This window comes from Myiozetetes cayanensis, unplaced genomic scaffold (genome assembly GCF_022539395.1).
Source record: "Myiozetetes cayanensis isolate MyiCay16 unplaced genomic scaffold, myiCay2020 scf1, whole genome shotgun sequence".
NCBI lineage: Eukaryota > Metazoa > Chordata > Aves > Passeriformes > Tyrannidae > Myiozetetes > Myiozetetes cayanensis.
The window spans coordinates 54,354,772-54,426,860 of NW_026086604.1; the positions used below are offsets into that span (position 1 = coordinate 54,354,772).

A 72,089-nucleotide genomic window follows, 5' to 3' on the forward strand; every position below is an offset into this window, starting at 1 on the left:
AATTGCCAAAATATGCTGACTACATAAAGACCTGGTTTTCATGGTGAATTTATTATTTTTTTATGAAGGGAGGTGTCCCATTGTGACTTCAGGCATTTTCTCTCTACAGAAAAGACAAAAGACTCTTCTGGAAATTGACCATATATCACTGAAAGAAATGAAAGTCCTTGGAAATATTTTATTATGCTGGAACTTTCTCATGGACACTAATATGAACATAAAAAAAAGCCAATGACTTCAAGGATATATGAATTTCAAAGTTATTTCAAAATTATTCTTTTAAGAAAAGTATAAGGAAATCCCAGTCCTTTGAAAATTAGGATTTTGTCTTAATGTTAAGTACTCTTTACCTTCCATACTTAATAGAGGTAATCCAGTATAACAAGGAAGCATTTACTGAATCAAAATAAGCATTATTTAAGTACATTATTATTCAATACAATCTGAGCAAAGTGTTAAGAAACTTTCACAATGAAGACGACTACTTAATTCCTCTTATAATGTTGCTGTCCTAATTATTGTGAATTAAATCATTACAGAGTCTTCTTAAAATTTGTTTTGAGAATGCTTCATGACAACCTTTACAGTTTTTCTTGACCTAAAGCCCTCTGAAACCTTTAATGGACTTCAAGACCTCTGAACCAGATGGATTTTGTATTTTTTATTTTTTCTCCTACACCCAGCAGTGTAACTACAATGTTAGCACAGGAGGAGCAGTTGAATTGTCAACATCAGTCCCCAGAATGTATTTTTAAAGCCTTTAAAAAACTATGTGTCTTTGTAACTGAATTTGTAGGGAGATAAATAAGTGTTGAATGTCTCTCAAAGCTAAACAAAACAAAAATGGAATTAGTACTGGAAGAACAGAGTGAACTTTAGGCTCAGACAAAGTAGGTGGCTGCTTGAAACCACAGACAGGAAAACAGCAATAGCCATGGTGCAAACATCATCTGTATTTGCAGCAAACCTTAGAAAAAACCAGGTCTGCTGCAGCCACCGCTGAGGCTGAGGTGAGGGTTTGTTTGTATTCCAGAGCATCTACTCCAAGCCCTCCCTCAAGCTGGCAGACCCCGCTGATGAGACATTATCCTTATCCCCTTCTATCTTTTCCAGGGTAGCAGGAGCATCAAAGTCATCATTCCGCAATTTTGCCCTTGTTCTCTAGGAAGCTCTGCCATTTGTCTTCTCTTCCTATAACAAGAACACCACAGCTCCAGGCTAGCTTCCACTTCTCACCTTCAGGCTTGGAAAATGACATTCTCACATACGATGGGAAAAGCCTTGAGTCAAGGGGGCAAAGTGTTTATACTGGAACCACTTCAGACTGATTCTGAAATTGTGCTTTATCTGGGTAAGCACATACAAACCTTCCTCATTAGCACCTAGTAGAATCTGTCACCAAACAAATACACACCAGCACAATATTTATTGAGTTGCTGGGCATGAAATAAGGTTAAGGAGGTTAGCCAGAATTTGTAGGCTATAAATTTTCAGGAGATTGTTAGGTTCACACTGGGTCAGCCAGCGTGACTTGCATATTAAGCCAGAACCTTGTACAACAATTCCAGGGCCTGGTCCAAGTGTTCAGAAGACCATGTAATAGAGTTCCACACAGCAGATCAATATCTGCTTCCCCTTTTGAAACTAACTCTACTAGTTCTCACTAGATAATGAGACTTGGAACTCTTTTTTACCTTCTGATCCAAAGCCTGTGGAAGCTCACTTAAATACTCCTGTTGAATACTAGGAGCTTTGGATTTGGCCTCAAATGATGAAACATGATGAAGCTCATCTAAAGAGTAATAATTAGAGTTTCTCTGAAGAAGAATTCATAAGACCAAGCTCTACTTTTCCAAGTCAGGATGATGGACTGCACAAAAATGGCACACCTGTGTTTGACTGAGAGCATTTTTCTGCAGTTGCTGTATTTCTTTCTTACTTGTAATAAATCAAACAAAGTGGTAATATTTTAAAAATATAATAAAAATCTTATAATAAATTAGGTTGTGAGTGGTAAATTCACCATTTTCTCACTAGATAAAAAAGAATCTTATCAACAATGATAATATGATATTCTTCATACACAGTAATAAATAACTAAACATAGAAATTCCTTATAAGTTCTCAACAGCTCCCAAAAAGGCACTTTTTTCTTTTGGTTTCTTTTAGGGGATTTTACACATGATAAAATGTGTCATTATTGTACCGATATAATGCATTTTAATCTCATGAAAGTATATCCACACAAGGGACATTATACATTGTATCATTGTAACTATAACAACATTCAATAACCAGCTTTCAAAACAGGTTTTTAATTCTGATGGAAAACTGATGATGAATTAGAATGAAAAGAAAAAAAGTTTTTCATTAAAAAAATTGTGGAGGGAACACTCAAAAGCTGACAGAAGCATGAGATTATAAAATAATTTTATCTTATATTGCATAAAATTAAAATAATTCTAGGAAATCCTCTACTGAAAAATAAAGCTTTTCATTCTGAAATGTTCTAATAGTTCCATTTTGACTTTATCAGGATATCCCTTCCTAATATATTAAAAGTTACAAAATTGACATATTTCTAAAAATATTTGGCTTTTGTAAAAATGGGATTTCCTCATATATAAATGGCATACAAAACCACTCTTGATCTGTTCACTGGCATAGGTCAAGTATTATAGCCTTTCTAAACAGACAATGAATATTGACCTTTTATACCATAAACAATATATGACAAGGCAGTTCTGCTAACAGTCCTATTTTTTTATTGCTTTTACTCTTTTACCTAAATCATTGTTGTGGTAATGATTTATCACGGAATTACCAGCTTAAGTGATACACCTTATGTGATCATAAACTCCCTTCTTCCTTCTTTATGTCTGTATCTGCAAGTTCTTGCCTATGCTAGATATGAACCAGCTTTCAGTGACAAACGTTCTGTAGCAACAGACAGAGGATATAATCTCTTTTTCTCTTGCTTGTAAAGTTTACTGACACAGAACCATAAAATCATTAAGGATGGAAAAGACCTCCAAGACCATCAAAATGAAAACTCTTTGGATTTCCTTTGAATTTGCCTGATGAACAAAAACCGTATTATGTTAAAGCATTTTTAATGCCATTTGTCTAAAAGGTGTCTTGGTGATACTAAAATACAACTAATTATTTTTAACAGCTACTCCCCGTTAATGAACTGAAGTGTACCAAACACCAGAGCAACAATGTTAAGAATTCTGGACTTGAATCTACAGGTGGTGATTACTGTTCTTTTGACCTGCATATATTTATATAAAATAACAAGAATGTTTTGTTGTTTTGATTTTTCCTGCATGAGGGTGTGTGTTTGTGTGAAGGCATTAATATGGTTGTTTTGAGGTGTTGTTGTTTTTTTTTTTTAAATGAATGAGGAAAAATAGTTAAATTTGCTTGGATGAGGGACAACTTGGAGGTGATAATATTGAAATGGTACAAATATATCTGGTTCAATCTTCAAAGCAAGTTTATTGTAGCAATATGGCTGTTATCATGCCATTTCAAATAATTAGACAGCAAAATGCATTTACCTGTCGTAGCAAATTAGTCTTCTGTATGAGATGCCACCCTAGAAGCAGAGAATAACTGACAAAAACATTCAATTTACCCTTACATTTTTTATCCAATAAATGTTTTACTTTCAGTCTTCATTTGCTCAGTAGCATTAAAAGTTAAACTGCTGCAAGAACTCTTTTTTTTTTTTTTTTTTTAAGATTTGTGTCTGCATGTATGTGTCTCTTCCTTAGTCCTGTGGTATTTAATGAACATGTAAAATCTTGTCAGCCATGAATGTGAATTGTAGCAGTATAAGATCTCATGAAGGGGAGAGCCTGGAATTGCTGCCAGCCAGCCATCTAAAGTGCAGCACACAGCACACATTGATAGCAAAGGCAGTCAAGTGCCCATCTGCTTGCTTCAGAAGTATTTTTCTTTCAGAGCGGAAGAGGACACTTTAGTTAAGCTCAGTAATGAACTGATTAGGCTGGTTGTGAAGCCAACAGAAATGAACAGCCTGTCGATTAACAGTCAGCTCACAGAATAAAGCAAACCCACCCGGTCACAACGAGGATAACTTCTTCAGTGGTTAAGGAGTGATTTGAAGTGAAGAGTAGTATTGTTTCTCGAGGGCTCCTGAACTACTGTAACAAGTTCACAGCAAAATAAAATCACCAAAGACAAAATAAAGCAAGACAAGAAGAAACACATCTTCTCTCATACCTTAAATAATAGACTAAGTCCTCCACCGCTGCTCTTAGGGAGGGATGGCACGCAGCATTAGAACAAGGCCAACATAACTTCCAGTGAGATAAATAATTGGTACAGAAGATTTCACCTCATGGTTAAACCAAAGAAGAAAAAAAAAATCTGCTCTCAAGCTTTCCTCTTAAAGCCACAGAAAACAATCAGTGAATATGATGACATTGGGCTCTATCACTTAGCCTTTAGTTAGGAGACAAAAATTTTAAAAGACCATGCATCTCAAAATCAGACTTTTTTTTCCACCTCAGTGGCCTGGTGTACACATGGTTGTGTGAGCCAGGCCTTCATGCCCCATGCATAGGGAGGGTGGACCCAGCCCTCCTTTCAGAGAGCTCAGTCAGGTGTGTTCAGTGTTCCACTTGCATGTCTGGCACAAGCACCCCCTGATGACACTTTGCTGAAAGCTTAAATTGCTAAAAATTATGTAAGTCACATTTCATTAAGCTGTGCACTGTGAAATATCTGATACTCTTTGATCTGAGTTAGCACTGAGACTCTATTACGCAGATCAGAAGCAGTTTGCTGAAACATATTGACAAAAAAAGCATTATAAAAATGCAAACTATTTTAAGGGATAGTGAATTAAAAAAATAAATCAATAGTAACAGCTTCCTGTTAGACACATAATGCTGAATATATCGATGTTCTGGGGGTTTTACTATTTTCTACCTACTGATCATGTATTCTACTGTATCTGTTTACAGCTCTCATTTTTTTGTGAACTGCATGCAAAATAAGAATTTATTCAGAATGAAAATTTCTCACAAAATACTAACCTGGTTTTTAGAAAACTCAGAATAACTGCCCTCTGAATTACTGGGCCGACCACTGCTCAACTGGCAATTTTCAGCAGCAGTTCTCATTTTACTGCAAAGTTAACACCATGTTTCTTTATTCTTTCAAATAAATAGAATTGTCAGCTCACAAAATTAAAGATAAATCACTTACACAGACTCTCTAAACTACTCATATCCTCCCTACTGGTAGAAAACTCTGTAGCAATCAGTGATATTTTTCCTCAGGACTGCACAACAGACAGAAAAATGACTAATGACAGAGAGATGACTTACTCTTATGTCTTTACTTTAAGAAGAGAGAGGGGGCACTTCAAGCACAGCATTAAAGTTAAATCCTAAATTTCCCTGACCCCATTCCCAGTTTATGTGTCTGAAGGGATTTAAGCAGAATTTACTAACCTACATGCTGTGAACAGAATCACCCTCAGTCTGAAAGAGTGAATTAGAGACTGCAGCCACTGAACAAAAAAACAAAGCAAACACCTCAAATTTTTTGAAAACCCTCTGCTTTTCAGATGGTTTAAGTAGGTATCATTTAATGAGGCAGTATCTCAGACCAAGGATTTCAAGGGAATGCCTGCGAAGCTCTGAGATTTGATTTTTAAAACCAGCTCCTCATCTCAACACTTCCTATCATCTAATGCATGTCTAAATGGACAATAAGTAAGCATTGGCTTCTGGCAGCTCCCTCCTCATTTTGCTGACTGAAGTGGATCATGTGTGAAAGTGCTAATGTTTCCTCATGCACTGTCCAAAAAGCCTAAAGTCTCTTTGTATTTATTTTGGCACTAAAATTGTGTAGAAACTTGCCTTCCCTGAAAAATATTTCTTTAATATCCATATGCTATCACAATGCTGAAGTTTAAGGAGCCGTTGATATGTCTGCCTTCAGTTTCTCATTTTGACACAAACATTCTGCTAGACCTTGGGAAGCCACAGCATCTTTTAATCCTATCATTCATACTTCTAAATATTTTAAGTAGAATGAGAGATCTTTTACTTGATTTTTTAATTTAATGTGCTCATGAAAAACTGAGTACAGTAGCTTCACCATGAGTTGGGATGGCAGCTCTCTGACACAAAAATTAATAATTTTCAGGCCATTCTGATGCAGACTAGAGTCTTTCCAACAAAAATATAAGGTCAGATGTGCACAAGCAAATGACACTTGTTATGGACTTATAAAAACAAAGGTTTGCTTCTCAACAACTGTAAGCTTAAAATTGCTTAAAAATGGGTTTTCTATTCTGCATATTGGCATGGAAATATTTCCACTACACATGGAAATATACTAGAGCAGATACTAGAGCACAAAAAGTTTAATCAGATTAAGTAAACTAAGAGAGGATGAATTTAATCACTATGGATAGTGAGTTCACTGGAAATTTTAATACAATTCTGAATTTTATGGAATCCTTTATTAATAAAGGTTATGAAGCATATTACATCCCTGTATACAGTATCACTAACTGCTGCCAACCATCATGGACTCTACACAATTTAGCTGAACAACAGCATAATAAACTGAAAAAAAAGCAAGATGGCACTAGACAGCACTGACCAACAGAGATTTATATAAATTTTCAAGCATTACCAAAGTATGGATTTGCAGATGTTCTTTAAGGAGTTTCTTTTACGAACCCACTCTCATCCCACTGCTGATTTTCTTGCTTTGACGACTTCTGCAGATTGATAAAAAAAAAATCACATCTAATATAGTATCATAAATAAACTCTGAAGCTTACAGTATCAAATAAATATATCTTCATATCCATATGATCAATCATTATCTATTGATCATTAAACTAGAAGTTGCAGGGATCTTTGATTCATGAATGGCTCTTTTTTCAATTATTACCTTAAGCAATGAGGAAAATGGAACCTGAGCAAAAAGGAAGTAGAACCCACATAATGCACACTTGCAATAAAAAAGATTTTTAGTTATTATTTGATGCTAGGAAAATGGGATACGATAACATTATTTATAACACTCAGCTCCTATGTAACTGATCATTCATAAACAAATAATTTGATATAGTACAATGATTTTTACACACTCAGATTCTAAGCTTTTGATAATTTTCCAACTAAGCTTTTGCATTAATTTCCCATTTCAACACTTTATTTCTGTCTTGGACCATAAAAACATAATTGCTACCATTGAAGTTGTAGCTCTTCTATTCCCAAGAGGTCAATTCATTTTACAAAGCACATACACTGTACAGCTTATTTGCCTTCATTTTCCATCATGAAATGTTAACACTACTTGAAGAAAACTCTAAGTTAGGAAAATACCAATGAATAATGAAGATGGCTTCTATAATATGGATTTGCTGCCCAGCATAACAAAATGGAGCTTCTGTTGGAACCCATTTCCCAGAGTTGAGCTATTTGATCTACAAGCAATTAAAAAAGTAGATTATGTTTTCCATGGCACTATAGGCACAGGAGGGTTAATTTCCACACCAAACAATAAGAGGAGATGAAGTAGACAGTAACTAAAATGAATTGCTCCCAGGCCAGCAACTAGTCCAATTTCCTATACATCCTCAATGTTTGTACACCCTGATCCATCGCAAAAAGCAGCAAAGTAAGGAAACAGTTTATAAATAATAGTTCTTTGAAAGTGTACAGAGGTTCAAAATAAGTTGGTGGTAACATACAATGTAAGATTTACGCAATTTGACTTTAGGTGGAAAAATGGGTAAATTCCATTCCTACAGTATCATTTTACCTTTATCGTTGGTGGTAACCTGCGTAACGTGGTTGGGTCCAAAGGTCAAAGAAACATTGGATCTGAGGGGATATATATGTTTGTGGAAGTGGTACATGGGATTTACTGGCACAGTGAAAGAATAGGAGAGGATAGAATTTTCTCAAAACATTTCACAATCTCATACTCACAAAATACAGGTAAAGGATCTCATCTTCATCGTGCACAATGGCCACTATGTGTTTTAAAATAGTCTTCATGAAAACATCAAAAAGAAGGAAGCATATATAAAATTAAACTTCTTTTGCCAAAATTATTTTTTTTTAAAATCATATGGTCATTAAAAAAATTAAGAAAATAAGAAAAAAAGGGTTTGGGATTTTGTTAATTAGTTAACTTACAGATAGATTTTGAACCTCTTGAAGCTTTTCATTTCAGTGCTCACTAAAAGCCACAAGGTATTTCTACTTTTCCACCACATATGCTTAATGAACTTGAATAAGAAAAAAATTAAACCATGGCAATACATTGACTTTCCATCAAATTTAAGTTTATAAGATTATTTACTTTACACCACTATATCACTAATACCTAGTTGGACAGAATAATTTCTTTAAGTTATTAACAACTTGCTTCACTGTGATGTAATTCCAATGAATCATGTAGTTAATCTGTCTCTAGAAACTGACTTAGATGCAGTTTTGTTTATTTATTTTACTAAGGAAGTCACTCTAATTAACTTTTAATTCTTTTCATATAGCAAAAAGATTAATTTTTAATGCTTTGCATAATGTAACAATTATTTTTTCATAGTGGATTTTGAGATGAAAGGAGAAATAAAGGGGAGAAGCTGAATGAAACATCTTGACAAATTCAAAATACAATTTCTCTGAAATTTGGTTAATTCAAATATTTATTTTGACCAATTTTTAAAAATTAATTACTCTGCCATCAAAGTCTGGTTCTAGTCCCCAAATGTTCTATTTATTTCCTACTTTCTGATTTATTAAAAGAACATTTAACATTGTTTTATTATACACACTTTGTGAAATCCTAAATATTACATCCAGGTTATACTATGTTTTTCAGATAAATTTCCTAAACTTCAGGTCAAAATGTATCAAAGATAGTATTCTTTCTCTCCTTTCTGTGCTGAAGAAGCATAATAAGATGTGCTTGAAGTTAATATTTGGCCCAGATGATTTGATTTTTTTTTCAGAATCCTTGAAAAAATCCACAAATGTGAGAAATATAAAAAACATTAAATTCCAAATATCTTTAAAAAATGTACAAAACCCCTCAAACCATTACAACAAACAATATAAGTGTTCTGGCCACCTACTGCAGTAGTCAATTACAGCCAATAACTGTTTCAGCAGAATATACAGCTCTATGCATTAATTTTTTAGTATGTATTAATTATTATTAATAATAATTTTCATCAAGTAAAATTTCCATTTTCCCAATGTTATAGGTTAGTTTATGACCAGAGGGGATTTTCTTTAAACTCTGAACTCTCTCTCTATTTGTATTACTGAATGTACATATGTTTGTACAGAAAAACAGGAAGGGAGATAGAAAAAGACAAATAGAGCTAAATAATTAAAAAGGTCAGATTTCATTTTGTTCCACTTGTAGATCCCTCAGTTCATGATTTCCAATATATTTCTGTAACACCATTCACCATGATGTTTGGAACGAATCCATTTATTTTTATCCATCGATAACAATCGCTATTACTATACATAAGCCACTATATTTTTCACCATAATATTGACTTTTATTTCTAAATACCTGAGGCACTTACTTGTCCAAAGTATGTTTATTATTCAAAACAGAAAGCCTTTACAAAAAACTTGGCTTGTGTTGCAAGGTCACAAGTCAAGTGAAATCCTTTAGGTCCATTAAAACTGTGGTTTAAATTGAACAGTTCCTATTTAACCTGACCTATATTTTGCAGCCTTAAAGCTCTTTTCATACTTTTGGTCTATTTTATTTTTTTTCTTCTACATTTTCCACTGGGGAATAAAAGTATCTCATAAAATTCTATATCAGTTTTTTCTGCATGCCACCTGCTATTAAACCATTAGTTACCCTTTGAGAGTATTAATATTTTTCTGACTTCCCTTTCCAACCTTTCTACACTTATCCTTACATCTTACATACATTTTTCCTTTTAACTGTTCATAGTCCAGCCTGATGGGTTTATTTGGGGAATTTTTTTGTTTCTTATGGAAATAATATGATGAGCAAATATGAAATGTAAATCCTTCATAAAGCTAGGTTAATGCACCCAGTAAAGCCTAGAAAGACTAAACACATTGCAAACACTGTTCCCATTACAAAAGCAGTCAGGAATGAAAACTTGAACAATTATAATCCCAACTCAATTAAACACAGCAGATAAGCAAACACTTATTTTCCCCATTAAGAATATACACAAAATCTTTTCTGGCGGTGTTTTTCACTTCCTACCCAAGTTACCCTGATATATAAAGTCAGACAGATCTGAACTCCTCCACTAGCTAAACTCAGTTTCTAGGAAGAAAGCAGATCCAAATCTTGTAATGCTAGGTCTTTGGGTCCAGTCAGGGAGGCATGAGCCTCTAACATTGGAAATTGATGCTTTTCACACAAACATATTTCACACAAACAGGGTAGTGACTATTCAGTCTCTTTTGTGCTTGTAAATGGGAGAAGGGGTCTATTTAAGTCAAAAAGTATTGCTAGGTGAGAAACACTGATTTAGTTATTCAAATCACACTAGTGATTCTTTGTATGTAATGTGTGCTCTAAGACAGACTTTCCTTAAAGAGCTTCAGTTCAGAAATGAAGAATGCTGCCTAAATAATCAGTGTTTTCTTTAATTACTTAGGAACATATTTTCCAGAAGAGTTTTTAACAGCAACTCTAAAATTTAAGTCTATCTTTGTAATATTAGTAAGTTAGGAAGTTATCATGCATATAGAAGTATGCTTGAATAAATTCTACAAGAGCACATATTTCTGCTGTTAAACTTTTTTAAAGCTTGTTTCTACCCACCCATCAGTCCATGAAGGAATGATCAAGTATTTCCTGTTCTAATCAGCACTCTGAAATCACTATGTAAAGGGGACATGCTTAAGTACTATGATAAATGATCTATGCTAAAAATCAGTAGCATCTTTTAAGCAAGGTAATATGAACTTCTATCCTGCTTTGGTACTGGATAAATTAAAAAAAAAAGATAGTATTTTGGCTCTGAGCAAGATATTCCATTTCTTTTTTTTTTTTTTTTTTTTTTTTTTGTACCAAATTTAGGATGGCAACCTTTTCAGAACCAAAAATAATGCATGGAACTTCTTAAGTTTCTGAAATGAATAAAATAAGGACAGTCACAAAATGAAGCATAAGGTAATATAGAAGACTGAAGAAAGTAGCACTCAACAGAAAGGTTATTGTTAATATTTCACAAAAATTAGCATAAAGGGAAAAAAAATGCACTTTTTTTCCTAGTGTTACATTTCAGCTCCCTAGACAAATTACTGTAATTGATCACTTGTAATTCACCTCAAATTTTTATACTAGCATCTAGCATTGTCATTGAAAATTGTATAGTTACCTTAGCCTCCATTTTAAACAGCTTGTACTTAAAGTATAACAAGAATATCCTGGGGTAAAAAACAAGCACCTTTATAAATAGGATGCCAGGAAGTACAGAGATCACAATCTATAAGCCACATCTAGAAGAATCCACCACACTCTTTACACTTATTTCAGTGTGGATGATGCTGGATCTCACGATGCACCTAACACTTTCTCCCTGCTGTTCTACAGTTTTCTCCCTGGGACAATAAATTGCTACAGAGCACATCAGGGGAGGCAAGAGGGCACTGGAGGGTGGAGGGAGCTCTAAAAAATAGAGAGGAAAATACATCACTCTGAGAAGATGTCACGCTGCTTGTGAAGGAAAGGTCATACAGCATGCTGCCTTTGCCTTCGCTGCCAGTCTTACTTTTTTTCAACTCCCAGCATCCTCACCTCCTTTAAGACCTTCATCTATGAGGTAACTCCTTCTCTCCATCCTTTTCCTCCAAGCTCATTACTTCAAAATAAATTCCACTGCTTTAATCACCTCCGAAGACATGAGCTGTTCTTTCAATATACAGACCAAACAAAACCATGCATTCCCACCCTCTCTAAATCACAGGTGAAATTCATTACACCTTGGGAGATGGCTGGCTTATTGCTGTTTTACACTCTGAAAATATATTTTCTAATATATTTTGGAAGAGATACTTATGGTAGTGAATCTTATCCTGGACTTTCACGATGGAAGGTCCATATATAGAGCAATATACCCTTTTCTGATATATGCATACATCTTCCATTCATTGCAATGTCACAGTAGAAATCTGGCATCTTTAGCTCTCAACTTGAATGGGGGGAAAAGCTGTCCAGTGTCAGACATAAAACAGACTCACACAGAGTTTGCCAAGAGAATTCTACCCAAGTAATACCCTTTCATAGCTCTTCTGTTTCTTCCAATCCCATATTTGCTTCTGGCTTTTTCAGTATTTCCCCTCAGCCCTGACTGAAGGCTTCCCAAATCCTGTTGACAGCAGCCAAGAACCTCTGTCTTCTATAATCAGTAAGTTCCTTGCTGCTTTGTTCCTCGCACTGAAGATGTTAGGGTCCTCTTTATCACTGTCTGCAATCTGAAAAATGATGTGTAGGGACTTGAAACAGTCTATCATTCCCCGTTGAGCAGAAAGTCAGCTATCTTTTCACACATGCAGTTAAGCAGCAGATGTGATTTGTCACTGTGGTCAAAACCATTGGTACAACAACAGTAAATGTGATGTGAGTGTTTGCTATGTTAACAACTCAGATGGGGTGAGAATGCTTATGTGACTATCAGTCAGAGCATGACCCTACCCACTATGCCATTTTGATAGCCATCTCACAGATGGATCCTATGGCTTTTTTGAATTCAGTATCTTCATTGAAGGTTGAAGGTTGCCAAATACATATAGACTACTGTAATCTCCCAGATGATTTATAAATTTGGCAACTGTGCTTCCTTCTTGTGCTCTAGAGTGTTTAATTTGTTTGGGACAAAGGAGTTTTATGTGAAGAAAAAACAGTCTCATTTTGTGATGCCTGGTGAGCTATATATCAGAGGGCCAAAAACTTCAATTCAATGTGATAACTCAGATCACTCAAAGATCTGTCTTTCATAGCATCATACAGGCCAGAGATTTCTGGATCCCCCTCCTTACCATAATTCTCTTATAACACACAAAGAGTACATGTGACTAGTCTGTACACAACCAGGGAATGTGGACTAGATGTGTAATATAATTATTTAACAGAATCAGGTGCATCCATTGAACCACTTTCTTTGGAAATAGGACTTAAACCTCTAAACCAAACAACAGAGAAAAGCTGTACTTTGGTAGCTTTAAAAAGTGAATCTTGTCAGGTGTCCACCAAAGTCCACCTAGTGATAAAGCAATTTTTAGAAAGCATATCTATTTTGTATAATCTCCCCTTCCTATCAACAGACATACAGTTATGTGTTCAGAAACTAGAATTATTTCTTCTTGATATAGGAGGATTATACCAGATGATCACACAAGATAAGAACTCCATCACTGCATTCTAAGCAGAAGATGTTCCTTCTCAAAGCGTATTCAGATAAAGACATGTTTGCATAAACAAAGTATCTAAGCATGGGGTATATTTTACCCATATATCACCTATATACTTGTAACTTTTCTATAAAAGAGAAAATGACAGATAGGGTGTGCAAATCTTTGCAGTATAACACATTTCTTATTTTCCTGAAGTAAGATAAGACCTCTTGAATATTTAAAGAGTTAATTAGATGTTCTTGTACTCTTTTTTTCTGTTTTCTTTGTGCAGTGCCATGCAAAATTCAGAGATGATTCTACTTTCAGAAGTAACAAGCAACATCTTGTGCAGCTTAACAAGCTGGGTAAAAATTTCAGAAATACACATCTGACTTTGAAGCCCAAGTTGCATTAATGGTCAGAACAGAGAGGTTGTTGCTGCTCTGTCAGTATTTTTATCAGATTATTAGCTATTCATTCCCTGTTTTGTCCTGAAAATTCATCTATTATCTGTGACAAAGTTGAAAACTAGTATGAAGTTTTGTTTCTAAGAAAAAAATAAACTTGATGATGCCTAAGTTGGATTGAAGTGTTTATTTGGACACTGTTCTTTGTAAACAGAGGCTCTGCTTTGTAGAGCAAAGTCTGACGTTTTTTGCTATGACTTGTAAATACTCAGTTAGCATGGTTGTAATTTATTTATAATACTTCTGTGCTTCAAATGCAAGCTTCAAAATCTCTCAGAGAATCAGAGTGAAAAACAGAATTGGTTATAGTTGCAGAATAAGGCAAGATCTTTAAAATATGATTAGACAACCAACTTTGAGTCAAAAGTTACCATCTGTGTTTGCCCCTGTCTTCAACACTAGGAATAGCTCTTGGCCCCCTAGTAAAGATAATAACAAAAAATCCGAGAAGGGAAGTGAAGATACCACAAGAGTGGTATGCTTCCAAGCATAGAATGGCTAAGTAAACAAGGACTTTTCAGATTAGAAAAGAGATGACAGGTGCCAGGCTGAAAAGAAATGCTAAAAGATGGCACTTTATATAAGGAATAACAGCCTTGTTGGACTCCTTGCCAGAGGACATAGCAGATTCTAAATTTTACATGGACTCTGGGGAAGACTGAAAAACCTAATGGAAAAGAAATCTATTTAGATTTGCTAAATGCATCTAGCTCAGTCCTGAGGCAGGGAAAGCGATCAGAAGAAAAACCCTATTTTTACCCCGTTTGTACTCTTCCCTAAGTGTTCACATATGGTAACTGCTGGAAACAGCATACTGAGTTGAGTGATCCTTTGCTTCAACCAAGTACAGCCTGTACAGCCTTTTCCATCTTCTTATAATCTTAAACTCATTCTTCCTTCCTTTGTATTCCGTGGAAAACTTATTTTGTCTGCACTGAGTTACATTAGGTGCTTAAACAAATTCATATCTTTACAATACTTGAAATCTTATTTCTTCCTAACTCATGTCCTAATGGGATAATTTCATTCTGAAGGACAAATCACTGGTAGAAAACCAAACATTTCCCCTTAACTCTTTCTCCACCCACCCCCCCTCCCCGTCTCCCCTTCTTCAAGCTATTAGTTTGGAGGAGAAAAGCCAATGGAAATACGGTAGCTATAGGACTTCAAAATGTCCAGCCCTAATTCATCTATGTTAGGGTATATGCTTGAGGAAAAATGGGCTAAGATCCACGTCCCTCAGACCTATGAGGGACTTCTCTGTTTATCAAATGGGATTGAATTTATAACTGTAGGGATCTCAAGAGTAATCTTCTCATACTCACTCCTCTTGCTGGTGGCCTAGAAAAGGCCTAGAAAAGGCTATTAGCTAGAAAAGGCTGGAGGCAAAAGAGCTATGAGCTGGCTCGTACACATTAAAACAGACATACATTAGCTTTAAGAGCCAGAGAAAAACTTTTGATTTCAAAAACCACTTACTCATTGAGTCTCTGGGGATTGGGTTTTAAAAAGCCAACATCAAATCTGGGCAGAACAGCAGAACACCTGTAATTCTGTTGCATTGTAATTTCTCTAACATCTGCTGCAGAAAACTTGCCAAGAATAAGGAAACCTCACTTTGGACGATTCAACTTAGAATCTTTTTTATAAGGTGACACTATCATAAAGAAAGCCTGTGACAGGAGACCAATGAAGCATTACAGTTGACATGGCTACAAATTCGAGAGATAGAAAGGATAAAAAGTATAGAAAGGGTAGAAAGGATGCCTCTTGGAGAACATCTCAGTCCTCACATGCAGTTTTATGCAAGTATATCCTTTGCAGTTCCACCAGAAGGTTAGGCTAATTCATTCCTTCTTTTTTCTTGCTTGAAAGATCATTTCAAATCAAGTTCAGGGGTTTTTATTCACATTATTTTTTTCTATTTGGCTTACTTGGCTGGTTTTCATATAATATTTTCTAAGTTCTAATCTCATTGATCTTAACTAGATTTTCTGTTCAGATGGCCTGTACCAAAACACAAGCAGCATTGAGCATTCATGCAGCAGAAAAGGCAGCCAAGGAGTGTCATGCACTTGAAAGAAAGAAGGAAATGAACCAATTAGAAAAAACCAACAAACTCCTACTACCTTGTCAAACTACTTTACCTTTACTTTCTAACATATTGGATGACAATGAACTCTGAAGATTCTGATTTAAATCTTTATTTCAATTTCACTTGTGCAGGTTTCAAATTCAAGGATATTATTTTTAAATGAAACTGAATTGAAATCACTGGGGCTTCTTGATTTCACCATATGAAAGCAGAGTAGGCATCATCCTTTGTTATTGTGCTCTGCAAAAAAAAAAAAAAATAGCTACACTGTTGGCCAGTCTCTTCAGAATGTAACTACATTATCAGATCTCTGGGACATGTACTGAGTTCCAGAATCCGGGTGCAGGATGTAGCCATGAGATAAGTCTGGACATGGAGATTCAGAGCTCATATAAAAGTACCCTGAATAGAAACCAGCCCCAGGAATGTGCTGCCAGGAGTTCAGCACATAGGTATGGACACAGTCCAAGATCTCTAATTTCTCACAAAACCATAGAAGGCATGCTAAGCAAAAATCCTTTATCATTATGATTTCAGTCAGGTCTTCAAAGAGAGCTATAAATCTAAAGCTTAGCAACCACCTGGCCTGTCTTTCAATCTTTTAAACCTCTGTGATCTATTTTGCTATCAATAGGTTTTTCACTATTCAGGTGCCCAAAGCACAGAAATAGGTGCCCAGCTAGTTCTTGCACAGCTTTTAGATAAGGATTCAATATCTTTCTTTATTTATAATTAGAGCAGAGACTGCTATACTGCCTTGTAAGAGAACACAGTAGTATGTAGTTCAAGTGCTAGTCAGTATTTTCTCTTTGTGTTTCTGATTGCAGGCTGATTACACAACAATAATCAGAGCTTTTATTTATTTATTTAAATGAACAGAAGCAAACACACAGAAACAAAGGAGGTTAAATCTTTAAAGAGATCTCTTTTCCCTGTTGTAATCATGCTGTGGACAGAGTTCGTTTTTCAACTACAGAAGGAAAGGAGGAGGGGCATAAGGGGGGAACATAATGCATTGCACAGGATGAGTTTTATAGTAGCTGTCTTCTGGCTCACCTCCCAAATCTTATGCCACCCTGTCATCAAGATGAAGTCTCTGCCCCACATTGACATTTCTTCTGCAGAAAAAAGTCTATCTAACCTCAGCTGTTGCAGCCCTGCTCAGCTTCATTCTCGTCAGTGTTACTGTGCTAATTTACAGTGGTAAAGCGACTGGATTTTGAGGATACCGACATATGGCTGTTCAGTGCTTATTCACAGAAAATAAATAAAACACCCAATGCATAGAAGATATGTGAAAAAAATTGAAAACAAAGAATACAAGTGATGTGACACAGGATTTTGTTACACAAAATTATTTTGCTGGCAATCAAATTTCAGAACACTGAAGCAGGAGACCTAGAGATTTTGCAAATGACATCCCAGTTTTAAAGTATTTCATTCAAAATGCTTGGAAATAGAAAGCTCTTATATCCCTCATTCTTACGTTTTAGTTTTAGCAGTTCACAGAGGTACATATTTTATAAGTCTATACCTAATGCAAATCTGTGTTTAAAAAAAAAAAAAAAGAAAAAATTAAACCCAAAACTAATGCTCCAGATGTTACATTCTGAGACCTAATTCATCATTAAACAAACCACACGTGATGCTAGTAGTTTTCACTTTTGTAAAAAGTACTTAATTATAAAATTAAATGAGGTTTCTTTACAGAAACTATTGTGCTGTTCTCCTTTGCAGAAACCTGAAATGATAGCCACGTTGTACAACAGCTAACGTAGACTGGTATCATTACATGCATTACAGCAGATGCTTGTTAACATGCCAAATTTCTGCATCCTTGCAGATGTCTAGATTCTCCAGACCTCTACAAAGTATTCTTATCTCACCACCCCTTTTTTCTCCCTGTTGTTCATCTCAAGCTGCCACTGCCTTTTCATTCATACAGACTACATTCTTCCCTCCTCTCATCCCCCTTGTCAGCCTGGTTCCTTGAACTTGGCCTTGTACATACCACACCTTGCACTGGTGTATTTCGCTGGTTCAGAACTAACATATGAAGGGTCTACAATGGCATCTTTCACCAACATAAGAAATTAAAGGGAGTGGAGCCTCTAGCCTCCTTAAGACACCTGAACGAGGCCACATAACAGCATTTATTTTGATCAGTATCATAATCAGTGTCTAGCCTTTGTGCTGACTCTAGCCACAGCTATCAGTCTGAACCAGCTGTGCAGAAGTCAGTTCTGTCAATTTACTTGTCTGCTCCTGGAGTTCTGCTCTGTCATACATTTATAGCCTGATGAGCTAAATTATTGTGTTTCTAACATTCCAGAAAATTACTTTTTCTTTTACAGGACTATATATCCCACATTTGGGCATTTTCAACCTTTTAAGAACATCAGTCAAGGTCATGAAAGTTGTGCGATTATCTCATATGTTATGAGGTCAAAAATACTTAAAAATGTTATTTTTTTTTTTAAATCCTTCTCATTTCTGAGTCTGTAGGGTATTCAGAAGTAAGAGATTTCCAAGATTTTATCCATGAGTTAGGAAGAAGCAATAGGCTTCTAGTTCATACTTGTGGCTGCACAGCAAAGGTGACACTCCTGACGACCATCACATGGCAGGGAAATTCTGGCATATATCTTCTCCTCCAGCTGTGTCCTTTTGCTCTGCTGTGCTGGCAGCAGTGAAAGACATAGCAAGAAAAAAAAATCTGCTAAGCCTTCTGATGAAAAAAGAGATCATTCATTCCACAGCTTAGAGTGTGCCCTGTGAGCACAATAAAAATATTCTATTTACAGTGTACTTTTGGCAATACTAAACTGCAAAAATGAAAAACTCTAGGCTATAAGCTATCCTGTATTGACTACTTCTTCTGTCAATGCATAATATGAGCTAGCACATCATCATGTTTTCCTAGCAGCAGCAGATACTGACTTCAGTTAGAAATATATACCCTAAAAAAATGTGATTCTATATACATTCAGGCAAGAGACATTGCTACATATTGATTAAAACTACTATTTTTAATTCTTGACACAGTTTTTGTGTTTGTATCAGGACATCAAAGAACATCCTATCATTTCATCCTAAAAAGATGATCACATAACAGCAGGATAAGAAGTCATGTTGTGCCTTGGTATTCACAGTTCAAGAGTCAGAGTTCTCATTCTGATATGAAAACCAACTATTTTTGATATACTAATCTCCCAGGTAAAGATCTTAGGCCACTTTTACAATCTTTTTGCAATAAGAATTGAATGGCCCATTGCTGTAACATATATTCTCTGTGGGTACTGATTGCAGAACATAAGGAGTGCCCTTGAGTCTAGAGGAAATGTTTAATACAATCTGCTAATTTAAAATACATTAGCACTTTCTGTAGGACCTCTAGGATATCCATCACCCAGGAAATGTTTCTATTTAACAGAATTACAATGACACAGATTTGAGGTATCACTGAGGATTTCTTTTTGGAGAAGTACACTTGTAACTCAAAGTTAAAAGAAATGTAACCCGTACAGACCATTTGCTAAAAACATTTAAAATAGTTTAACATTTTTTTATTTAAATTCAACACTCTCTAGTCAATTAAACAAACTTAGATTTCTAATAGGGTTAGTCTCTTCTTGCAGTAAATTTTGTCTCTCTCCAAATTTTGGAAATTCAGATTAAAAAATTTACTTAGATGAGTGCATTTTTATGTCAAAATAAAAACAGGATACCCAACTTTCACTTGTAAATAAGATCTACAAGAATAAAATATGATAAAATATTGTTAAATTAATTTTTCTTGATGTGTTTGCCAGTGTTTTCAGTGCTATGAACAGATTTACCTCAGAGCAAGAAACCTATTAATTTGCTGGCAATTTTGTCACAGTTGAATTCACACAGGATGCAAAAGATATTGCAGATCTGGTTTACCACAGAACTCCAGCCATGAGATTTTCACAGCAATAATGATTACAACTGTGAACTATATGTATTTGTTTTGATGAAGGTATTTTTTGTCTTATTTTAAATAAAAAAGGGTGTATACAACTATAGCAATAAAGTTGCAGCAGACAAAATAAGGTTAAATTCTTTTTGTTGGTATAAGATGACATTCTAAAGTGTCTGTTGGAGTTTGCAATCACAGTTATATTCTGACTACTTTCTCTAATTTGTGACTTCAAGAAATTCTGATGGATTCCTTCACAAAATGCCTGCAAGTACGATTTCTATTTTTAAAGCAACAAAAGGAAAATGTAATGAAACAGTTCATCAAATTCACTCTTGATAAACAAATATATCTTTCTAAAACAGATAAATAGAAGTCTTATATGGAAACTACAGAAGACAAAAAAGAAGAGGAGCACAGGATGGTCAGTCTCAGGAAACTTTCAGTTAAAATACCACATGAAAAAAAAAAAAGAAGTGCTTGATTTGCAAGGAAAGCAAGCCACAACCTAGATATTTCCCAGTAAGCTTCCTATGTCAGAGCCTGTTTTATGTTCTAAATTCAAAACAAATTCAGTGTATTTTCTGAGAGCCTTCATCACCCTTAAATCTCTGTGTACTTCACTGCATATATTTTCAGTGTATGACTTAGTTCAACACTACAGACATTGCTTGATTTTCAGTATTTTGACTCCCAAAATTATCAGAATTTTAGGAAATGGGCGATATGCATGCACAACATTTATACTACACTAGACTATACTTGATTTTAGACAAAAGGCTGAGAAGCCCCTCACTACAAGAAAGACACTGAGATGCTGGAGTGTATCCAAAGAAGGGCAATGAAGCCAGTGAAGGGTCTGGAGCACAAGTCTGAGGTCGCTCAGCTGAGGAAGCTGGGGTTGTTTAGTTTGAAGAAAAAAAGCCTGTGGGGGGAATTTTATCGTTCTCTATAACTACCTGAACGGAGGTTGCAGCAAGGTGGGGGTCAGTCACTTCTCTCAAATAATAAATGGTAGAACAAGAGGAAATGGCCTCAAGTTGTGTCAGGCAAGGACACTAGGAAAAATTTCTTCACCAAAGCAATTGTCAAGCACTGGAGAGGTCTGCCCAGGGAAGTGATTGAGTCACAATTCCTGGAGGTATTTAAAAAATGTGAGAGCATGGCACTTGGGGACAAGGTTTAATGGTGGATTTGGCAGTGTTGGGTTGGTGCTGATGATCTTAAGGGTCTTTTCCAACCTAAATGATTCTATGACTATACCGCAAATGATCACGTTTAAGGATGAATTGCACGTGATTCGTGGAATCAGAATGAGATTTGAGCTATTTAAATTCAACTTCCATTACACCCAAAGAATCATCTATAAGCCTTATGTAAGTTACTGAATTTTAGTCTCTAAAATATAGATGTTAATAGAAATTTACCGTTTAGACTATGAGATCTTTAAAGTTATAGACCATTTCTCCCACTATAAATAATACACCTGTAATAGTAACAAAAATTAAATTAAAATGGAGTTATTAATATTCACTGAAAACACAAAATAAAAGTCTCTAAGTACAAGAGTAAATGCAAGGTATCTAAATAGGGTTAAAATCACCTTTTCATGAGGTTATTGCACGTACTTTCAGTTAAAAATTGTTTGTGTATATAGCTGATTCTGTTTCAGAAATCCAACAAAAGCAAATTGGTCATATTTGTACCTGTTTTGCAGGATACATTATAGAGCACAAGTAGTAATAACTTAATAACAGTTTTGCTAAACTGACCCTATAGATTTTTTCCTAAACTTTAATAACATCTAAAGACCTTCTTATATAAACTATATATTTACATTTAACTTTCAAGGAAATGTAATTTTTTTTCCTTTCATTTTCCCTGCATCTTTAAATCAAAAAGAAAATTTTATCTTTATTAACTTAAGAGGCACTAAAGCAATGATAAATACATTAGCTGTTTAAAACAGTACCTTTAACTTCTAAACTTCTCAAGGGAGATTCTTCAAAGGGTGTTATGAGTCTGTTGCTATGCAGAGCAAACTGAGCTAAATGCAGATGAAGCAGATTGCTAGCAAACAGTTTCAACAAACTGTGAACAATGAAAACCAGAAATCTTTGTATATTGTCTAGACTAGATCTTTACTAATCATTCCATTCACTTCATGTATTAAGAGTGCTAAGGCGTGGCTGTTATCAGAGAAAGACGGAATACAAATAAGTAAATTCCTATTCAGTGAAATCAACAGGAACATTCATTATGTAAGATTTACAAGTGTACCCTGGACAGATTTAGGGGTACAGACATACATTTACATGACAGCAACTTAAAAAATTCCTAGTATATCAATAAAGCCAGGATATTTTCATGTAGGTTTGCTCCTTTCTTTCAGCAAATAGAAGAAAATTTATCTTAGCCTAGCCTGCAATTAAAGAGTGTTATGAAGGCTAGTCATTATGGTTGAGAATAGATGAGGGCTACACCCATACTTTTAAAAGTATGACTGATAGTATTATGTCTATAATACACAGGTTTTCATATCACCTCTATTTTGCTCAGCAACAATGCAGTCCATTCTTTAACATGAAAAATTTATTATTGCAGAAGTAAATCTTTCTTTCAAATGTCACCAGAGGATGATGGTAGTTGAGAAATCATCAATATTGAATCTATACCCAGCAGGCAAAGCTGCATCCTATCATTGAAAAGCATTCTTTGGTGGCAACAATTTTGTTATAGAGCTACACTGGTTAATAGCTATCTTGCTACAAATTAACACAGCTTGGGAATACGAAACAATAACACTGCTTTGAAGAAAAAAAAATCAAAATAAATACAAACAAAACTTCCTTTTAACTTCTCTTTCCATCAGTATTCATTTGGTATTTTGAAACCGTGTTCAGCTGATCAGTTAAAGTGAATAATAAAGTCTATTATTCAGGTATTGACAGTGCATGATATGTCAGCTCATTAAGACCTAAATATTCCAACACACATTTTAAAGTCTGTTCTCCTCAGCAGCTGAATGTTTTCTTTCTCCTGTTTCTCAGTTCATTTCTCTATACCTATCATAGTCCTCACCACCCCTGAGATTATCTTCCTTGAAATCAAGTGGCAGCTGTAGGATGTAATTTATGAAGAGAGACTCAAAGATCCTGAAACACAGAAGAAGGTTCATAAAGTAACAAAATTAACATTTCAAAATAAGATTCAGAAAACATGGGGAAAAGTGTATTCCAAGGTAAGCCGTAGGACGAAAACACAAAAAGGTTTTAAAAGGAGTCCAAAGAAAATGTAAGCCATTGCTCTCTTAGAAAAGCAATTAAGAGGGAAAATATTAATGGATTTCACAGATAGAAGTATGCATTAATTATCTCTGACAGCCCACCTTTTATTATGCTTCTAGTATTAGCTTCCTCAGTTTTGTACATAGCGTTTATTCCCTGTGAACAACCTTTCAGAAAATAGCTGGAGACAAATATTGTCAAAGAATTTGCAATAGACAGCAACATTTTTTTACAACACCCTTGTTGTTCCTATCATAACAGGCATTTTCCATGCAAGTCTCCCAAAAGCCAAAAATGGGTTCAAGAATCAGAAGGTCAAAAAAAAAAAAATTACCTGTGAGAGTACAGTGACATGACCTAGGATGACCTACAAAGCAAAAGTACATACTGCACAATCATTCAGCAGCCACTAACAGGGCCAACACAGGGATAAAACTCTTCAGAAAAAAACCCAAAGCCACACACAACAAACAAACAAAAAAAAAAAACCAAACCAGAAAAAAACACCAAAAAAACTCCAATAAACAAAACCCAACACTAAACCTATTTCACGGTTAAATATCACATCAGAAAGACTCAAAACCATGCAAACTTCTGCTTTACAACATGCTTAAGTCCACTAGGAGAGATAAAATTAGGTCTTATTCTTGCTATGTTTAAGGTATATCCCAAGCATGTTCTTCTAAATTAAAGAAACAAACAAAAAAAATCAATTAAACCTTCCAAACTCTGCTGCAGAACACTAGATGTAACTGAGATGCACCTGCAGTCTATTATAGATCTTTGCAGCAATAAGGATGCTGAACTACCTGTGCCTCTGGATCTGATAGATGCTGCCTGTGCCAGCCCACATTCAGCAAAAGAGATCCAGAAGGCTTCAGTTATTCCAATTATCTTGACTATGAGTCTTTAAAAAAACAACAAAAAAACCCAAACCAAACCAAAAACAACCAAACAAACAAACAAAAAATCACACTAGTCACTGCAACTTGCTTATCTACACTTCAATTTAAGAATGGTCTCTGAAAAAATTCCTGGGTAAAGTTCAGGAACTAGAAGAGGAACTATTCTAAATTCACAATTTGCATATAGCTACATGTTTATAGACTAAGGGACTTCAAAATTATGGATTGAACCAACTGTCCTAAGAACTGAATGGGAAATCACCCTATCTCTTCTAGGAATACAGCTATTTTGTGGTCTTGCTATCAATACTTTCTGAAAGGTAACTGGTTTCCATATTCAAAGCAACAAAAATACCAGTATTTTTGAATTTTAAATACATACACTTGACCACATCACAAAGTTTTGTGATATCCTAAGTGGTGAAATAATTTTTGGGAAAAGAAAAAAGAATAACACAAATGTATTCTTTTACTAACAATAGCTTTATTTTATGCAGGATGTTTCACAAAATTTTGTTTGGACAGTGTATGCACTAGAACTGCTCAGACACAGAAATCTACTTACATGTAAGACCGTACACATATAAATCTAAATTCATCCTACCTCATTTGAAGTCTGTCAGTGGGCATCTAAACCAAGAGTTTCATCATTCTTGGCTGTTGAGTATTTAAAAAGATGGAAGCAGTATCTGATTTACCTTGGAAGGCAGTATTCACTTTCCACTGATTCTAGGGTGACAAAGCTCCTTATTTAGGTAAGAAAGTTAAATTACCTAATGTGAAATAGATTATTTCAGGTCATGTTCATAAACTCCACAATAAACTCCACATAAACTCCACACTTTCTCAGTAAAGGCAGTAAACAAAGTACTGAATTTATACCATCATAAATTAAGAGCCTTTCAGAAATTATTCTCTTATAGACAACTGTGAATGAAATGAGACTGTCCTTGTTTTCCTCCATCACACGTAACTCTCAGCATATTGTCAGCTCAAAAGATGTATAGTTTAATTTAAAACAGTATCATTTCGGCAACATGAAATAGCACTTTCCCATTATTAAGTATGTTCTGAGACAGCACAAGATTACCCATCCACATCTTTTATGAGAACAGTGTTGATCACATATCAGCAAATTTCTCCTCACTGAAGAAAATCAAAGTCCTGACATTTGAAAATTGTACTTTGTAGATTATTTTGAATATCTCTTGGTTTCTACACCTCCTTCAGTGAGCTTATAAATTTATCAGACAGCCTACAGGTAGTTTTGGTTAGAGTTCCAGAACAATTTTATTTGTTTACATTATTAAAATACACTTCCTTTTGTCATCACATAACAAGAACAATAATATTTCACGATCATTTGTGGTATTTACTTCCTTTAATTTCTTCTGTTTTGAAATATTCAAGCCAACTAGATGATAACAGTTTGATAATAGTAGATGATAGTATTTTGTTCCTATTGAAATCGATAGCACAACATTAATTGAAGTCAGCATGGTAGCATTCCACTTACGTTCCAAATCTGAGCAGTTCTCAATTTAGTTTTGACTCATAACTCAGAATCAATAATATTTCACAATATGTAAATATGGAGTTTGAGACTGTGTCTCCAGACAGACTCTTCATTTGGAAGACAGCCCATCCATTATGTGATTTAAACAAAGGTTTCAGTCTAAACCAAAGCTAAAGGGGAGTCTAGAGAAAGGAATGACAGCTTATACTGCTCTGATCACTCTGACCACTGAACTGTTAAGATCCAGTACCTATCCTCTTGAAAATTTGTGTAAATAAGGAAATAATTTTGATAAATTACTAAGTCACCTAAAGAAGTATCACAGTTTCTAATTACAAAATATTACAATATACAGAACCCAGAATATGGGCCACTTGCAAAAGGGGTAACTTTTTTAACTTACAGAAATATTGATATCACATGTTTTCATCCTTCATCTTGAACTGTACACTTCAAATGTTTTCAGGAAATGCAGTATTATATTCCAGATAATGTATGTTTATGTTCATCAAATAAATAATGTCTCTAATAATGAAAATAATTGACTGCAGGATGGACAGAAGTTTACTAGGAGTCATATCATTTTTTCAACAGCAAGTGAAACAAATCAAAAAAAATTCTGACCCATGACTGCAGCTTTACAAATCAGTTAACAAAAATTTTATAAAACTGGAAATTTTTGTTTAAATTGCATTTTAACACTATCAGAATGGTATTACACTGTCAAATGAGTTGTGATATATATTTTACATAATAGAGGATCTTGTATAGAAATTAAACTCCAGATCTGGCAAATTAACTGTTCAAACATAAATCTGATGAGGACTGTATGGCTACCATGTGTTAAGAGGGTGAAAAGAATGAATCTGACCATGATACCGAGGCTCATCTACACAGATGTTGCTCTTGGAAAAAGCCTACCGGGAACAAGAAAGGCATTTAGATATGCTTAGGGGCTATAGATTTAAGCTATTTGATAGAACTCTGAATGCCAAGACCAATGTGCATCTCTCCAGGGCCAATGTCACTTAGTAACAAAGTAAGTAAATAACTGACATGTTTTCCTTGGGTTTTTTTTCTTATGCTTCCAAATATGATTCAGAGATAAGCATTTAAATAAAGCCTGCCTTTTTAAAAAAATACATAAAAATCTTAGCTGTGTCATAATTGGACAATTCAAACCACAATATACTACAAATAAGCATCAACATTTAATAGAAGGAGAAAAAGGAAGCAAAGTTAAGATAAAGTACTGAGACTAGTTTTCATAAGCAGAACACTTTTCAATACAATTTACCTAAACAGGCATGCTTTTCAAAAAGGTCGAACAATTCTCAAAGTTTACATGACAGTCTTAAACATTACTGTATTGAGAAAGGGGAGGTTACTGTCCGTGTCTATGTAGTGACCATTCTTCCTCTGGGTTCTGGTGACAAGAGAATAACTCTGTATACCCACAAAATCTTACCTTCAGTTGCCCTAAAACATCTGAGAGAACAAAACCTTTTTATTTGTTCTGGTTCTAGAGTGTAAATCATGGAAATAGAAGGTGAATGCTGAAATTTATTCTGTCAAGTACAAACTGTACAGACATCAGTACTTTTTTTTTTAACATACAATCAAAAATGTATGACTTCTCAGAGAGAAGTCAGTTTGAGAGAATGATACTTGGAAACCAAAGTTTCACTAAAATATCAATGTATATTGATATTTTAATTTTTATGAGATATTTTAATGGGATATTTTATTATATGGATATAATTATTATATGGATATTTTAATTTTTTTAATGAGATCTTGTTTAATATTTCTTTTAACATGGCATTCCACCTAGCCAAGAGTAAAACATAGGTTTGAAGGGGAAAATACAACTATCCCTAGTAAAGGACAGGTAAATTAGTGTGAGACGACAAATTATCCATAGTTTTATCATATTAGAGGCTTCTTTTGGCATATTAATGACTGCCTGAGAAAGAGGTATTTTTATCTAGGTCATGATGAAATGTCCCAATGTGCTCCAAAGGATATGAAATATATGTATGGGAGGGACAAAATAGTGGAGTAAGACAGGGACATAATACTAAGATTAGAAGAAAAGGCAAGAACTTCTATACATTAAAAATCAGCAAGGGTACCTGTAATCTGTGCAAAGAAACTCACTGCACTTTTGACATTGCCTAATGTTTACCACCCAAATAAATAGTACTTACACACATGTTTGAATATAATAAGCCCAAGCTCTGATTCTAGCTCTCACAAACCGAAGCATATTTCAAGACAATTCCATTTGTAATGAAAAACAGGTGGTAAAGGAAATAGATGTCTTTGTGATATGATTTACACATCTGCAGAATTTACAATATGCATGCATTTCCAGGGAATGCTGAGCAATTTAAATTGGGAAATGGGAATTTTTTTTTTAAGGGGCATGCGAAACAAAGAGTGTGACTCAAGAAGAAAATAAACTGTGACAAATACACATCTATCCTATCAGGCCTATCTGTTTCCAAACCAAAATCACAGTACAGCATCATGTTAAAGAAACACCAATCATTATAAAAATCAGACAACTTTGGAAATAGTTTACTGTAGGGAAACATCACTCAAATGTGAGGTGGCTGAGGGACAGGTGATTTTCAGATCTCTCCCCTTGCTGAAAGACATGAGATTAGCAATGGCTATCCTTCAGAAATTAATTATATAGACAAGGAAAACATCCCTCAGCAACACAGACCTAGAGGTTTATCTGAGGTCTTCTAAATCTCAGCCAGCCACTTTATGCAGACATCAGCAATAAACCATGGCCAATGACATCAAATATTTGCACTGGTCCCAGAGAAATTATGCACAAGAATCACCAGAGAAATGTGTTACAACAAAGAAGGATGGAAGAGTCTCACTCAAAAAGAGAAAATCTGTGCAGTATCTCTCAGACAAGAGATACAGGATAAAGCAGTGCAAGAAGCCAATATGTTAATAACCTTCAAGATTAGGTTATGTCGAGGCAGGCCAAAATTACACAAAATCTTCTCCAAATTTAACTGCTCATTTGGGGAATCTTGCTAGTTTCTTTGATTTTGTCCCATTTCTTTTCCTACTTCAAAGCCAGTTTAAGTACCACGTCTAGATGAAGGAATCATATCCTACAATAAGATTTCATATCCACATCAATGTCAGTCTCAGGTCTCTCTGCTCAGACTGTAAATAAGGAACTAGATTTACTCAAATGTTGTTTCCTCCTGCTGAAGGGATGCTGAACAACCCTAAATCTTAGCTTATGTTTATTTTGCATCACTATAATGACGAGTGAGACACAGACAGAATGCATCAGTAAACCCATCTAAGGGGGTCAATTATCACCACTGGGAACAGGACCAGTTTAACAAGCATAATTTCATATAAGCCATCATACAATCATCAAATGATAAGTACTTTCAGGAACTAACCACTTGGGCTGGAATCAGACTGGTGAGTTGGAGGTGAAAAGCTCTCTGTTCTTTTACTAATCCCCTGAGCTATAGAGGTCCCAGATGGTAGTTCTGCAAAGGTTCACACAGCTTTTTTGAAAGGCAGCAAAAGTAGTTACAATTTCTTTTTAAAATAAAATAAATCAAAAGTAGTTACAATTTCTTTTTAAAGAAAAACAAATCAAAACAAAACAAACAAAAAATCCTCCAGTTTCAAGAACAGTGAAAAAAAGTTTACTTTTTTCTTAAAATAATCTCTCTGAAAGTAGCAGACTGTACACATTTTACAAGAATAAACAAACTTCTATAGTATTTATCCACAAATTGGGAGTCAGAGATCATTAGTGCAAATTTCTGCTGACCGGCAGCATTCATTCTATAAACTTTGGGTATCCTAAGTGGTCCATCAGTGAATAACAGATGTCCTCAATTTGTCTAATCTCTTCATGGGGCATGTTTTTTTTCCAGGCATGAATGCTACTTGGTGAAATTTCCCCTTCATAAGGAAGATAGAAAAGACTGGTGGAGGTGGCAAATAATATTTGGTTTAAGCTAGCAGGAGGAAGAGGAATACCAAGAAAGGCAAAAATTGTTTCAGCCGTCTTCTGAGGAAAGTTCACAATATCTTCAAACTTGACCAGCTGATAATTTGTTGGGAGCAAGTCCCCATTTATTCTCATTGCTGCTGCTGTGTTTGCTAGCCATAAATAGGACAACATAGAAATAGGATTTGACTTAGAATTTGAAAATTCTTTTCTCAGTGATTCATATTCGGAGGCATAGCCTTCATTTAAACTACATTTTTCTTTACCATTCTCCCCTTTAAATATTGCAGCCAAGTGTTGTGGAACATTTTTCAAGGAGTAAAGGCTTGGCTTATTTTTGTATAACATCGAATAGACCCATGCCCGTGGGTCCCTCACTACATATAAAGCTTTCATCGATGGTCCTAGGATTTCCTGAAAGAAGGGAAGCTTTAATGTCCAGCTCCCACTGCTTAAACTAAGCACAGGCCGTGCATTAGGGTAATAGATGAGATGTCTTCTCAGTTCCCTGATATATTCAGCATCTTTTTCTTGACTCCCTCTTGCCCTGCTTTTTTGCTCTGACAGGGATTCTCTCTTTCTGGATCTTTTCTTTTTGTCCTTGCTTAATGCAGAATGCTGGGCAACTTTACTTCTGCTAGCTTCATATAAATGAATGTTTTGTAAATGCAACTTTGTATCTCGAACTAGAGACTGCAGCCACCCTTGGATAAGACGAAAATTACCATTCTGAACATCAGAAGCCTTCCATTCACATGGATCTACAAAGGAATCAATTTCAAATTCAGTCTCGGGAATTTCAAGATAGGGTGTAGGTATTCTGATGTATAAAAAGTCACTGGTGTTGAAAAACAGCTGTTTTAAAATTTCTGCACCAGAAGTGGGAAGTGAAGTAATGATAACATCTGGCAAAACAATGGGGTTTCCTTCTAATTGTTTGGCTTTATTGCCTTTATCATGTTCTAGCCTTGTCATGTCACTGCTCCATTTTGCACAGATGGGCTGAGTACACATGCTCCACACATCCACCAATTCAATAAGCCACAGTGTGACAACCAGTATCAGAATCCAGCGCAACATTTTACCAAAGGATATGTAAAACCGCCACTGAAAAGCCAGTATGACCAAACTGACACCCAAAATTAACCCTGCGATTATGTTCACTTTGAATCCAAATGGGAAAACCACTCTATTATTTTTTATCTCTTTTTTCACAGATTCAGTACCAAGACCAAACTTGGTCACTTTATTTTCATGGATTACTTTGGCAAAACCACCAAATCCCAAGTAATCGAACCTTGCCTTTAAATTCTGATACTCGGTCACAACAGAGATGGTATTTTCGGTGTGGTTGACACTGAGTGAAATCTGAAATCCAGATTTTGAATTATCTATGAGTCTACAGTCAGAAACATTGACATATGGGCCATAGAAAAGGTAAACAATCCTTGTAAGTGTATTTTTCATTGGAAAGGTAACATTTACAAACTGAGTCCATCGCTTTTTGAATTCAGCTGCTTGTTCAGCCTCCTGTATCCTAGCAACAGGGCTACTCCCACGATGATCAAACCAAAACATCTTGTAGTGGGCATCCCACACATCCATCATAGCTCCACTGTACTTGTTCTTAAACTTATAGGGTATGTACTTAAAATCAATGTCAAGATTATGAAAAAAGGCACTGACAGAATTAACAGGAGAGTCTTCCTCCTTCTCAATATGGTCTACTACTAACAGTGTCTGAGAATTTAGGAGCAGCAAAACACGATACACGCTTTTCAGTTTCATTGCTGACGTGTAAGCAGATACCGCCTCACCACTCACAAACATCATGTCTCCAGCCTGAGAGGCTGTTATAATTTCTCCAGTTGAGTCTCCAACCTCATCACCAATCCACTTCAGCCACTGGGCACATTCACCAAGTTGTCCTTCCCAAGGCTGGTTGCACTGGCTTGTAGGAGATGGAGCAAAGACCAAGACATTGTTTAGGTGGCTCAGTTTAGGTCCATAAAGAGCCTCAGATACAAACACCTGTCCATTGGGAGCAAAAGTGAAACGAGTTCTGATCAGGATGTTCATGTCCTGGATTGAAACTTCTCCACCCGTCAATCCAGGTATAGGGTTGAAAGTGAACGATATCATAGACAGCACGTCCACCGAGTTTTCCAGACTTAAAGGACACAAAGGTGTTTGTCTGACTGTTTGGCAATCCAGCCCCGTAAGTAACGACTCCCCAGTTAGGAAACACATGCATTTTAGCAGTACCATAGTCAGGAGGAGGCTGAGGAGTGATTTCAGCAGCATACCATATAAATTCAGTATGTAATGTGCTCCACCTCTGTGCAGTGGATGGCACCATTGGCCCATCCTTGGGTCTGTGTTTTCTAATCTGCTGTGCCAGCCAGTTGCCAGCTCCATTCTTCATTATAAACTTGTCCAAGAAAACCAGTTGGCTCTCAGGACCATAAAACCAGTTGTAATTAGAATCCGCTACGCCCACAGTCCTCTGAAAGCCTGGTAATAGGGTGGCATAGTAAAACCAAAAGTGCATTTTGAGCCAGTTGTTCTCCAAGTTGTTAATACCAAAGTGGCGCTGGGCCAGGAAAACATACTGGGTTACTGACTTGGCTGTGTAACTCCCGTAAGCTACTCCCTCATCTAGAGATCCATCTACAATATGATTGAGCAGAAACATGGTTTTCTCCATCACATCAACAACAGTGTGCTTCCAAATATTTGCCCGAGATCCTTTGTCCACTCCTGCAACCAAAGCCCCGATAAGCAAAGCAAGCATATTGGTTGCCTGGTGATTATGGAGAAGTTGCTTTCCCCAGGAACGAACCTTGGAGTACTCATACATTTCCTCGCTTACAGACCATATCTTCTCCAGATATTTTTGCCTTCTCTCATTTTCCAGTGAATTATACAAGAAATCAAAAGCAGTGGCAAATCCTGTTAGGGAATGACCAAGTGGTACTTCATCCCCAGGTGCATTCTCAACCAACCAGTTTTTGTAGCCAGCCATTCTATCCATATATTCTATGGCAAAATCAAATGCAGCTTTATCTTCGGGGCACAGCAGACAATAAAATGCTAGAGGTGGCAGATTGTTACCATAAATCTCATTCCACTTTGCAGCAAAATCAGCGTACTTGGGTGGAGGTAGATAGTATAAAGGGTTGGAAAGCATAACCATCACGGCACTTCTGATGACTCTAAAGAGATGCAAATGGCTTGTGTGAGCCTTCTGCCTCAGTGCTTGAACATCTTGAGCATCAAAATACAAACTTGGATGAAGGACTGTTTTTTTCAGTTTCTGCTCAGCACTAAGGCCTTCAAGTTGCTGTTTTTCATATTGATCTACATTTTCTATGAAAGTCACCCAATCAGAGTAATTGCTTACAGATTCTTCAAAAGCAAAGACATCAAACATCATCAATGCTAGAAATAAAGTATGCCCTGTGAACATCAGAGCCATGATCCATTAGGCAGCTCCTCTTTCCCAGACATGCATTTCCTTACAAAACACAATGTCCAGATATAAAAAATTCATCCAGTTAGTAAAAAAATCTATTATCTTAAGGCATATTTTTAGGAGAAAAGATTTAGTGTATACTGTGCATTATAACAGAGGCTGAGACTACTTGCAATCTGAGATACAACATTGAAATGACAAGGCTCTTGAAAACTTAAATCTCAGATGCCTTGTCTGTTCACACTTTTCTTAAACACAACACAACATAAACACTAAAATCAGGTTAAAAATAAAATCTCTAAGATATGCATATAAAACACAGGTCAACAATGCACAGGATATAGAGTGAAACATTATCTCTTGATAACTTGAAAAACTTCATCTGATAAAAGGAATCAGAGTCATAGGTTTGCTTTTTTAAAAAGATTTCAATCAGGTTAGATTCCACTTTTAGAACTGACAAAAACTCCACTGATCAAAAAAAAGATATAATTTATTCAAAACAGTGTGTTAGATTTGATAAAATAGGGAATTTACAGCACTTGGAAAAGAGACTCCAAAACTGACGTTATTGTCTTCAGTTTTTGCTTTATCTCAATTTCCATATACATTCTTTCCATCTTTCTCTTTTGGGATTCATGGAAGGGCAAGAAGGAAAACAATAATAGAAAAAATCAACAGAGATCCTCCATTAGATCCTTTTGATGAAACTGCAGTGCTTTTAACCGCTATTCTTCTCTTTGTGAAAAGTGCATCTGAATTAATAGTCACAGAGTACTGACATATTTTCAAGTCTTCTTTCATCTTATCTTCAGCCAGTGATACCCAAATTTGGCCTCAATGATTCAAAAAATCCTGCTCCTTCCATTATGATGCAAAAGAAAAACATGTGAAAGAGGCAGAAAGCCAACACTTTCTTGTCGAAAGAGCAGTTTCAGATTTCCTTCCACTTGGTATGGTGGTTCTTTCTGTGGAAACAGAAACAAAAGTTCTCTGAAGCTGTGCAGGTGTCATCAGAACATATTTAAAGTACTTTGACTAACAAGGTCAAAGGGAAAGATGAGTTAATTAACCTTTCCTTTTACAGAAATAAATAAATAAACATATAAATAAATAATAATAATAACAAAAAGCATTTTCAAAGTTCCCCAAAATTTATCCTTGGCAAAAGAACAATTCAGATTGGCTACTCAAGGTTGCTTTACTTCACCTTTTCCTGCCTGAACAAGAGGTCTCAGGGCATCTTTTGCCGTTACGCTACCAGCAGCTACCCGAGGAAACAAATCTGACCGCACGCCACCGAAATTCGACGGAGCTCAAATTAAAAACAAAATTTAAAAAAAAAAAAACTTTATTCGCGTACAGAAAACCACGCGAGTGGCACTGCCGGCGAGAGGACAGCGGCAGGAGGGACCCCCGCCAGCCCGACCTCGGCGGCCGCCCCGGGCCGCCCCCGCCCGCGGGCCCGCACGGAGCCCGCCCGCGGCCAGCAGGGGGCGCCCCCCGCCGCCGCCGCCGCCTCCGCGCCCGCCCCGGGGCCGCACAACTTGCACAAGTTTCGGCGCGGCCCCGCGGCGCTCCCCGCGCTCCCCGCCCCGCCCGGGCGATGCCGGACCCTCGCTCCCGGCGCCCCGCAGGCGCGACCCCGTCTTACCGCGGCGGGTCCCGGGCGGCTTCCGCGGGGCTCGGCCCCGACCGGCGCGGCCCGGGGCGCGGGACCAGCCCCGGCCGGGGGCTGCGGGTGGCGGCCGCCGCGCCGGCCCCGCTCGGCTGGGCCGGGCTTCGCTGGGCTCCGGCCCTTTCCGCGCTGCCGCTACTTTCCCCTTTCCGGGCTGGCCGCAACTTCGGGTCCCTGCCCGCCGCTGGCGGCTCCCAGGAGTTGATGGAGGGGGAGATGCGGCTCCGGCTGCCCAGCGACGGGCACGGGCAGCCAGGCAAACTCGCAGGGATGTCGCTACGGAGGGGCGGGGATGGAAGGGAGGAGGGAGGGAGGGAGGCGGGAGGCGGCGGCGGGGCTTGGCAGAGCCGCCCCCGGCAGAGCGGCGATGTGCCGATCCTCCGCGCCGTGCTCGGCGGCCGGTCCCGCCGCCACCGCTCCCGGCGGATCCTCTTCCCTACTGCTGCGTGAGCTGCCGCTGCTCCCGGCGCCGAGCCCGGCCCCGCTCCCGGCGGCGGATGCCACCGCCGCCCCTGCGCCCGGAGCTCGGCGGGGCCGCCTGGGGGCAGGGCCGTGGCTGGGGGGCCGCGCCCGGGAGCGGCGGAGGCGGCGGGGGGAGGCCAGAGCCCGCGGGGACCCGGTGCGGCGGGTCCCGGCGCGGGGAGCGGGGAGTAGAGGCAGGTATGAGGGAGCTGGTGGAAGGAAAGCTGCCGCGGTGGGACGCCTCTGCCGACCGGCCCCCGGGGCTCCCAGCCGGGGCACTGCCAGGGGTGGGCACGGCGGCGACCCGGGTCCGGCGAGCAAGGCAGAGCTGGGTTGGGCTGGGCAGGACGACAGGAATCGCCGTTCCTGCGGGTGACAACTTTGTGAGCGCGGAATAACTACCTAACAGTGCCCGTGTCTCAGGAACCACGGGGATGCGCAGCATCTGCTTGTTGGAGCGGTTCCACTTCTTCATAACTACCTTCCTGCGCACGCACTTTGTCTTGTGCAGTGCATTGAAATGGTTCTCATTCAGCTTTAGCTGTAGGCTTCTGAAGTGACTATAACGCCGTAATGAGGTGTAAAATCCTCTGCCCCTCGACTCGGTCACGGTCAGTGATGCGATGAAGGGCCAGCAGGAAACGGTGGCCTGCCCGCCTGATGCCGAGGTCCACCCGCGAAATCCCCGAGGTATAGCACCATTCTGGTCTTTGAATCACAATTTGGATTGCCGGTGAGGACTTTTAGAGCCTGATTTTGTAACATGATTTGATACCAAGCTGTTATTTGGTAGTCGAGTGCAGTCTAGAAAAACGGTGAGAGATTTTGGATATGTTACCACTTACTATGTTTATAATCTGTACTTCAGAGAACATGAATTTTGATCATCTCAAAAAGCATAACTTTTTCTCAGACATAGCCTATGTTCTTTTTATTTCCCCCCTAGAAAATACAGTTGCATAATTAAATATTTCTTAAACTACTTAATGTGTAACTATCTTGAAATGAATATATGAATATATAAAGGCCATACATTATGGATACTGATTATGTTTCTTTGTACTAGAGTGTGCACCTTAGAAGGATTAAATTATTAAATTATGTCTATTTACAGCAATGATTAAGTATACCTGGAACAATCCACATCTTTCAGATGTGCCCTTTAGACTTGGCTTAAAGGGGAAAAATACTGATTATTGCCTGGGTCATATCTTCCCATCAGTAGAAATTTGCATAACAAATAAAGATCAGCACATAATTCCCTGACTGTGAATCTTTTACAATGATGCCTTTCCATAATACTAGGGAAGTTATTCCAGGAGGACAGCAAGGGGAATTCTAAAGCAACAGTAGAGGCCACATTCCCCTTTAAATCTGTAGAAACTGAGTGGAATACACTACAAATGAAAACCTCCCAAATCTTTTTCCTTTTATTCCCATTGTAGCCATTACATTTTTCCCAAGAATGGTGCATTCTGGAACATATTAAAGTCTCAGAGAGTGACTTCTCCCTTAAATTGTCAGGCAATTCAAAATGAGCAGAATATGTGGAGGACTTGTGTTAGGTTAAAAGCAAGAGTAAAGCTCTCCCAAGAGCCCTTCTCACTCCCTGGGACCAGTGGTGAGACTATTACATACACAGTGTTCATTTGCAATGTGATATTTCTGGAGAAACATGAAAATGAATTACTGACTGACCCTATACATTCACAAAGAGTACCATTTTGAAAAAGTCTTACTTATCAGGCAACAAAGGCATTTGTAAGGCATTTCTCTTTTTCTCTGGCAGCTCTTTCACGTTATCTGAAGTGCACTGGCAAAAAAGTTGAGGCCATTTTTCTGCTAAGCCAGTTGCAAAGCAAGAGTGTCTTTAACCACCTATGATTTCAAACAGTACAGGCTACTTTCTGTCATTTTCAAGTCATTTTGCTTCAAACATCATCTCCCCCAAAACCCCCAAATAAACAACAACAACAACAACAAAGTCCCAGATAAAACAACCTCTAGTGGTATAACTAGTATTCATTTATTTTTTCTATTAGTAGTGTTCAGTAGTCAGCAAAGACCCATGGTTACTAAACTACAACTCAAGAATGAAACGAAAAGCTCACGTATACAACTGGTATCAAGGATAAACAATTAAGTGAAGCAAACTTCAAAGGATTTGGATTAAGGTAATTCGAAATAGTGACTCTGGGTTGTAACCAACTCTTTTGCCTAAAATGAGCCTGAATTACATTGACATTCTGCTCTTTAAAGAGTGATCACTAAAATCAAGATTACTTTCAGAATAACTGTTAATTGTGAAAGTAACTATTAAAAGTTACCACTTTTTGTATTTGTAGAAACACTGACCATCTGGGAACAAATTGCATTATATTACTACATTTTCAAATATTCTTCTTAACTATGAATAGCTGAAAAGCAGGGCTTGTGGGCTATCAGAAAGAAAAATATACTGTAAAATATCTACCAAGATAACGACTTTTGACTTATGGGAAAGTGACCTCACCATCAGTTCAAATTCTTAGTGTAAGAAATCATGGGTCATTGTTGGGGATGTGCTGTGGTGTACTGCTTTGGGGATAGCATTCTGCACCGATATCAAAATCGGCCATCTGAATGATCTTGAAAATGATAGTAGTGTTATTCTGCTTGATGTACAGGTCAAGTGCTAACAGGTGGGTGTGAAGAGTATAATAGTCTGCTGGACTGCAGCAAAATACTTACCAGTGTCAAAGAGATAATAATTCAAAATTTTATATGTGAATGAGATGCTGATGTCAAATATGAGACATTCATTCACATTCAAAAAAAGAGCCAGGTATTTAGGAATGAACTGGACTGAGGTAATTAGGTTCCAGTAGTAGTGGACTCTTGAAACTTCTACCTAGCTCCTCAAGCAGCAAAAGTACATAAATTCCTAAGTAGGGGTTTTATTTCAGAGTCGTCACAAGTTTAGGGGAGAGTCCTTTACCACTTAGAAATCTTTCTATATTGGTAGGGTTTGGTGCTTATTTCATGACTCAGTCTAACTGGACTTTCTTTCAGTGTGGACTGAAAGATACAAGTTTCTTAATCTAAATCCACTTGAAGACTTAAATTCATTGTGACTTCTTGAAACATGCCTCATGCACAACTCCTTTTACAGCAGACAAAGGAGAAGACATTGGAGGAAAGATAATGCAGTGGTGATGAAGATCCACTTAAAAACAATAACCTATTGGTCAAAAGCACCCACCTTTCACAGAGAAAACATGGTTGCAATGGACTTTTCTAACTAAAAGCTAACAGCAAAAAACACAAAAAAGCAGGCAAGAATATCCTGGTGTTATTAAAACTAAAAATTAACATACTGCAAAGACTCTTCTTAGTGATGTTCTCTATCGCTGCATGACTAGAGAGGCTGAAAAGTGCTTGGTGTCCCTGTCAGCAGAGAAAGGTAGGATGGAACGACTTCCAAAAGCTGTAGTGCTGCATTCCCTCCATCCCAGCTGTGAGCTCCTGTCAGCCCCTTTGTGTCCGAGCAGTTGGCAGTCTCATTGCTACATAACTGGTCCTGCAGACTCTACGGGGCAGCACAGTTTTGGGCAAACTTAAATAGATTAATAACCTGCACCTTGAAAAGGTCAGCTGCATAGAGGGGTAATTTTAAATCCATTTGTGAGTTACTCAGACACTGAGTATGAAGGAAACAGGATTATTTGTACTTTGGTAGCATTTTAATCAGTCTTTGGTGGAAGTGGTTTAAAAACATCAGGATATACAATGGTGGGATCTCAGGAAGATTCTCAGCAGTTGGTCAGAACAGCACAGGGCCAAGTTCTTAGGGTTTCAAATTCGTTGGAGTAACTTTTGTGCAGGTCTACACCGGAACACTTTTTTCACTATGGAAACTCATCACCAAGCGGAGAAAGAAGATTAGTTGTATTTATGGAAGCATTGAAGTGTTTAAGGCTTGCTGATTGTGTTTTGCAACCTGCCCCTAGATGTTGCAATATGTTGGCACATTAATCGTAACATAAAACCAAAAGAGTGGAAGAGGAAGGATTTTTCTTTTCCTTGACCCAGTCAGTGTCTTGCAATATAAGAAATTCTTGACTTTAAACTCTCTACCCCCAAAGAACACCCAGAGAAACAAACCACCAATAAAACCCAACACTAGGTTCACCAAGCATTAAGTCTGAACCAGGATATGGTACATTCAATGGATTTGAACAAGCGAAGAACTTAACATCAGAATCTTGTGAGGTAGATAAGCTTTATATAATATCAGTGTAAACAACGTTTTACCCGTGGACTGCAGGTAAAGATCACACATGAAGAGTAAATGCATGGAGGCATACATGTCCTTTGATTTTGATATCGAAGTAACAAATTTTGGTAAAAAACCCTGTTTATTCATTTTAGCAGAGGTATTTCAACTGTAGTTTTGTGATCCTAATGTAAGGTACCTGTTGTAATTTCAATGAGGTGCGTGCTTTTCTAATGTCTTCATAAGGCTTTTATTTGGTCCTGAATCCCAGTACCCAGTCACTGGTGACCTTTCACCAGCATTTATTAATACAGTATTCTTACTTGCTAGCGACCATAAATTAGAATTAGCTTAAAAATTTTTAAATATATTGTCCAGCCCATGAGGAATGGATATGAAAAATGTTCTTACTGGACAAGCAGAACCTACAGAGGCAACAATTAAATCATAAGACTGAAAATAAAAACTCTTATGATCTACACCATTGTCTCCAAATTGTATGATTAAGGAGATACTAAATTATGCGTTAGAGTGGAAGAGTACAACTACAAATCTTAACTAAGCATATTTTTTGTAGTTCTATTCATTATACTAATGTACAGGCTTATATTTAGCAGCTTTATGAGCATTAGAAAACAGGAAAGCTACAGATTACAACCCTTATGGGTATGCTCAGGTTGGCACCAGTGATTAATAGTATCTCCTGGGTTTGCCTTTTTTAACCAAACAATATTTAAGACTTATTAAGATGATTTAGTTCACAAGGAATTCAAACACTGTACTTACTTTAACAAAGCCTACTGCATTAAAAGGAGTGTCAGATGGACTAACATGTATTAGTTCAGTCATTATCACAGGGAAACAGGCAAGGTCTCAGGTTAAAATGGAATATCTCAGTTTGCAGCACAGCACCCTGAGTTAAAATTATGCTTAACCCATTCTACCTAAATATCCTAAGTAATTTCCTCTCAATAAAGGCCACATTCATCCAGGTCAGTGGGATATCTTACTTTGCACAGTCCTATTAGATTTAATAAAGTGACTGTGAAGTACCACTTAATGGAAAAGTGTGGTTCTGCAAGAATTTTTACATTAATGAGGGCTCCTTGGAAAGGAGTGATCTACCACTTGTAATATCTGATTGCCTATTCCTATCTCCTCCTTTTCCAAGTATGATACAAGGTGTGATGAATCAGGTAAGGGAAGTGATTTTGCAGAAATCTTACCTGACAAAATGAATATTAATTTCCAGCTAGATAATTCCCTTCAGCTTAGTTCACCTGGTATAAGGCAATAATATATATCTGGAGGTAGGTAGTAGTAAACAACACTTTTTTTGAGACTATTTTAAGGTAAACAAACTTTTTAAAGCTGGTTGAATTGTTTCATGCCTTATTCTAATGTTTTGCTCTGTAGTAGGAGGGGTCATGAATGCCAACTGTATTTAATCATCCAAGTAGACCTGAACAATTTGAGTATCAGGCATGTAAAAATGTTGAAAGGCTATCAAGCCTTTCAAGTAAGAGCTCATTGTTGCAAATATTTTTCAATGTTATTGTAAAAAATACATTCTCAAGCACTTGAAGCTACCAGTCAATTTTAACATTTGCTGTGCTAAATGTTAAGGAGATTGCCACTGGACTTCTTTTATTCATGTAAGGAAAATGGTGCAGAAATATTAACATCATAACAATATACCAATAAGTTGCGATTTGCTTGTGCTGGATTATAGACAACACAGCTCATCTCTTAAACTAGAGTACAGAGCTTGTATTAAATTCCTTTGTATCTCACCTGGATCATTCAAAGGGTAAATTTTTGAAAGTTTATACTTTATTACATTTTTTTTTCTGTTAATGTATTTTGGCCTGTAGGTTTCTGTTTTAAAGGATTGTCTCCATCCTCACTCTGTTATTCAGAGTACCTTTGTTGTCATTTTTTTTTAACTTGTAAATGCTTCCAGAGAGACTGATTATGTCTACATAACACTGTGTTGCTCTGCACGCAGGTACCCAAGTTAGTTGTAACAAGCTTAGCTAACTGGAATAGATAACATGCTCTATTAATGAAACTGTTCCTTCTGGGATCTAAGCTGATACATTAAAAATTAGCCTGAATATTACTTCAGGGCAGTGGATGGTTCTTAGCTGACCCATGTTAAAAAGAAGAATCTGTTTAAATTTTGGAGGATGAAGGTGGGATGCAAGTTAATCAGTCTGCAGATCTCTACACAGAGAAGTCACACTGCAGGGTTTATAGATTAACAGCAAGAGATATTAAATGATCAAATAGCTGAAACCTGAAGCTCAAAATGTAATGATTTATAAGTTGTACATTATTAACAGTGTTTGTAATTAAAACTGGAAGAGCTTTTCAAAGAATATGATGGATTGTCTGTTATTTGAAGTCTTTAATTAAGACCGAATGTACCTCTGAAAAGATATTGTCAAATCTGATAATAAAAGAACCATCAGGAGAAATTCAAAGGTCTTAAACTTTATGAATTTTTCATCACATCAGACTTTCTTTTATGGTATTCATTCATCTAGAAAAGTGGAAAAATACAGTGGACAATTATAAAGGTCATATAAATATGGTTTCTTATAATGACAATTGAATTGCTTTCTGTTCTGCCAACATAACTGATTTTGGAAACAACTCGAGACCTCTCAGGAACATGGACAAAAATTAATTTTGCTATTCTAAGCATGGAGGGAAAGTCTGGAAGTAAAAGAAGACATAGGGAGAAGAAGTAGGGCTGAAATGGGATGACAGAATTTCATGTCACGCTTACTGGCTCTTTCCTCCTGCCCTGGTTCCACAAAGCAGTAACTGCTAGCCCATACAGTCTGATCTCTCTGGAAGTACTGAGCCAACCAAAGTGTCTTTCCAGACACGTACCATAGCTACAGGAAGATATGGATGGTTTTTTGTCCTTTCCAGTTTACTATCTTGGCAACTGCCTCTACTGCCAATGCCTGGAGTTGGCCCTAACCACATGAGTGATTCATTTATCTGTTTTGGGCTTATTCAGAATCCCACCTTAGTAACTATTACAAGGGCAGCTATAATAATCTGCAGTACAACTTTTAAATCAAAAATTCGTATATTGCATAAAGACTTGGTTTTGTTTATGAGGCTTTATGAAGTTAGGAACATCTGTACAGAGGTGTTGTATGTCAACTATGTTTTTTCCTGTGCTCCTATACAAACAATAGATATCCTTGGCACATGCGAACAGTATTATTTTGACTCACAGGAATGAAGTATTCACAGAAAGATAAATGCACTCAAATGTGCTTTCTAAATAGCACTACTGAAAAGCATTAAATATAAGAACAAAAAATATTCATCCATTTAACATGAGATGCTTGCCATCATAAATGCCTCAGAGAACACTTCATCAGTTAGCGTATATCTAACATTTTTCATTTCCAGAAGACATGGCAATTGATGGATCTCTTTTCTATCTAATTGTCAACAAACATGGAGCTCTCAGTTTCAAATATTTTTCCCCTTTGCTTTTCTAACACCCAAAAATGAATCTATCTCCATCTCCAGATCCTGTGTAATACATTTACAGTCACAAGTGCAGCAAGCAAACAAATACACAGACAAAGCCTTTCAAAAACCAAGATGAGTTTAATTGCCTGTGCTGAACTATGCCTGTTCCACAAACACAGAATTACTTTTGGAAGCCAGGAAGGCAGGAAAGTATCCCTAATAAGCTCTGTATTCCTCCTTCTTGCTCCCAAATCCACATGGTTTTGCAATATGCCCAGAAAACTATCCAAGTTTCAACTAGTACAGCTCAGAGCTCATTAGACTTGTGACAGATATGCACTGCTGCTGCCTAGAGTTGCAAAGAAATTACTGACAATTGTTCAGAATTTTCCTGACACTTCTCTATAAAATGAAATGGTTTATTGATATCACTGATTGATTGGATCAAAACATTCAAGGTGACACATGAAATCTTTTGAAAATGTGGCAATAACTGAGCAAATTTCTAGTCATTCATATCTCTATATTCCTCAACCCCTTGGCAGTTCAGTTTTCAGGAGCAAGGTGTCCATCCAACCTTCTCTTAACCTCTGATTCCTTAGCAACCTAATGAATAAGAAAATAAGGAATTTCAATCTGCTGCTAGATTAGCATGAGTGTTTTGAATAGAAAATAGTAGAAAATAGCACAAACGTGTTCAAGTGGTTTTTCTATCTTTGTTCTACTACAGAATAAACCTTTTCTTCAGGCTTCAACACATTAGGTTGCCTGGGAACATCAAAGAGGACAAATTAAATAAAAAGATATATTATCTCCATAATTAGAACACCTATTATTAAGAATATTTAAAATCAAAAGACTTGCCTTCAAAATATAAAGCATAGAAACACAGTGAGAAAAAAAAAGTTTAAAGTATCAGCAGTTACATATTTAATTATGTCAAACATTAAACAATTTAAATATTTCAAAGCAAATTCAGCTTTTGTTTTAAACTTGAAAAGTTTCCTCAAATGCTGATGTTTCAAAATTTCCTTCTGTGTCTGAAGGCCTGCCCTAAAAGAAATCCCCCCCAAAAATAGGAGGGGTGCTGAGAGGTATGTTTCCTAAGCCTTCTATCTTAGAATACGTTAAACAGTGTACAATAAGCACCTCTTTTTCTCCAAGCTATGGAAGAAATCTGGATAACGAGTTGAGATATAGGTTACTGGTTTAGATATATGGGTGTAGATGGAGATGAATCCAATGTCTAGTGTCCAGTCTAGCACTATCTGAAGTCAAGATGAATCTATTGTTTACTTTTCAGTCATTGAAGTTATCTGTTGGTCATCAACAGTAAAGCAAATCAATGTCTATTTCAATCTTGTGATATTACATTTTTAGATGTACAACGTCCTTTGAGCAAATCTGTGTAAAAGATACGAGCTAGTCCATAGCAGTGGGGATTATGTAGCACCAGAGATTTGGTGAAATAATGCAGTACATCAGTCATACACTGTGCAATATTTTAAAGGTTTTCTCAACATGCTGCAGCAAATTTGTTTTAAAAATGGAACATTAAAAGAAATATCCTGCTATGAGAATAGCTTGTTTTCATCCTAACAATGACACGAGACTGCAGTCAAAAGAGTAAATATTGTGATGAGGTAATGTATGACTATCATAATTATTTTTAAACAGGGCTTTATTTGGGACTGTGAGATTTGCTATGTACCCTTCAGTGACAGCTCTATAAACCTGTATGAGGCAGAGGCAGGAAGAGGAGGAGGAAAAAATGTTGAAAATAATTCTTTAATTAACAAAAATGCTGAACTGTAGGCAAGATACATTAAAAATCAGTTATGACTTATGTACAAACAAAGATTTACGCAGTTAAATTTATCAGTTGATTGCTTTAAATATAGGACATTTTTGTTCACAAAAGTGTAGGTGGCAAATCTGCATTTGCTGTGGATTTTGTTTGACTCAAATAAAGGAGCAAGGGCAAATCCTAGTTCTATCAGTACAAGTGGAAAAAACCAGAACCAAAACAACCAAAACAAAGAAACAAACAAAAACCCAAACAACCCACCCCAGCCTTCTTCATAAGCAGGTTTCTCTTAGGATTGTTTTAAAGTTGAGTGCCACTGAGTAAAGGAAAAGTGAGCTAGGGTACTCTTATAGAGCAAGAAGCATCTGAATCACAAATACTCAACAAAATATTGTTATTAATTACACTGTCTTTTCTTTTACATTTCTTATTCTAAAATCCAACCAAAGGGCAAAAGCAGACAGTTTGCTATAATGTTCTAAAGGTGGATTGCAATGGCTTTCCTGAAGAGGAGCTTGTTTCCTCTTGTGATATCCACTCATGTGGAGACCTTGGTATCACAGGAACTTAGTAAGCATTTCCTAACTATTCTGCAGTTTTATAGTGGACTTTGAAGCTTACTAATTTAACACAGCAATTAATCAAATTCAGTCTGTTACTGAAATGATGAGTGAATTTCCAGAGGGTTTGTACCGTGTGGAAATAAGGGCACAAAGTCAAGTTCTTTCCTCCTGAAGAGGTATACTGTTGGAAGATAGCCTTTCTCTAGCCCTCACAGCAAATCCACCAACAGATATTGAAGAAATTGTCAACAATTTTATAATCATTTTTGCACACAATTGTTTTCTGCCACTACAATCAAAATAATGAAGGATATGCCTAAATATGTACATCAAATTTAGAATTTTTCATGTCTATTTTTTCCCCATATTTTTCTTTAGAACCAAATGTGCCCTGCTGTTCCAAAATGACTTTTGAAATATCCCAGATAAAGTATGGCCATACAGCAACATGAAGAGACTATAGTAATCATTTTCAAGAAAACAAAGTCAACAATAAAAGAGGTCACTGTAAATATATGTATTTAAATTAACTCACCAAAGTATAAACTACTACAAACAGATTTCATACTTTTTTCCTACCATATGAATTCTCTGTCAGACTAATTACTCTATTGCTTCCTTAGACATTTCCCAATTTTTTTTGCACATTTAGTAATAGAGAGAAGGTACCTCAGAGCTATCAGTCTAAAGGTTAGGATCTACATTCAAACAATAAGCACAAGACCAGAACAGTGGCATTAACAAGCATAAGGAAAAAGGTATGAGATGCTGACAAAATGTTCCATCTTAAAATTAATGTATTTTAAGTTTTCTTCTTGCATGGATAGTTTTTTTCTTTTCCTTCCCCCCATTATCCTTCTGCCCCCCTCCCCACTAGAGAGAAAAAAATGCAGTGGCATGGTGTGAAGATAAAGTAGTTTTTATTCCAATTTCATAGATCTTACCTAACCTTCTTGTCTTCTATTCCTCAGGAGTCCTATTTTCCAACATCATAACATCTGCTTTTTGTTGCTTGACCTTGCACTTTCCCTCTTTCCCTCCAGGCTATTCACTTATTTCCATTCCACTTCCTCCTCCTCACCAGGACATCGGCAGGGGGAAGTGCAGGTTAAGCAGAAGACAGAAACTCTGTGTTTATAGTCTTGATTTTTACTTGGCATTCCAGACAAACTTCTGCCTTCCCTCCTCCTCTTACAGAAACCAAATGCTATGTAGTTTCAACTCAATATGTGAAAAATGCATTTTTTGACAGTTGTTCTTTTGCTCTTGTTTTTCCCTTGACCCCTCTAGGCTTGGTCCAACCTTTTAATTCCCATGTGAAATGACACACTCTTGATACCAAACAGAGAGAGCCATCTCAGTCCTGATGAATTCCTTTCCTTTGTTCAAAATAAAGAAAATGCTACAGCTTTGTAATGGACTTTTTAGCATCAACTGTTTTGGTTTGTTTGTTTGTTTGTTTGTTTTTTAAGAAAATATAATATTATAGCTTAAAATTCACCCCAAACACTCAGCCTGAGGCAGACACCTCACATAGACACCTTTCAGCTCCATGTTTTCATTTCAGTGATTATGAAAAAATGCAGATAGAGTTTTTATAGAGATGGTAATCTCACAACCATTAAATACAATGGAGATGTAACTATATTAGTTTAATGAATTAATTTCAACTTTTGTCCACTATTCTTTTTCTGCAGATTAAATTGCATGTTAGTTTAGGATCCTCCAGCTTCAATAGCTGTAGGGATAAAGCTGGGACCTAATTGATTTTTGCTTGGCATGTTTTACTTTTTAAAATGCAGATGCAAGACAATAAAAACTTGTCAGCTGTCTACAGAGAAAATACAAATTTACAGGAAAGTCAATACAAGAAACTCTCATTTTCTTTCACAAGAAAAGAAAAAAAAAAACAAAAACCAACCAAAAAAAAACCCTAAAAGAAAACGAAGTTCTCCCAGCCAGCTATAGATCAAGTTTTTCTCATTTAAAGGTGATTCCTTTCTACCTGACAACTTCTAATAGCAGAATAAGTGTAATTTATTTCAGCTTGTTTTGAAGGATATAGATGTTAGTGACATAACATATGTTCTATTGTAGTTGTTTTGCACTATCAAGTTCATATCTAATTTTTGCTCCTATACGTGCAAATAAAAGGAATGTATTTAAAAAAATATTTAGTAAACAGGGAGAATAAGGCAGGAAATTGCATGATAAATCAGATAAAGACAAAAGTAAACATTTAATTTACTTTCTTCCTTCTCTTCCATTAACCTTGCTGGATATTTTGTTTCTTGTTCTAAGGTAAACACATATCTGACAAAGCAACAATTTCAGAATTTCTGTTTAAATTTTTATTCCTAAATGAAAGGAAGATGATAAGCATAAATTCAACTGTCAATCAATGTTTTTTTATGAAAAAAGGTTATTTCTAATAATTTGGGAACTGCTTGGAAGACCTTTTCTGATTATGAAGAAAATAACTCATAACTGAGAATTTGTGTCTCAATCTGTGGTTGATTGATTGGTTGATAAACTGCTTTTTAAACAAGAAAGGGGAAGCTTTTACCTAGTATTTACTAGCAGTTAAAATTGGTATAGTCTTTATAAAAATATTACATCTTATTTATACTTAAATATGCATATTTATACTTTGAGAGGCAGATGGATGCTCAAAATACAGTCCAGTTATTCTTCTGAAAACGTAGAGAATACCTAGACATAAATAGGAAAAAAAACCCACTTTTAAAATGCTAGCAAATTTTTACTTTATTCCTTAAGGAACATAAATATTGGTTTAACAGTCATTGAGAAATTAAGTGTCTTTACCATTCGTTGAGTAATACAACTTAATTGGTTATGAGTCAGATGTAAACATAAAATTTTTAAAATCTTGCTAATAGTGGAATCAGGAACTCTCTAATTTAAGATGAATTTCTACAACCCTCTATCATCTTTAGAAATTGCAAGACCATGTTTATGTTCCAAACAAATTTAACTTATGACCACTGGCACTACATTATGTTGGCAATGCTGATAGGAAATTGATGGTTTTGACAGCTCTTTTTGAATGTGTATCTCAGTTTTCTTAAGAACTTTGGAAAGTCAGCCTTGCTCCTGTTGTTGCCATTACTGAAGCAAATGTCCTTGCATTCAGGAGTACCCACTGTACGTACTCAGACAACCAAACCAGTAGAACACTCCCCTCTCATATGACAACCACTGGCAATATTCAGTACAGCATCCCTAGAAATCCATTCCCAAGTGGCTACAGGAGAAGGAAGCCTGGATCTCCAAGGATCTTTTCCCAGATCACTCACCCCAGCTTTGCCCTTTTCCTTTGCCCTTTAGCTTGCCTGTGGCCGAAGCAGCAAAATTCAATTTTGTCTGCCCTGCTGAGAATTCATAGTCTGCTCTGTCTGAGTGCTAAACACATTCATGAAGAATAGCACCAAAGTATTGAACCAGTGCATAATGAGCCATTCTAATCATGCCCTTGCCCTTCATTTCCAATAGTCAACAGCTCTCAGAAGTGTGAAGTGTACAAACACAATGAAGAGCTTTCCATAATTTATTTGTGTTTACTGTGAATAAAAAAAATAATTTGGCATCTGCCTGGCGAGCTTATATTCTTCATTAATAAAATATTTCCAAAAGGTTAATTATACAAAAAGAAAATGCAGTTCAGCATTTAGACTCTGTATTAATACATTAATTAAGTCTTAATGATCAGTGTCTATAGCACTTCCGGGGGATTAATGACCAACTGGGAGAGTTCGTGACCCAAGTCTTTTCCACAAGTCATTTTTTCCATTTATTTATTTATTTTCTAATAAATGTCAAGGTCATTACTGATAAGATGAATTGTAATAACAACAACACCCACCATGTTTTGTTTTTATTACTATAGAATATTTATCCAAAGCAAAATATATACTCTCTCTTTATTCATGATGCTTCTTCTGATAGTAAATATTTAAAATGATAGGAAAGCAATTACACAGATTTTTATTGTCACATAAAGAAGACAACATAACTTTTTTTTGTTCCTGCTCATTCTGAGAAAGAGTGGAAAAAAAGGTCAAAATCTAGTCTCGCATTTTTTACAGTAAATTATCTTGTCTTTTTTTATATGTAGAAATTATTCAAAAAGCTACAATTCATAAACTGATTAACAAAATTAAGTCGTGAAAACAAACAAGCAGAAATTCATCAATGGATGTTTCCAAATTATTTTTCCTTCCATTTGACTATTTTGCAAATGCATCCTCTGATATGAAAATCAGTTATGGCTTTCTTGATTGAATGGATGAATATCAAGCTTCAGCCTTTACTCAGAGTTCTGGGGTCACAAAGTCCACTATCAGGAAGTTGTATCAAAAGGAGAAGAAGGAAAAGCAGCATACACCATCTTAAAATTACCAATCTGTCCGAGAGATGACTCCTCACTCCTAGCAATCTTGTGAATTTGTAATTTCAGCTCCTTTCTCAGGTAAAAAACTAACATGATTTTTTTCAGTTCCCGTAGTCATCACAAACTTTTGTTGAATTCATTTAGGTTTTGGATCCTACTTGACAGTGAGTAAGATCAAGAGACTTGATGTTTCCTTGATAAATGGAAGCAGCAGCGTGGTTTGAGCCCTTTTATCATGCTAATAGCACAAAGACTTAGTTGCAGATATAAAACTCAATATGACATTGCATCTTTTTTAGATTTAATTTTGGCCTCTCATAATTCCTAATTATTACATGGAGCTTTACATTCTCACTTTTCAGAGACTGTACTAACTTTCCATTCATTTCTGGAGGTAAATCTATGCAGCTGTTTTCCTCTGTAGTTATATGTGACTCAGGACCTGTGTTTCCTCCTATTTTTGAGGCTTTGTCTGCATCATGACAACAGGGATTTCTGAGTCTTCCTGTGCTAGCTGCAAAAGTGGGAGCTTGGAGTAGGAAGATTATGAGATTTGTAAGACACCATTTATTTGGCTAGGCATAGGGACATGTCAGAGCTTTCTCAACTTTCACAACTAAGCTGTCTGTCTGACCCTGTGGTGGTCATGATTTGAGAACCTCTGCACTGCGTACTGTTCCCTAATTTAGACTTGGCAATGGCCATTCCTGTTGGGTAAGAAGATTCAATGATATTTAGATCTATGTGTAGATGCTGCTAATAACAATGGGCCCAAAACTGTCCAGATACTTAACATGTGATTAACTATTGTTTAATAATTTACTAATGTTTTAATAATTGATCAGAACTAATGATTTCAGCAAAAAGAATAATATGTAAAAAACAGTGGAAAGGGGATAATGTCTTTTGACTGTAGTCAGTGTTAGGGTCTGTGACAGTGCTTGAATGTGTGCTTATTTTCTTTATTTGTTTTCTTTTGTGTTTCTTAAAAGACTTTCCAAGAATACAAAATCAGCTTCCTTCTGAAGCTGAAACATTTTCCATCTGAAAATGTTTTAAAAATGAGTTGACAGAGCTCAGATCTCCTCAGAGGCTGATATATTTTGACTTCAGAGAGATGCTAGAAATGGAGCTTGAAATTCAAACACAGCATTAAAATATTGTGGAGAGTCTCCCACCTTTGCTAGGTTTTCTTCATCTCTGTTTTACACAGAAACTTTCTCTGCTATGATTCCAAGTCTCTTTGCCGGCAAGGCTTTGTTTCTGTAAGCTGCTATTATAGTCTGACAAGCTAAGGGGAGCTGTCAGATATTTCACTTTGATGTCATCCAGATCCAAACAGAGAAGCCTTCGGTACAAACATATCATTATCATTTCCTTGCTGCCCTTGGCCAGTGATTGGTACATATACTAGTGGAACTGCACAAACAGAATCTCATCTAGTTTTCTCTGTGTTTGGAGTATTTTTAATTTCCTTTATTCCGTAATAGATGTTTCAGTGATGAAATTGTTACATTATTTTGCACATTGGGCCTAATGATGAGTCTTCTAAGAGTCAAATATTACTATGTTAGTAATTTTCTCACACTTGTCTGAGTTTTTAGAATATATTTGCAGAAATTGTATATTCAACCACATTTAGCTTCTGGGCTGAAGACAAGACACATTTCCTTCTAATTGTTCAGTGCTTTCTGTTTATTTTTTATCTTGTGTCTATATATTTTTGACTCCCGGTTGTATGCTGAATCCAGATTTGGCACGGAATTGTATTTAGTGTCTTCTCATGATATTTTCATATACATATATATTTCAATATATCTTTTGCTGTTCCCATTCCATTTTGATTCTTTCCACAAAGCTCTTCTTAAAAATAAAATTAACAGAAACAACAACCAGCACTGATAACTTTTCAAATTATTTTCAAATAAAAGTGTGAAATCAAAGCAATGGAATTTGACATTTTTCATCCCACTGCTTTGTGTCTTAGATGCTTTTCTGAAATATACATCTACATTAGATTAAAAAAAAAAAATAAAAAAAAAACCAAAACCAAAACCAAACCAAAACAAAACAACCAAAAAAAAAACAACCAAAAAAAAAGAAAAACAAACAAACAACCAAATAAAACCCCACAAAAAGCAGGTTGAAAGACTATTACTTTAGATTTATAGTTGAACGCAGAGTCAGGAAATGCAGTAGATGTTTGTTTCTGCAGTCTCCATTCAGTCTATATTTGCATCCCATCTTAGGTACTCTACTGATTCATGGGTTCCAATAAGAAAATATCCTACACAATGATGTCAATAGAAAGTGCATACTGTACTTCTACATAGAGAGGTGTATTCGGTCAGTGTAAAGAATATGAAATAAAATATTTTTTAATTTCTAGTGCTTCTTTTGCAGCCTGAGTTACAGCAATCCAAGTGTTGCATCATAAGCTGACATAAACCCATAGGAATCTTCCCCATCTGTCTTTTCCCCAAGTAGGGAAAATCTCTGTTAAGGAAGAAGTACTGTGCAAAGAGTCAAACGGTCTGTTTTCCATCTGCTAATAACTCTCCTTAGAGACAGAGGTTACTACTGCTTTCATCACAATGGAAGGAGCAGTGAAGGAATCTCTGACCTAACAAAATCCCTTCAAGTCACTCAGAGCAGCTCACTACTGCTTCTGCCTCCTGGAAGGCAGAACTGAAGGGAGTTGTGGCACTTACAAAACTCTTGACTGTTCCTGAAGCTGGGAGCCAAATCTGATGTAAATAATATCCTCTGGCATGAATATTGTTCAATTTATTAGTTTCTAAGAAAAATATGAGCAGAAAAATCTCTATCATATCCTATAGGAATAACCTCTTAGGTGTAGAGCACAGGCTTTTATCATATAAGATACATGACTTACTATATTAGTTGACATTCAGATACTGTCACAGGAGGGAGGGATTCTGCTTAAGCCACAGGTACTGAGCTGCTTTTTTCACATCATTGTTCCATATCTCCTGGTTGTTCCTGAGATGACATGTGCTGCTACAGCTTTATTGGTTGACTAGATAGTCCTGTCAAAAGTGGGTATGGTTTTTGTTATTTTCATATCTGCCAGAATGTTTGGGATAAATGCAGGTTACAGAAAGGCCATAACACATTTCAACCATTCACATCACAACAAAAAGCGAAGCAGAACGTCTTTAGTGGGGAAAAAAATCCCATTTGATTTTGGCTGGGATAGAATTAATTTTCTTATTATAGTAATAGGTACACTACTATGTTTTGGATTCAGTATGAGAATAATGTTGATAACACACTGATGTTTTGTTTGTTACTAGGTAGGGCTCACATTAAGTCAAGGACTTTTCAGTGTCTCGTGCTCTGTCAGTGAAGAGGTGCACAAGAAGCTGTGAGGGTGAATGGCCTGGACAGCTGACCCAAACTTGCCAATGGGAAATTCCACACCACAGAATATGCTCAGTGTATAAAAGGGGTAGAACTGGCCAAGAGACACTGATTTCTGCTCAGGGACAGGGTGGGCTTTGGTCATTGGGTAGTAAGCAACTGTATTGTGCATCACTTGTTGTTTTTGTGGTTTTTTTTGTTGTGTTTTTTTTTTTTTAAACTTAGTTTTATTTCTCTCTTTTTTTAATCTCAATTTTAAGTATAACTATTTCTAGCAGTAGAAGTAGTATTAATATTATATCTTACTTTATTTAAATTATTAAAATGTTCTTATCTCCAGCCATAGGTTTTACCTTTTTCTGATTCTGCTCCCACCAGCAAGGGGAGAGTGAGTGCATGTCTGTATGGTACTTAGTTGCTGGCTGGGTTAAGCTATGACATAGAGGAACTCCATACTGCATCAAAGCCAATAGATAAGATATCTTTAGATAAAATTTTTGTAACCAAAAGGGTTTCTTCCTAAACAAAGGAGTTGTCTCTATGTTCCATTATCAATTATGATGTAAGCACTACAAACCCAATATTTTCCTGTTTGCCCTTAAAGAAATGTCTCGTCAAAGGTTTTCAGTAGGTCATTATTTTAGAGATAGCAATGAAGAGTCATTTGTTTCCTGGTAGAAAAACTGGCATAAAAAATTGCCTCTTGATCCCATTGTTTCTAGTTTTTTTAATGCATCAGGATAAATAAAACAGTAAGGTTAAAATGTTACAATATAACAGTTCCAAATGAGAATACAAAAGATCTGTAATATCCTTTAGCCTACAGTTTACTATCAATTAATGTCTCTAAACTGTGGTATAAGCCAAGGCTTCTCATTAGAAAGCTGAAGATATGTACCTTGTCTTTCTGAAAGGCATCATCTGTTTGTCTGGGGAAGAACAGCTCTGACTCTGAAGCTGTAGTGCATAAAGGGAAAAAAATATGAAAAACATCCACATGAAGAAAGAGGAAATTTGCCTTCTCTATGTTTATCTAATGTTTATGCATTTTCCAAAAATATTTACATTAGGAAATACTGTGAATGATAAGTCCTGCAAGACACAATTAAACAATATAAAAAGATCACACTTGCAAAATGGAAAAATATACGTAGCTGCAGACAGCTACAGTGGTAGGAAACATTTCATCTGACAGTGGCTGATGCCAAAGAATCTGATCTTGTGTGTTGACTAAAATTTCAACATTTCATATATTTCTGTGGAGGTTCATTTTTTTTAAAAAGAATACTATTTTATCAGATGTACACAGTCACTTGTTTTCCCCTTATTGTTGGAAGATGGATATTGAGATCTATAGTAACTCCTTCTCTCAAATCACTTCAAATCACAAATCCCTTAGAGTGTGGAGAGACTATATGAAACACACAGACCCCAGACAATGCTGTCAGTTAGTTCTGGGAAGCAGCCAAATCTTTGACGTTGATTCTGCATTAATAGAACTCTGCGCTGTGTTGAACATATGCTTCTCAACAGGCAGTATAGTACTGTTTACAGCAAAGACATGGTGCAATTATTTGCAGAACTTTACTTTTGCCCAGAAGAAAACGTATGATCTTTCTGTTGATAGCCAAAAGAATTCTGATGTTCCAGTACTTTGAGAATCAAGCTGTTAAACATTCCTAGTACAAGGCAGAATAGTACAGATTTAGAATCTTAATTTTAGGTACTATTAAAGCATCCTAGCTTCCTTTATTTGTCCCAGTTCCTGAAGGTTTTCAAATGCTTTCTAGAAACTAGAATACCAAGTTTCTGAAAGGTCTTACCAACTTATTGTAAGGTCTAAATAACCAAAAACCCGTTAAGCCATTTAAAATATATCAAGTACACAGAGGCACAAATCTAAGTGAAATTTGCAGTTTAGTCTATAAAGTAAGTTCAATTCATCTTAACAAGTAAAATACTGACAATTCTAACTGGCTGCAGTTATGAAATCCATATCGCCAAAGTAGACACCTGACTTCCTAGATATTGCATATCAATATTAGTATGACTTTTCTCCTCTGCATTCTCTTTCAAAGACTTTTGTTTTTGTTGTTGCAGGTTTGTTTTTGTTTATTTGCTTGTTTGTAATTATTTTTAATTAATATTCCCATCACAACATCTGATAGCTGTACCTGCCTTAGAAAAAACTGCAGATATTAAAATACAACACAACACATAGCCTGCTGTGTACAATCTCTGTGGCAAAGGATTTGGCTTAAATTAATTCTTTCTTTTCTTGACGACAGAAGTGCCTTATTTTGCGATGTGTCTGAAGATGTGATGTGTCACTGAGGATTTAGAGACCTCATTTGGATTCTGGAATCTTACTTCCTTTAGAAAGAGGTAGAGAATCCTGCTTTCTTTCAAAATAGCATGGTGAGATGTCTTCTTAAAGGATAAAAACACTCATTCGGAATGTTGTAAACACTGACTATAGTTCTTTCCTTTATCTAAAGAGATACAGATCTGTAGCTGTACCCTCTCGTGAGAGTATTCTAATCATTAAATAATGGGCTCTCAAGCCTTTCTGTTCAGGTTTCACTTTCTTTAAGAAAGAAGAGGAAAAAAAATACCTAATTTAATAGCTGAGAAATTTACACTTGAATAGAGAAACCTCAGTTTTGCTTCCTACTGTAATGACTGTTAATAGAATTCTCAGGTACAAGTATTTCACACTTTTTCACATATAGTAACCGGATTCTTGCACCATCTGCTTTTGATTTTCTGTCTCCATCCAATGGTCAGTTTTAGTGCAATTAATTAAAGCTCCTTTTTATATCTTTCAGTTTCAACTCTCCACATAGCTCTGCTCCTGTCCATGAAATGAGTGAAAGCTTCTAGACTTTTCATGATAGGCAATGGAGAAGCAGAAAATGACTGACATTTGAGCCAGGATATCCTGCCCAAATCCCTGATGAGTGGTTATAGAGAGTGATTTCAAACAATCAGCTTGACTGAAAATTGATATATACTCATGAAAAAGGCTCAACAGCAGCAACTCAAATGCCATTACCACAGTCTTACTGGGTTGATCTACAGAAAGTGACAACACAGCTTGTATAAAAAGAAATAGCGGTTGTTTGTGCAATTTGCTCTCCTTTCCTTCTACATTTGTTTTTCTTTGTTTGGTTATAGTTTCGAATTCCAAGTCACATTCTCCACTGATTCTCCAATGCCAGTGCGCATTAATTTCTGTATGTCTGAACACAGGGATTGTTACTGGGACAATGCTGATTTAATGTTTCAGAAGTCCAGATGCTTGCAATTTTCCAGACATTTGCAAATTTCTGGAAGCCTATCAAAATATCAAATGCCTTAGATTGTGAAAACATATTTTCTCTTCAGTCCTTTTTGTGAATACAAAAGATCAAGTAATACGTAAGGCAAAAGGTCTAGGTCCTGGGAGCACTCAGGCATGGGTTAGAGATTGAGTTACTCATCACTTTCAAGAGTGAGGTGATTCTGAATATTCAGGATTTTTGTTACTTCAGAAATCTTCATGTAAAAATATAAACTATAAAATGTTTTCCAAAAGAGTTAGGAGAGTGTTCAAAAACGGTTAAAATAATGAAAATACAGAGTCAAGAGAAATGGAACCTTCTGTCTAGCCTATGTTCTTTGGGGTCTGAGTCCTTCTGTCTTGACACTGAGCAATGCCTAAGTTTATTTTCAACTTTAGAAGGTGTTAATATTTTAATCTAATTTCCATTACATTTTCTTATCTATCTGTAAAAATTTCATTTAAAGCTTTTCTTCTCCTACCAACTATAGAATAATGATCACACCATTTAGAAGTTTAAAAGTAATTGACTAGTTCCATTTTTTTCTTATCTTTCCATTTAAGCTATTCTCTGTAGCATTTAGGTAGGAAGTATACAATGATTTAATATGCTTTATTTTAATAATCTCTCTTTTTAGCTAATTTATCAATAAATTAGTAGTTGAGAAACTCTAGTGAACTTTCCATCTTTATCAGTTTCAGAATAGTTTCAGCAGGCTCTAGACCTTGGAGAACTGCTGATTACTAGAATCATATTAAGTCTTACAAAGCTACAGTGGATCCCATCTACTTGTCCATCCATGTGTACTTCTAAAATTAAAAAATAAATTAGCTTCCAATTTCATTTCCAGGTCCTGGTCTCCAGGCCATTTTACACCTCAGGTGGCGAAGTCTGTACACAGACTCTTTTTTTGGAGTTCCACTCGAATGTAGGAGTAGTTCTGGGAAGAGTTTTGTTTATGGAGAAATCCTGACAGGTATTGTAAACATGATCCCACAATGTATGGCAGCCTACATATGAAGTAATCTTTTAGAACCCTAGCCTATGTGGTGCCTTTCATGTCATGCAACTTCATGCCTTACATCAGGAAAGGTGTGTAAGTTCATAAGCTTCAAGGGTTTAAAATGTTAGCCTTCGTAGGGCTATGCATTATTTCAGACCTTGTGAACTGGACCAAAAACACCAAAAACCACAAAACCAAACAAAACCAAAATAAACAAACAAACAAACCCCACAAACCCGAACTAAAACACCTCTTACAGAAACAAGAGCACCACATGTAATTCCAGACCACAAGCTATGCAATGAGGACAGAGCTGCCTTCCCCAGGTAGATGCAGCTGTCAGCTGAGGAATGAGGACGAGATGGTTTGTACCACCGAGTCTTGAAAACCAGGAATCTCTCTGTGGGGTGATATTTTAGCAGCACTAATGTAGCTTGCTATTCCTAGACATGTTCCTATTCCTAGCAGAATTGGGATGATCCCTTATGATAAACAGGATTATATTCTACAAAATTGTTTTCTTTAATTATTTTCATTAAATTACATGGTAACAACAAAGTTATATTGGCTACTTTTTGGTTGTTTTGGTTTTCAGGTGTTTTGCTTTTTTTTTTTTTTTTAAGGATTCAGATGAAAATAAATCATAAGACAATGAAAGTAATTAGTATTTCAGTCAGCCTTCATTCTATTTCTTTCCCTGTGGGAAAGAAGGTACATTTCAATGACAACATTATGTTTTCATGTAATCGTGTTTTCACCTTTGTGGAGTTTGTTTTTGTTTGTTTATTTGTGGTTGTTGGTTTGGGGTTTTTTTACCAGACCTGAAAGACAATAAAAATGGCATATTAGAAATAAAGAAAAATACGTTATATCCATGCTCAATTGCATGTAAGCAGGAGAAAAGCTTATTAGAGTGAGTTATCACATTTAATCAGGAGAGATTTGTGTTTAAAGTCACCTCATGTTTCTTTTTTTGTTAAAAATTATTGTAAAGGACCACTTGCTAACAAACATGCCTCTATTTATCCTCACCAAAACTGCAGGAACAACAAAATCAACAACAAATCTTTTGACTAATACATTGAAATTCAGAACTTTGAAGAACACAGCTCAGCTTCCTACAAATTAGTTTTCCTGTGACTGCATTCAGCATTTGGTTCACTTGAGAGCCTCTTCAGGCTTATATTATTAGAAAAATTATTTTTTTCAAATAAAATGAAAATTTTTATCCCAATTTATTCTCTAAATGCTGTTATGCCAAGCAGATGAGACTTATCTTTCAGGGTTTGTTTTTTTTTTTTTTTTTTTGGGGGGAGGGGGGGTTGGTTTTTGGTTTGGTTTGGTTTGGTTTGGTTTGATTTGGTTTGTTTTTTGGTTTTTTTTTTGGTTTTTTTTGTTTGTTTGTGTTTTTTTTTTTTTTTTTTAAAGAAAAGGAGAATACCCATTCAGTGTATGGATCACTTGCTGTGGTTTACTCAGACCTTAGCTTGCTTGCTAGGGCTGCCAGAGCAAATGTATACATATTACTGTAATGTATTTGCTGTATTAATAATGTTTCTGTGAGAAATCAGCTGTAATACCAGATTTGTTTTTTTCAGTCTACTTTGTTATTGTATCCGCCTAAACTTGAACTGTGGATTAAAATCTAAAAGAGAAAAAAATAAGTGTTGAAAATGATCACATCTAATGCCTAGGCATTTTTCCATGGAAAATAAGGCAATTAAACACTTTTCTTCTCTCTATTCTTTTTTATTTTCTCCATTCTGTTAATGGGTTTAGGTCAAAAATCTCAATATGATGTGTGAATGCTCATATTTTCTAACAATACAGTAGCTTTTTTCTTTTCTCCCTCCAGTATGAGAAGCCTCTTTCATAGAAAGTTCTGAAAATTCTTTCCAAATATATTTAATTACTTTCAAGAAAGTCACATGCATGACTTTCTTACTTAATGGATAATTTTCCTCCAGGCATTAAAGTATTTACTTTTTCCACTCATCCAAATTGAGGTAAGGAACCAAAAAAGCAGAATTCAAACAAAAAACCAAAAAACTCCTACCAGGCAGAAATGCATTAGGTCAAATGGAAGAACAGTAGTTCTCAAGAAATGTTTCATTGACATTTACTCTCAAAGTGAGGGTTGAAAATTTGAAGGGGAAAGAATCCCTAGGTCAGTCTATTCTTTAGGGAAATGTGTTTCTATTCTTAAAATACTAAATATATGTTCAAAATAACCAACCAAAAAAAAAAAAAAGAAGAAAAAAACCCACCTTACTCTAACTCTATGTGATTCTTCAGAAATATGCTGCTGATGCCTTAGGCCTTATGTGTTCACTATTTTAAAACCTATTTGCAAAATCCAGCCTCCTGGCATTTGTTCAGACCATGCTAATTATGTCTATTGACATTTAGATGAGAGATTAGGAGAGCAAAATTCTGCATTGCTCTTTGTGCACCACCTTTTATTTTTAACTGGTTCCTTGAGCGTTATCGAAGAGGACAGTCTGTCACAGATTTGTACTGTTCAGTAAGTAATGTATCTCAGCTTCACATTCTTTGGTGAAATATAAATAATACATCAAAAAGGCATTTTTTTTGTTGCCATTTAGTCTTTTGATCCTTCCTAGTCAAGGACTAATACTAAAGAACACTTCACTTGACTGTGTAAGATTAAAATAAAAAAGAGATAATACTTAAGATAAGAAAATGGGGGGGGGGGGAAGAATTGGAAAACTGAAAACTTGAAAAACATTACTTCTACTAGCATATTGAGCACAGTTCAAAATAACCAGCTGATCCCCCCAACCACCAGATGGGTCCAACCAACCAGCTACATTTCAATTATCAGATGACGGTTCTCTGTGGAATCTAGCAGGTATGAAAGAAATCTTTCTTGTTTCCCTTCCTTATTTTCTCTGAGCATAAGCCACACCCAAATTAAGTTTGAAACCTACTTCATTGGGCAAAATTGTAAATTTGAGCAGTAAGATATTTTCAGTCTTTTAAGATTATTCATATTTATACATACAGGTATACTTTAAAATATATATATATATATAAAATGTACATGATATTCACTTGTCTTCCTCTCCTCTTTCCCCAGATTCACAAAAGCTTCATCAAACCTTTAGTGGTGCTTTGTAGGATTAAAGGGTCTGTTCATGAGCCATCATTAAAGAACCATTCCTACCTGGAACATTCTAATTAAAGTTTATTCAATTATTTGTACCTGCCAGAAAGCCCCAGTTCTGACAAGAAAGTGAAAATGAAATCCAGATGAAGTAAAAAGAATAATTGGTTAAGACTCAAAAAGTGTTAAGTTCATATTTCAGGAAGTTACAATAGATAGTATAATGGAAAATCACCGTATGTCAGAATTAATCTAATATTTCTTGCAAACCTTATACCTGTGGAATATTCATAGGATTTTTCACTCTTTGGATCTTTTTCTTCTTACTGCATGCAAGTATGATTAGAAAGAAACAGAAGTATTGAAAATCAGAGCCAGTTTCATCATGGTGTGCTGGCCAAAGTGCTTTGGAGCAAAGAATATAGAGAAATGAGAGTGGAAAATCAAATCTGTTCTATTTAGAAATTCAGGAAAGGACTTTGGAGGCTTTGTGGGTTTGCATAGATTCTCTTAAATTGCAGCTTTATGGTGAGGAAGTGAGGTGTATTTTGGAGAGTGGAATGAGGAAATTCAGCGGTCAGTGGTAAAGGCTGAATAGTCCCAAAGATCTGCAGGTATAGGGTTAGCATGTTATATGCAAGAAATAGTCCAACCCAATCTAAGTTCATTTTTATGATCTGTAGTATGTGTCATAATTGCATCTGTAGTAAATCTTATAACACAAATTATACTGAAGGTTAAATGATTAAAGATCTTTGAAAAGCACAAAAGCAACAGACAAGAAAGAAGGATTGAATATTAATATTACAAACTAAGATAAAGATTCAAGAAAATTTGGGATTTTTCTTATCGAATGTTCTTTTCCTATTGGAAATTGCTTTGTTTGCTTTTGTTTGTTTGTTTTTTTATAAAATCATAAATTTTTGTTTTTAAAGGAAAGATAAAATTTTAATATTTCCATTCAAGCTCAACCTGATGATGAATATGTTGTCGAACAAAGGAGTAAAGATGCTCAATTATTGTTTCATAGTTGCAGTACTTCTGTAGTCTAGTTTAAAACCAATTATTTCTCCTTGCTTATTGGACTTTATCAGATGAGAATGGAATTCTTTTTAAGAGCTGGAATAATCAATCTGTAAAAAAATCTTGAGAATATTTTGGCAGAACACACTGAAAAAAGAATATTAATAAAAAAATAGGTAAAATGAAAAACTCATCAGGATTAAGGATATCCTTTTCTGCTGTTAAACAATTTGAAATTCAGCATAGCAATATATGTGTGGGGATATGTGGCATCCATGACTCATACGTGATTATGAGTCTAAAAATCAGTTAGCACAATTTCTGAGTGCTTTTCTTCTTTTTTCTGTTCCCAGATTCCAGCTGACTAGGAGGTAGTTTTCAAAGAACCTACAGGACACAATTTCCAGTTGCAGAAAATAGACCCCTAAAGCCTCCTTGTTCTACATAGGAAAAGTCTCTAATTGCTCTGCAAAAGCCAGTCATTTCTGTTAGAAAACCTAATCTTATATATAACTTGCTTTTCCTCTCAAAACAACTATTTGGCAATGAGGTAATAATATACCCTTTAATAATGTAAATTTAGACAAAGAATGAAAAAAATAGTTTTGATCAACATTTCCTATGTATTATTCTCATACAAATTATTCTCAAAGTACAAATGGTTTGCCTTTACACTGCCTTTTTTTAACTAAGAATAAAATTAAACCAAAATGTTTTATGTGGAAATTCAAGAAGAAATACAACTGGAAAATTATCTCAGACAACACAAAAAGGTGCTCCAGCAGACCTGGAAGAAACATAATAATATTGTATTTCTCTCATACTCAGAACAAAGCTTGAAGAACCAGAAAACTCTCTTATGAAATGTGTCCAGTGGCAAAAAGGTCAGTGTTTCCTTCCAGTTGAATCAGAAACTCTCACTCAACATTTTGAGTAAAAAATACTTAAAGTAGCATTTTCATCATTCTGTAAGTATACACTGTAAGGAAAAGTGTGTTTTTAACTAATGTAAAGCCATGTGTAATTGTCTTGTACACTTTTTATGGAGGTGACCATCCCAGTTTCTGGAAGTACTGTACAAAGCTACATAGAGAGTCACCACTTAGGTCCAATTAAATCTTAGCAGAAGATGAGTTTATTAAAAGAAAAGGACTCTTTCCTCAGTGCTAGTAATACAAAAGGGTCAGTACTACTAGCATGCTAAATCCACATTTTTAAAACAGCAAACAACAAAACAACAGCAACGTAAACAAAAGATTTGAGGAAAAGAAATAAATATTAATGTACTGTTTCTAAATGCTTCGCCCTCAGAGTCTTGAAAAAATTGTTTTTCAGCAGTGACATTTCATAGTATGTTGTCTTGTGGCTAATTATGCCATTCATTTAGCCTGAGACAATAAACCTTTTTCTGTAAAATATTTAGATTCCCATGAGAATTCTCAACTCAGGAAATGCCTTCACATTACTTTGTTAAGCTTTAACTAAATAAATGAAAAAAATGTTCTCTTCCTTATTATTTCATATCTCTCCTCATTCCCATGCATTTGTATTTGTTCTAATCATGGAGTTATTTAAAAATATTTGCCTTCAACTAATGAACATTATAGTCACAGTTTAATAGACATCTGTTTCTGTGACATGATACATTTTTAAGTGAATTAATTTTACTTTGAATGGACTTTTTTTTTTTAATTGCACCCAGTTCAAGGCTAATAAGCAAAATATTAAATGTTCTCTTTTTGTTATGCATCATGAGCAAGGTATAGCAGGGAGAAATACACCTCAGGCCTCACAGTCAGTGCTTGCCCACAGTACTGTAATGTCCACAAAGCAGACATTGCCATCGTTTTCTCATTCTCATAGCACCTTTTTTCTGATAATATGACCTAGGACAGTGATCCAATACTGGCTATTACATTCATCATTTCCAGAAGCAAAAAATCACAGAACGGGTCAGGTTGGAAGCGACCACGGTGGGTCATCTGATCCAACCTCCCTGCTCAAGCAGGGTCATCCCAGAGGACCCTGGCAGAGAATGAAACTGCCAGATGGTTCTTGAATATCTCCAGTGAGGGAGACTCCACAACCTCTCTGGACTCTGCTCCAGTGCTTGGTCACCCGCACAGTAAAGTTCTTTCTCGTGTTCAGATGGAACTTGCTTTGCATCGGTTTCTGCCCTTGCCTCTTTTGCTATTGCTTGGCACCACCAAGAAGAGCCTAGCTCCATCTTCTTGGCAAGCCCCCTTTAGACACTTATATGTATACTTATATGGGTTCTGGTGTATATAGGTATATAGGACATATATATACACACCTATACATATAGGCTCTGGATTCTTCATCTCCAAATTCTGGTAAAACATAACAAAAGCAAGGTGTGGCTAGGGTTACCAAAAGAGAAAACCACAACACTTGAAAAAGCATCACCAAAGGGAAAATGATATAAAAGCCAGGTAGTTGATCTGGGACAACTGGTAGGCAAGATGCAATATAAGATTTGACAGGTGCCCCATCTGCAGCTTATGTCAGAAGTCTGGCCCCTCTCCTAGCAGCATCCCAAACCCTTTGCCCTGGAAGTCACTTCAGGCATAATTTATTGTTTACATATCAATAAAGGTTGGATGAAACCATGGAAGTTCAGTTCTTGTAAATAAAAACAAGAAGCACTTCAGAAAAATCACAATTACATACAGAGTAAATCAACCCTTCAAACTAATACTTAGCTTGGGGATGCATTTCCTTGAATGCATGGAAAAGCAGTTTTTTGAGATTTTGGGTTTAGAAAATCAATATGATACCATATTAAAAGGAAATAAAGAAAAGTAATTCCTTTTATGGGTTTGAAAAATTATGGGGTTAAAAAAATAAAAATTTTATTTTCTCCAACATCTACTGTATGAAAAAACAGTATACCCTGAGCAGAAACAAGCAATAATGGATATTAAAAATGGACAGCTAAAGCACTATATATTCAGTAACTGCCAACACAGCCAAGCTTTCCGTGGAAATCTTGACTATAATCAAAAGCTCATTCTGAAAGTTCTGAATCCTATTTCACTAAAAAAATTCAGAAGGTTATTTAATTAAAATATGAATAATTTAATACAATGCAACACTTGATGTCTGACCTGTTTTATATATGATTAAAAGTGATGGTAATTTTAAATTACTGAAAGAAGTGGCAGTGATAGTTTCTTTCCTAGGAACAAGTGTGGCTCAAATTCTTTTGAATTTGCAAAAAACAATTTTCTTCTTTAAATAATGGAAGGGTATAGAAGCTGAATTTAAAATTACCTGTTACTGCTAATCTAAATTTCTTGAAAATCAACAGTGATATATACATATTCAATCTACTTCAAGAAATGTTCAATGCCTCTCCTTTTGGAAACAAAGTCTCTTTCACAACAGAGTTTCTTTTTCAAAAGACTTGGTTCTCCAGCTCTAATATTACAAAATGAATCTGATTCAGTGAATACTTGAATACAGTTCAATGAAATCTGAACAGTGTTGGAGCCAAGAAATTACAAGAATAAAGTCTGCAGAAAGTGTGTTGTGTGTTTGCACTTGAAAATAAATATACTACTAAAGTACTAGTGGTCCATGTTGCTATGTATTTACACATACATCTGAGATGTCACACATATATTTGCAAAGTCAAAACAAAAATGAAATTAAAAATAACAATAATGATCTTTTTCACAGTAGTTGTATTTAAATACTAATTAAGAATATCAGTAAGACACATTAAATACAGAATTTGGAGAATGTATCGAAAAAAATTAGTTATGTTTACTACCCAACTACATTTGCTTAACACTTTTAAGGGTATGATGACTAGTAAAGGTCAAAGACACCATCAGGAGTCTCTGATTCATGAATTATTTGTGGAAATTCCCATTTCAGGACAAAAATGGGAACATAAACACTTACTCAAGCCAGAAAAATGGGTAAGATTTATACTTAACTGGAAATTACTCTTGATAGGAAAATTGTTGTCATGTCTAAAGAATATTGGATCTCAAATTTCTGTTTTCTGATTCCAAAGTGTTTGGGTTATAGAGTCATCTGGAAACTGAATTTCCATTCCGTAATTGTAACAGAATGTTAAACAACAATAACATACGGCTATAAAACTAGTTCTCATTCAGCTACATTCAGAAACTTCATATGTGAGTTTGAAGTAGGAAATTACCCCAAAGCAAAACAAATGACTATAACCAAGATTATTTATAAACTCAGAGTCCTATACTGTTTGGAAACAGTGGTTTAGGATCACCACTTTCAGCAATAAAAAGATTTCTGTTTCACTCAGCAGCTACTGGGCGCTTCCAGTGTTGAGACGGACTATCCGTTCAACTGCCTTTGAGGTAGGTTTTCAGGCTTAACTGGGCTTCTACTCAAACCAATTTATTTTCTTCAGCTGTGCTGCCAGTTTTCCTACATTTTAGAAAGCCACTGTTGACATCACTCAGACATTTTACTTTTTCATAAACGGAAGCAGGGAAATTTGTGTATGGAATTTGACATAAGGAAATAAATTTTGGAAATGCTGATGGAGACTAAAATATAGAACAGCTACCCTGCTACATAAAATGATTGCAGCAAACACACTTTTTATCCAAAAGGAAAAAATAAGTATGTGATTTTTCTGAATTCAGAATGCCTGTGCTATTTTGTGGAATTATTTAGCTCAGTAAATAAATATAAAATTAAAATGTAATAAGATATAGCAATAATAGTATGATTCTAAAGTAGTGAGGTAAAATTGACTAAATCACTTCAAGAGGAATTATGCCCTGGACAATTAACTAATATGGTTAAAAGATACTTATGAAAAGAAATATATTAATTAGGTAAAAAAGCATAGACCAATCAACCAGAAGGTCCATTTCCATGTAAAATTAAAAGTTAAAATATTTTATAAACATAATAAATTTAATAAAACATTGCATAAATAAAACACATATATGGAAAACTATGTATTTGTAGCTATTAAATACATAATGGTTTGTTTCCTAAATAACCTTTCTCGATGTGTGCTTAGAATAGAGATACCACTGTCATCAGACTTCACATAAAAAACTTCAGTCTTATAGGAACTTACTAACTAAAGTATTTTTCACACATAAGAAAGCATATAATAAAACCAAACCTTCTTCACTGCCTATATCCAGAGCTCCCAGACTTCAACAGTGCAAGATACTGAACCTCCAGTTAGGATGCCTAGGGACATAAATTTGCTGCCCGCGCTTTTACAAACATAAACATGATTGTTATGGTAATCTTAACTAAGAAAAACTTTTTTTAGTGTTTCTAAACAGAAGTACCCTCCAATTTTGTAAAGTGGAGGTGAAGACTAGGACTGAGGCCTCTATGAGGTCCTGTACCTGTCAGCAGAGACCTCTTCCTGCATGAGCTGCCAGTTTGTCTCAAGGGGGTACAGGTCTTCTCTACATATCATGACAAGGGAAAACTGAAAACATTTGCACCTTTCAAGCCATCTGAGTAATAGTGAAAGGGAAACAACCTTTTAGAAACTTAATAAATAGGCTGGATAATGGAGATGATGCGAGGTTTCTGTGAAGGTTAATTTATACAGTGATTTTATGCCTATGTCCTTGAATTTGATGGGACTTGAATTTTTAAAAGAAGTTTAAATGGAAAACTCTTTTGATTTGAGGTTCTTTTTTTTGTTTTGTGGGGTTTTTCCTCACATTATGGCCAAGATGGTAAATCAACAAATAAAATTATATATTTCTTTCCCCAATGTTCATAATTTTTTTTTCTAACAGCATGACTGGAGAACTGACCTCTAAAATAACTTCTCCCTGTGTCCACTTGATGTTTAGGGTACCTGTTATCTCAGAGCCAGCCATCCTACACCAGCTTTAGTAGCTTCACATGATGGAACTGGTCTAATCACTGGGATCCTCAACTGCAAGGAAACTTAGGAAAATTTAGAGACTTTTGAAAAATAATTTTATTTTGACATTTACCTTTGGAAATGTGCTATTATGAAAAGTTTCTGAGAGAGACACTGGGATTTTGATATGTGCATCCATACACTAAACAAATAATAACACCACTGGCGAATATATATTTCACTACAAATTACTTAATGTTATTTTATTTCTCTCTGTAATTTAACTAATCTGAGATAATACCTGTAGCTAATTGTTGGTTTTAATGATTTCTTATCTAATTAATACTGTCTTTGCCTAGACTAATTCTATTTTCTTCCCTTGGGAAGTGTATTGTACCAGGAATATTATATAAAGTATGGAACCATTTACAACACAGTAGATTTATTAGGTAGCTTTTGAGAACTTTTTTCTATATCGTCCTCTGTTTTGGGGTTTTTTTACCCCCTTAAAAGACAAAAGTAGGTTGTCAGTCACAGAATGATGGAATGCTGTTAAGAGTGTGTTTAGAACAGCACAGCAGTTTTGTACTGACTGTGGTACCTGGCAAATGGGCCAGCCAGAGCCCTGTCCATCCCATTGCAGTGTCTCTGACAGCAGCCAGTAGAAGCAAATGCTTTAAAAAATAACATTATAAACAGAGAACACAGAGGATAATCCTTTCCTTAGTATAGTTTCCTTTACTCCAGCAATACCCAGTAAATTCTTGAGCTTGCAGCTGAATTCAGACTGTTGTAATTAATAGTTATCAAAGTATGTACAGTTCTTGTATTTGCATAATACATTTTTAACCTCTGTAAGTCTGTGCAGGCTCAGCTATCTAAGTATATGGAAGTATATGGGAAGACAGAGATTTGTTCTCTGCTTTTCACCTGTTTTTCTAGATACTGTATGCTTGCTTGAAAACATCTACCAGTGGATTTCTAGAAGAGTTATCACAGGTTTATATCATATAATTTCAGAATTTATGCATATAAATAATTTTTAAAAGGTTATATTTAGTAAAAAGTTCAAGTATAGTGTGCAGATTGCCAAAATTGTATCTCAGATTCGTTGCAACACAAAGTAACAAGGTGTATATGTAATAAAAAATTAACATTTTAATGAAATAACCATCTATTGTCGAAGTTCATGTTCTAAGGTTAAATTTAACGTTTCAGATCAGTGGGCTAACTTCATTGGTGCAAGTAAGCAAGAATTTCCACTATGATGCTTGCTTTTCATGCCAGACAAACTTATATAGGTAGCCATTTTTTGTTTTCCACTTCCCTATTATTGCCGTGGCTTTTTCTCATTTAAAAGAAAGCTTAAATGGGAGTTACGAGAGAGAAAGATAATAACTTAGGAGTTAGGCAAATCAATTAGGGCACTGATGGCAGATTCTGTGCTGCAATTCTTTCCCCAAACTGAACCACAGAGAGTTTGGAATGAGATCAGTTCTAACTTTTTTGTTTCTTTTATTCCTTAGGATTTCCTAGAGTTCATTCTGTGGTTTTATGTCTAGAGGATATTTCTGTCAGTTCAAAGATAATATCTTATGAAAATATATTTTATTTTTATGAGACATGAGACTACCATGCTATTTGAAGACAGATTTTAGACTATAGCAAGTGGTATTTAAATGCTTTGTGCCAGTGGCATTTGAGGTGTTCAGTTCACTGGATTTTATGCTCTTTTTATATGAAGAAGTTATTTTATCTCTAGTTCAAAGTGGATTTTTCTTTTTCTGATTGTTTTTGTTGCCTTTGAAATATTCTGTGACATGAATAGCAATATTATAGTCAGGACTGGCTAGGATTTTGTTGATGCCTGCCACATATTAGTCTATTCTTGAACCATTTAAAAATCCTTAGAAGACTCACAGTCTGTTATAGTTTCCAATAAACATTACAGAGTATTAAAATGTTGTTAAAAAAAAAGTTATCAACTTAAACCAGTAATTTAAAATAAAATATGTTTTCCAGTAATACCCTTTGTAAACTGGTTTAAACAAAAAGATAACAACAAAACAAAAGAAACAACCAAAAAAAAAAAAAAACCTTAAAATCTTTGAGTCAAAATCGTATTTCATCACCATTGCTGAAAACATTATGAAATTTTTTTTTTATTTTATTTTTTTTAATTCAGTACTCTCATTGGAGAAAAATTCACAGACATTAGTGGCTTTTCAGTTCAATTTTGATAGATGAACCTTTTAAAATAGGAGCACATTTAGAAAAGCATTTACTTGTTTTTAATTCCCTCCTTTCCCTGTCATGGAGCAGCAAAAATTACAGGAATCAGAACCAAAATCTTAAATTGTTACCATCAGTTTAAGTTAAATTATTTCTGATATTTTATAGTCATGGCAATAGTCAGTTGTTTTTCATGTTGGTCAAAATCTGTACATTCATATCCCAGCAGAAGTGTTTTGTATTTCAGCTGACCTATGTTTCACATCTCTTCTCAGCATTGTCAAAAAAAAATAAAAATATTGTTTTGGTATATAAATGTTTTCTCACACCATCAGTCAAGTCCAAAACACCCCACCTCCTCTGCTCTTGAGAGTGTTAAGTGCCTGGTGTGATGCTAATTACCAAATTACCTTGGTATCACACTACAACAGTGGTAAACAACCTTGTAGCCTCAGGGATAACTGTGTCTACTATATTATTTGGCATGCTGGCCTAGTTTCTCTTAGAAAAAAGTAGATGTTAATTTACAACACTGAAAAAAAGAACCAGTGCAAATCCAACCCAGGATTTTATGGAGATCATGCAACATCCATGGCAGAAGGTACAGAGAAATATACTTTATGTTACACATAAAAATTGTATTGACTGGATATTTAACAGGAACTATTTGCTGATGGAGACAGGTTTGGGCTGGCCTAAGCAGAGGCAGATGGAATGGAGCGAATTAAGGTGGAATCTGTCCATGTACTAGTTACGGGAAAGCAGACATGAAGGAAAAGTTAAAGAAGAAGCATAAAGATATGATTTGTAGATCACCCAAGCATTTGACTTTTTACCCTCTGAGATACAAAGCAGGTACCTGCCTGCCTGTCCATAAACAGTTAAAGTGAACAGGAAGAGTTAATGCTATGTTTTCTCCTCAAAAACCTGGTAGCCCATGGCTTAGACAGGGGCGCTCTCTGCTGGGTTAAGAACTGGCTGGAGGGTTGGGCCCAGAGAGTGCTGGTGAACGGGGCTGATCCAGCTGGCGGCCGGTCACCAGTGGTGTCCCCCAGGGATCAGTGCTGGGCCCAGTCCTGTTTAACATATTTATCCATGAATTAGATGAGGGGATCAAGTCCATCATTAGCAAATTTGCGGACAACACCAAGTTGAGTGGGAGTGTGGACCTGCTGGAAGGCAGGAGGGCTCTGCAGAGGGACCTGACAGGCTGGAGAGTTGAGCTGATTCCAATGGGATGAGGCTCAAAAAGGCCAAGTGCCGGGTCCTGCACTTTGGCCACAACAACCCCCTGCAGTGCTACAGGTTGGGCACAGAGTGGCTGGAGACCAGTCAGGTAGAAAGGGACCTTGGATTTTGGATTGACACGAAGCTGAACATGAGCCAGCAGTGTGCCCAGGTGGCCAAGAGGGCCAATGGCATCCTGGCCTGCATCAAGAACAATGTGGCCAGCAGGAGCAGGGAAGTGATCCTTCCTCTGTACTCAGCACTGGTGAAGCCACACACCTTGAGTATTGTGTTCATTTCTGGGCCACTCAGTTCAGGAAAGACATTGAGGTGCTGGAGCAGGTCCAGAGAAGAGCAACCAGGCTGGTGAAGGGACTTGAACACAAGTCCTATGAGGAGAGGCTGAGGGAGCTGGGTTTGTTTAGTCTGGAGAAGAGAAGGCTCAGGGGTGACCTCATCACTTTCTACAACTACCTGAGAGGAGGTTGTAGCCAGGTGGGGGTCGGTCTCTTCTCCCAGGCAACTATCAGTAAGACAAAAGGGCATGGTCTTAAGCTGTGCCAGGAAAGGTTTAGGTTATATATTAGGAAGAAATTCTTTATAGAGAGGGTAATCCAATATTGGAATGGGCTGCCCAGGAAAGTGGTGGATTCTACATTCCTGGAGGTTTTTAAGAAGAGACTGGATGTGCCACTTAGTGCCATGGTCTAGTAACTGTGGTGGTAGTGGATCAAGGGTTGGACTTGATGATCTCAGAGGTCCTTTCCAACTCGGCTGATTCCATGACTCTATAGGTATGTCCGCCATTGTCTAGAAGAAAATCTTATAGCTGCAACAAAGGTGTTAAACCCTGTTAAGCTTGTTGTCATTTGATGGTATCAGCAAACAGAGTATGCATTCTTGGAGAAATGTGCCCCTAGGTTTGTTGCAACCTAGTTGCAACATAAGTTTTAGGTGGCAACCTGTGTAGTAAACTAGCCTGGAATTAGCCTTGAAATGAAATGTTATTACAAAGACACTGAGAACAAGAAGTATGGATAAAAGACTAGATTTGACCAATGGTTGAAGATAAAATAAAAGGACCTGAAGATATTTACTCTTCTAATTAG

The 72,089-nt window shown here is 36.1% G+C and overlaps 1 protein-coding gene across 1 annotated transcript; it reads right to left on the reverse strand.

The window, feature by feature from the left end:
* Positions 1-24,579: 24,579 nt before the first annotated feature.
* DSEL (dermatan sulfate epimerase like) lies at positions 24,580-34,408 on the reverse strand. Its single transcript, XM_050323336.1, is given in 3 exon segments — positions 24,580-31,698; positions 31,700-34,086; positions 34,329-34,408. Coding segments are annotated over 2 exon segments (3,651 nt in total). The 5' UTR covers positions 33,122-34,086; positions 34,329-34,408; the 3' UTR covers positions 24,580-29,469.
* Between the last annotated feature and the right edge of the window lie 37,681 nt (positions 34,409-72,089).